The sequence below is a fragment of the Helianthus annuus genome, chromosome 16, assembly GCF_002127325.2.
Source record: "Helianthus annuus cultivar XRQ/B chromosome 16, HanXRQr2.0-SUNRISE, whole genome shotgun sequence".
Lineage (NCBI taxonomy): Eukaryota > Viridiplantae > Streptophyta > Magnoliopsida > Asterales > Asteraceae > Helianthus > Helianthus annuus.
This window is the reverse complement of record NC_035448.2, coordinates 16,318,484-16,390,572: the sequence shown is the minus strand read 5'-3', so window position 1 is coordinate 16,390,572 and position 72,089 is coordinate 16,318,484. Positions and strand designations below refer to the sequence as shown.

Sequence of the window (72,089 nt, the reverse complement as noted above, 5' to 3'; positions counted from 1 at the left end):
CCAATTCATCCTTCTCATCAGACATGACTAATTTATTGGTTGCAATGGGTGTACTGCATGGCTTACAATCATCCATCTCAAATTTCTTTAAAAGTTCTTTGGCATATTTGCCTTGATGGATAAAAGTGCCATTTTGCAGGTGCCATACTTGGAGACCAAGAAAGCACTGGAGTTCACCCATTGCACTCATTTCAAACTCAGCTGTCATGAGTTTTCTGAACTCTTCACACATTTTATTACATGTGCTTCCAAAAATGATGTCATCCACATAAATCTGGACAATCATCAAATCCTTCCCTCTCCATTTTAGAAACAATGTTTTGTCTATCTTACCTCTTGTGAAACCAATGGAAAGTAGAAAGGTGGAAAGAGTTTCATACCAGGCCCTTGGTGCTTGTTTCAAGCCATACAAAGCTTTATTCAGCTTGCAGACATGATTTGGATTAAATGGATGCTCAAGGCGTGGAGGCTGACAAACATAAACCTCCTCTTGAATCTTACCATAGAGGAATGCACATTTGTTATCCATTTGGTACACCTTGATGTTGCGGTTGACAGCAAAGGCCATAAATAATCTAATAGCTTCAAGTCTTGCTACAGGGGCAAATGTTTCATCATAATCAATGCCCTCTTCTTGTCTGAACCCTTGCACCACAAGCCTGGCTTTATTCTTGACAACAATACCCCTTTCATCAGTTTTATTTTTGAAGACCCATTTTGTGCCAATAGGACTTACACCCTCCGGCAATGGTACAAGCTCCCAAACTTGCTGTCTTCTAAACTGCTGGAGCTCCTCTTGCATGGCTTCTACCCAGTGTTGTCTTTTAGTGCCTCTTGGTACTTGACTGGCTGATGGAGAGATAGAAAACCAGCAAAAAGACAAATGTTTTGGGATTGACTTCTTGTGAGCACCCCTTCATTGATGTTGCCAATGATTTGATCTGGTGGATAAGATTTCAAGAAGATGAGTTCTCCTTGGTATGGAACAATGGCATTAAGTGGGGATGGCTGCAGATGTGAATCATCTGAGCTAGCCACTACTGGTGACTTTGATGATCCAGGAGTGGCTTCAAAAGGTGGTGGAATGGGAGGTAATGGTATGGACACATGCTGACTTTGATCCACTCTTTGAGGACTTTTATCAACAGTGCTTCATGATGTGGAAGCAGGGGTTAAGGGGCTACTTTGGTCAACAACTGTTGAGGTAGCAGTGGTTGAGCTTTGACAGCTGTTTTCGACATCTGCTGCTCTTCCCATTTGAACAGACTTTTGTTGAGGAATGATGATCTCATACCCATAGTCTGGTGATGAATCCTTTGATGGACCTGCACTGTTAGTCTTGACAGCAGTATTTTCAAAAGTGAATTTATCAAGATCAAACAATTCTGCAGGGTTTGCTGGGATTTTCATTGATGAAAGTTCATTGAACTTTACATTCAAAGTCTCTTCCACTGTTTTGGTCCTTGTGTTAAACACTTTATAGGCCTTAGCAGTGGTTGAGTATCCCAGATGATAACCAAAATCAATTTTGGCTGCAAACTTAGAGATAAAATCTTTTAAGTTTAAAATGAAGCATGGGCAGCCAAAAACATTGAAATATGAAATCAATGGCTTTATTTTATACAGCAGTTCATAGGCAGTCTTTTGATGCCTGTGGTTGATTAAAACTCTGTTTTGGACATAGCAAACAGTGTTTACTGCCTCTGCCCAAAAAGTTAATCGCAAACCTGAATTAGCAAGCATGGTTCTGGCAGCCTCAGTCAAAGTTCTGTTCTTTCTTTCAACAACCCCATTTTGTTCTGGTGTTCTTGGAATGCTGTATTGCCTTACAATTCCTTTTGACACACAGAAATCATCCAACTCCTTGTTCCTGAACTCTGTGCCATTGTCACTTCTGAAGATTTTTACTGGAAGGTCAAACTGCTTTTCAACCTGTTTCACAAAGTCTTGTAGAATGCCTACAGTCTCATCTTTTGAGTGTAAAAAGTAAGTCCTTGTAAACCTAGAAAAGTCATCAACTATAGCCAAACAATATCTCTTTTTCCTAAGACTCATGACTTTAGCTGGGCCAAACAAATCCATATGAAGCATTTGCAAACATTTGGTTGTTTTGGACTCATCAATGGATTTGTAAGAGCTTTTATGTTGTTTTCCTTTTAAGCAGGAAACACAATGCTCAGGACAGGTGAACAGTTTTTGAGGTAAACCTCTTACTAACCCCTGTTTTGAAATGGCAGTGATTGTCTTAAGATTTGTGTGCCCCAATCTTCTGTGCCATAGTTCTGTCTCTTTGTTTGATGCAGCTGAGAACATGCAGGCATCAGTTCTGGGGCACTCTTTTGACATATCCACCACATAAACATTGCCACTTCTTTGAGCAACAAGTTTGGTTTTTCCAGATTTTATTATTGCTTCAATCTTTTCAACCATTTCTGGTCCAACAATCCTACAACAGTCCTTTGTGAAGAATGAGCCATACCCCTTATCACTCATTTGTGATACACTTAGGAGGTTGAATTTTAGATTGTCTATGAGATTGACATTTTCAAATTTTACTTTATCAGATCCCAGAACTTTCCCTTTACTACTATTGCCAAAGGATATATCACCCCGTCCATGAATTTTGAAATCTTGAAGAAGGGCTTTACATCCTGTCATGTGCCTAGAGCCTCCACTATCTACATACCAAAGACTATCTAAGCATGCAGAAGCTCCCTGCACATGAAGTAAAAGGATTAGTTCATTAAGGTCTCCAAAGCCAATAAGGCTTTGGATGGGGTCTCAACAGTGTCTGGGATGAGTTTAGATGGATGGACAGTGGTTAGGTCAGGGGTTTGGACAGTTTTAGGACTGTTTTTCTCTAACCACTGTTGTGGGTCTTGACCAATCACCTGCTGATAACCAAAAGGATGCTTGTTCACTTTTGGTTTAGAAGGTTTTTTGTAAACCTCATAAGCATGTGGGATCCTTTGGTATGATGGTTGTCCCTTACCTCTTCTGAATTGATTACGAGGGGGTGCATCAGTCACCTGAACATCTCTTTGGACAGATGTTTGGTTTAGCTGTTTTGTGACAGCTGTTTGGACTGGCACAAACAGTGGTTGTTTCTTGGTGAATTTGACAGATGATGATGAACTTAAGGATGTTTTTTTTGCAGTGTACTCATTCTTTTTCTCATCAAAGTTTTTGAGATACACGCATTCTTTAGTTTTGTGGTTGTTTTTACCACAGATGGTGCAGCTCTCAGCAGGTACAATGACACTTGATTTGTTTAGATCATATGCTTTTAGATGAAAACAGTCTTTTCTTAGATGATTCCTCTTTTCACAAAAATCACAAAACAGGTTTTTGATCTTTTCTCTTTTCTTCCTTTTCTCAGACTCCTTAGCAACAGAGTTTTAACCACTGTTGGGATATCTTTGATAGGAATGACCTTCGCTTTTGGAGCCGTGACACCATCAGTGGTTTTGAAATCCATGGGCTTGAAATTTTCAAGAATGTCACACTCATCAGACCATGTGGGTTTAAATTGGTATTTCTCAATTTCCTCAAAAGTTGAGGACCCCACAGATGGTCTTTCCAGAGTGATTTTGTTACCAAGTTTGTCAGTAATTTTAACTTCTTGGCCATTCTTGTTGGTTGGTTTTATTTCAGTTGAGCCAGCTTGTTTGACAACAGTGTTTTCAAGTTCATCATATTTTCTAAATCCTATTCCAAACTTGACATTGCTTTCAAGCTGTTTCTCAAGCATGACCTCATAACCTTTGCAAGACTCCACCCATCTTTCACAAGTGATTTGGGTGGACTCCAACTCCTTTTTACAAACTTGGTATTTTTCTACCATAGTTTGGAGTTGAGTCTTGGTTATGCTTTGCTCTTCCTTGAGACTGCTGATTTCTTTGTCTTTTTCAGCCAATTTGTTTTTAAGTTCTTTTAATGACTTCATCAGATAAGATTTTATCCCTAAGGTTTTCATTTACCTCTTTAATGTTAGCAAATGCAATAATACATTTGTCTGAACACAACTTATTAAAGACAAATGATACAGTTTGCAATAAGTAGCATACATAAAGGACGATTTTTGTAATTTACTCTTTTTTGAATTTAATAACTTCCAAATCGATAGAGGATGCACCAACATCACCAATGGAGAGTAAGGCATTGCAAAAACTTTGTGAGACGAGAGCGTTTTTGCATTATTTTGTTGTATTTGTGTTTTTTCTAGAAAACAACCCCAAACAGTCAAATGACCGATAGAAAACGTTCCACAAGGTTGCAATAGTCGGAACCGGTTTTATCAGACGGGTGGCCGGGTGGGGAACCAATAGTTTCAAACGGTTTGGGACCGGTTTTTGGTGGAGTCGGTTTGAGTAGAGTCGTCAGTTCTGGTTCGGATTATAAATCGAAAGGCTCGACTATTCCAATTAATGTTTATCAGTAAAAATCTAACTGAAATTAAGATCGTTAATTATTCAAAAAGATTAGCAAAATAAAAAATAGCTATTAAACTACTTTCTAGTTTAATTTTATGGTTTTAATTATACATAATACACTCTTACAAATCAGTATATGTGTTGTAGACAATCTGAAGCTGTGTACCATTTGCTTGGGTACTTTATACTTTTATATGCATCTATGTTCGTTCTTTTTTTTTTCTGTTTCTTTCTATGTTCGTTCTTTTTTTTTTTTCTGTTTCTTTCTATATCAGACTTCTTCCTTTTTTTCATTTATTTATACTGTCTAATAAATAAGAATTTTTCATTGTCATATGTCCCCCTTAGCTATCAAGAATTTTGATGGGAAATGATTAAGAATTACTAGATTTATTTAAAGAGTAAATTACAAAAATAGTCCTTTATGTTGATACTAGATTGCAAACTATATCATTTTTTCTTCAAAAAAAGTACAAAAAACGTACTCGATGTTTACAAACCCTTGCACGTTATGTCCTTTAGCCCTAAGTCAGTTTATTTTCATGGTTAAATCTGAACAAGTGGACCCCATTTGAGGACAAATTAGACTTTTTAACATTTATTTAAATTAAAACAATATTTTTTTTTGAACGGCCAAATCACTTTATATATATATATATATATATATATATATATATATATATATATATATAAAGAGCCAGCAAGAAACTGGAGAACAAACGAAACAAAAAACGAACAAACAAGAAACAGAAATTACATCAACGAAACTACATCAAAAATCCTCCAGTCTTCCCAATTCGGCTTCCTAAGATTCGAACAATTTGAAACCCATAGAATAGAGTCTTCCTTTACGAACTCCACCGTCTTCATTATCGGGATAAAACTATCCTCGAAAATCTTCGCATTTCTCGCTCCCCAAATCCTCCAGAACGCAGCAATAACAACCATGTACACAAGTTTTTTTCCAGATCTTACATCCCGGGCTCTCCTTAATGTATTTGATAAACTCCGAAATCGTTTCGCAATTAGAAGGGAATCGAATTCGGATCCATGCAAGGATGTTCCACCATATACTTTTAGCCCACAAACATTTAATAAAAATATAATCAGGACCTTCAACTTCGAGGCCGCATCTTGGGCAGCCTACATCGGTCAGCGGCACACCCCTTCAGGCCAGCACTTCTCTCGACGCAATTCTCCCCAGAATCGTCCGCCAAAGCAGAATATTGCTTTTCGGCGGCACCCATTTATTCCAATCAAACTCAGGGACATTTGGCGAATCAGCACTTTTGCAATCTTCAATATCTCTACGAACCTGCTTAGTCGAATCAACACTTTTGCAATCTTCAAATCCTCCGGTTCGCTACTCCACTTCCAACTCCCATTTACCTCAACCAGATTCTGATAAATATCCAATCCGATTTTTTGCAACTTCGAGTCCACTTTGGCGATGTCTTTCCACACACCAGTGATCGAATTTTTTAGAGGAATTAAATGGTTACCAGAGCTATATGAATGAACTGAATTAATAACTGTCGCCCACAGTTGATTCGGATTCGATTTGAATCTCCACCACCATTTCATTAACATAGCAAGGTTGAAATCGGTAATACTACCTAAACCCAACCCGCCTTTTTTCTTCGATTTAATCAACAACTCCCACCGGACCCATCTAATCTTATTTTTCGCATCCGAAATCCCCCAAATAAAATCTCTCCGGATCCTCTCGAACTTTCTAAGAATGCATTGTGGGGCCGCAAACAGCGAGAGATAGTATGACGGAAGACAGCCTAAAACAGATTTGGCCAACGTGATTCTACCGGAGAGCGATAAGTGTCTCGCTTTCCATTTCGATAATTTCGAATGGAACTTGTCGACGATAGGCTGCCAAAATTTCTCCCGCTTCATATTGGCACCAATATGAATACTTAAATAAAAGAAGGGCAGCTTACCAACTCCACAATTTAGCACTTCAGCCGGTCTAAGCTTCTCGGCATCCTCAACGCCAACCCCAAAAAGTTTGCTTTTTTTGCAGATTCACTTTGAGACCCGTAACCAAATTTAACCATCTCAACAAACGGCTAAGCATCATCACATTAGAATCCGTCCATTTACCCACAAAAAGAACATCGTTCGCATAACAGAGGTGGGAGATGATCGGCCCATCATTCGGGAGTTTAAAACCTTCAAACAGGCCGGAATCCATTGCTCTCTTCAGGAACAAATTTATTACTTCCATAGCGATAATAAAAAGGAAAGGGGATAAAGAATCTCCCTGCCTTAAACCCCTTTTGAATTTGAACTCCTCCGTCGGCGACCAATTAACAAGAACCGAACCCATACCTGAGACGAGACACCCTATGATCCAACATATCCATTTATCCGGGAAGGCTATATATTCCATCATTTGGAAAAGAAATTTCCAATTGATAGAATTGTACGCCTTCTCGAAATCAACTTTGAATATAAGCAACTTATCTTTATTTCTTTTAGCCCAGGCGACCGACTCGCTAATAATAAGCGGGCTGTCTAGAATATTCCTACCTCCCATGAAAGCCGATTGAGATGGGGAAATAAGCTCATTAAGGACCAACTTTAACCGATTAGCCAAGACCTTAGTAATTATCTTGTACACCGACCCAACAAGAGAAATAGGCCGAAAATTACCAAGCACATGAGGGTCTTTATATTTAGGGATAAGCGCCACGAAAGAGGAGTTACAACCTTTGCTAATGATGCCGCTGTTGTGAAAGTCCGTCAAAAATCCCATTATCAAATTTTTAAACTCCCTCCAATAAACCTTAAAAAATTTCAATGTAAAACCGTCTGGGCCCGGGGCTTTGTCTCCATCACAATCTTTAATCGCTTTAAACACTTCCATCTCGGAGAATTCAGCACAAAGAGCTACCCCATTACACTCCGATAATCTCGGAATACCACTACCATTGAACTTCGGCTGACGTCTTAATGGTTCCAAAAACTGTTTTTTTAACCAGTTTTTAATTTCTTCCATAAGCCCAGCTGGATCCGAGACCATGATGCCATTAAAAATAAGACCATTTATCTTGCTACTCGCAATATTGACATTCAACGTGTTATGGAAGAAGGCCGTGTTGTCATCCCCAAACTTTAACCAATTTTATCTAGCTTTCTGTTGCAAGTTCCTGGCTTTTACCTGATCCATCTTGGTTAATTTAAGTCTAAGCTCCAGCCTTTTTCTTTTATCTGCAGCCGAGTCCACAGAAGAAGTTTTCAAATTTGATCTGTCCCAAAACCTTCGAAGCTCAATTTCCGATAACCCCGACAGATGAGTTTCTTGAATTCCGATAACCTCCGCTCTCAATTTCCTTTTCAGCGATCTGACCCAAGGGCCTTTATTGACCGAAGAAACCCCATTAATGTTTAACGAAATAAAATTCATTGACAACCAGTGATCTCCATCTCCCCATTTACAATCTTTCTAACCTGATTATCGAAACCCTCTACTTCGATCCCTAGAGCAGCTCCCAACTCCATCGTTTTGGAAACTTCGAACTCAAACCCCCTGATACAGCGAGGCGTCTCCTGATTATCAACATTCGACTCCTTCTGATGCTCCCTGATTACAGATTCAACAGGACCCCTACAAGCCTCTTCCTCTTGTCTGAAGATTTCCTCTATATTAAAAGGATCAGAATCGACCCCACTATCAGCACAACAATTTAAGTCAAGGGTTTTGTAGGTATGGGCCTTATTTGATTTAGTTTTAGATTTTCTTTTGGGTCTAACAGCTATGTAGCTGGGCCTACTAGACTCCGGAAATGGCCCAGGTCTATTATTGCTACCCCCAACTTCCTGAACCTGATCCAGCTCGTGCAACTTGTCATAATTAGCCGACAACACATTATCCCCAGAGGCTTCCTTTTCCACTTCTCTCTCCTCATTTAATTCTATTTGTAGCTCAATGTTATCCACATGCTGCCCCCTTGAATGATGAGTCTCCTCGGGAACAGCAAACCCAGGGGACGTGCATGTCTCTTGAGTTTCCATGCATGGAACCGAAGAGCCTCCCATGCTACCATCCGAATTAATTTCGCCAGAAAAACAAGACCTAACACTATCGGAGACCTGTTCCGAATAAACCGATTCCGACGACTCATCTTCCAAAAAAGACGGGCTCCATTTGCCTGCGATTTCCTCCACCCATACCGTTATACTTTGATTCTTCCAAACAGGTTGAATTCCGAAGATATTCTTTTGCCCGTGTTTACCAGGATTGCCAAACGATCCTTCGCCATGTTTCCATCAGACGCATCGGCCTCCGACTTGACTAAAATGCGACTGCACCTTTCACCAATTTTGTTGATCACGTGATGATCCCAAAGGGATAACGGCACTCCCAAAATCTTGATCCAGGCTATACGTTCGAAAATAGGAGGGATACCTTCCCAGAGATACAACCTGGAGAACCATTTCTCCCATAATTCCATCTTCGAATACCGGAAATCTTCCACTTCCTCAGGGCTATTAAAGCACAGGAGAACCTTCAAACCTCCCAGATATTTTAGATTCAATCCCTCCTCTGTGATCCCCGACAGAAAAACTTTCAAATTATTCAGTATATCGATATCTTTCACTTCGCCAATGAGGGATTTAAATTCCAACGATTTCTTAGTCACCGAGTTCATCGGCGGAAGACTAATAGTCACCATGTTTTCTACTCCGCTCGCTTTTACAACAGAGCAATAAGTTTTCTTCCGATGTTGATCAATACCCGGCCCCGGCATAGCCTCAACTAGATTCGACGATTGAACCAAACCGTGTAGCCTTTCGAAAACAAAGACTCGATTTCCAGAGTTGTTAGGATCCACCTTAGAGCCATCTCTGTTATATTTAGCGATATTGACCCCAACAACCGCCCCATCAATACGAACTTTTTTAAGGCTATCAATGCACTCCTCTGGCTCCTTGACATTGGAAAGTTTTAAGAATCCAAACTTGTTACCAGATCTGTCTTTTTTGAAAGGGACAAAAGCATCCTCAAGATTGTTAAAGTGTCCAAATGCCTGCCACAAAGAGTCTCTGTTACACGTGTTAGGGAGGTTAGAAAGGAAAGAGGTGGTCGTATTTCGTAACCGAGTTTCTCTATTAGCAAAAGCTTTCTCCCTCCTAAACTCCTTCCTACTGAGGATCGTATTCCAATTGTCATTTTGACCCTTCCACACCCTCCTACCCATGAAAGCACCACGAAAAAAGGATCCAGAAACAAACCACGGACTTTAAATGGTTAATAGGATTCGAACCTGATCTAGCGCAACTATAAAAATAGCCGCGATCGGTATCAGACCTACTAAGCACTCAAGAAACCGGGATGCAAACTGGACAGCCTAAGACAAGAAAAGAGAAGAGAACAACAGGAACAACCAGTCCTAGAAGGCAAATGGGTAAAGTTTCAACACAGAATAGGGATAAAGGTTACCACGAGGACTTACCAGGAAGAAGAACTCGGAACCTTACACGCTATTCCGGGAAGGAGCTCACCGTCGAGCACTTCCAGCGACCGGAGAGAAAAAAAAGATGACTTTATAAAAAACATATAATAGTTTATCATCTTTCTCTTTCTTTCAAACATTCTGATGTCTCTCCCTCTTTCTCTCTCTCTCTCTCTCACCCACCACCCACTACTATCACCACCATCATAATACTTCTCTCCACCGTCATTTTCTCACTCAAATCAACATCTAAAAATGAAATCTAGAAAAACCTAACCCCACCGACATTTTCTCCCCCTACTCTGGAATAACCTAACCCCATCGTCATTTTCTGTTGATGACTGGTCGTAGACGTCGAATGCCAGCGATGGTGCGATGACTGGCCTGAGATTTGCAGTTATAATTGTTTCAGATCTGGTGGAAGGGGTGGGATGCACATGAGCTTTTTCTAGGACAAAGACGGTGAAACATTGTTCCTAATTTGGTCCGGAACGAACTGGGGTACTACGCTCTGGCTCTCATCTTCATCTCTCTTAGTAGCATTTCTGGTTGAGCTATTGTCTCACTGGAAGTTCGGGTGGAAGGGTCGGGTTGGGTCGAGGTGGGATTGGTTCAGATTTTGAGAATTGATTTTGTTGTTATTTGGATTTTAGATCGATGGGAAATGCATAGAGAGAGAGAGAGAGAGAGAGAGAGACAGATGATGATGGTCGGTTGGTGGTGGACAACAGATAGATAGAGAAAGGGTTGAGAAAAGAGAGGGTGGTTTATGGTGGTGGTGGTGCTATGCGGTGGTGGAGGTGGTCGGTACAGGAAGTTAGAGAGGGGGAGAAAGAGTTAAGGGAGAGAAAGGCAGTTCAGGTAGAAGGGTTCTTTATATGCATATGTGTATATATATATATGTGTGTGTGTGTATATATATATAGACATATATATAGGGATCAGTTCAAATGAAAACCACCCCTAGTTGCGAGAACAGTAGGAATCAATATTGACCAATCAAAAGTGGACACCTCACTAAAATTGTGTGTATAATTGAGGGGTATTTTTGTAAAATAACCAAACTGAAATCTTTTTGTATATCAGATCTATATCAGATCTATTTTCTCTCTCCATATATATCAGATCTATTTTCGCTCTCTCTCTCTCTCTCTCTCTCTCTCTCTCAATTAACGAAATTAGATCTCTCTCTCTCTTTGCTCACTCACCGGAACCCTAGGTGGTGGTGGTCAGTAGAGATTGATGGGTGTAGTGAAACTATGATGGGGGGTGGTGGTTTTGCGACTGGTAGTTGTGGTGTGGGGCAGAGGTGGATGGCGGTATTGGTGGTGGTGGCATTGGGGTTGGTGGCGGTGTTGGGGGTGAACGTTGGAGATTGTTTGAAGCAGTGGTGTTTTAATGTGGTGAAGGGTGATGGTTGTGGAGCGGTGGTTGACGGATGTTGCTGTGATTTTTGTGGTGGTTAAGATGATGATGATGGTAGTTGAGGTGTACAACGGAGAATGGTGGTGGTGGTGGTGGGAAGAGGTGGGTGATGTCGGTGGCGTCGATGGTGCAGGTGGTGCCGGTGGTACCGATGAGTTCTAAGTTTTCGTTTCATCCCAGTGGTGCCGGTGACATGAGGTGAGTGTATGTTTCATCCGGTGGCGCCGGCGACATGAGGTGACTTTCACCGATGACCCTTCACTGATGTTCGGCAACTCATTTTGATGAGTTCGGCGACCTGAGGCATCACCGGGGGTTTCAAGCCTTTTGATTGTTGATTGTTTTGCGATGGTGACCGATTGCATGTGGTTAGTTCTAAACTTTTTTCATCGGTTTTTTTCTTTGGCAGTGATAGTTGAAAAAATTATTCCGACTATTGATGAGGATGGCGAGGCAAGGATGGTGAAGGGTAGGTTTTAACCTACAATCCACTTGCAGCCATGATTTTTTGAAAACTTTAAGCCAAACCCTGTTTTTTTTTCAAGATCCACAGATGGTTTTTTTGTTGTTGTTGGTTTTTATATTTTTCAATCCACGATGATAAGTATTAACTTATCTAAGACCTGATTTTGGTTGAGTTTGTTTTGTTAGGATTATGAAATTTCGTAAATCCAAAATCGGGTTGGGTTGGAGTTTGATACTGATGTTTGTTTGATTCTAATGTCTATGAGGATAAGTATTAACTTATCTGAGACATCTATGAGTCCTGATATTGGTTGAGTTTGGTTATTAAGATTCTGAAATTTCGTAAACCTGAAATCGGGTGGTCGGGTTGGAGTTGATTCTGATGCCGTAAGAAATGTTTGGCTTAAAAAAATTTCGGCGTAAAAAAATGTTTGGCGTAAAAAAATGTTTGGCATAAGACTATGAAATTTCGTCAACCAACCGGGGGTGTGGTAAAACGTTTTGACGTAAATTTTACAACCTGGGGGTCAAACTAGGGCGTACAAAAAAGTTTAAAACCAGGGAGTAAAAAAAGTTTGAAACCGGGGGGGGGGGGGTTAAAAATTTGCATTGTAATAAAATCTAAAAAAAATGTTTTTTTGTAAAAAAACTTATTTGTAAACCTTATTAAAAAAGTAATAGAATACAATTAAGACAATAAGACAAAAATAGCAATTTTACCAAAGTACCCTTATGACAATAAAATATTAATAACATAATATGGCAAAAACATTTTAGCATGTGTTATATATCGTTTTAATCTCAACCATCAAACACAAAAGATCAATGGTGAAAAAGTGGTTCCAATGGTTTTTGCAACTAGGGTGATTTTCCTTTTTACCCATCCCTATATGTATATATAGGGTAAGGTTCATGCGAGAACCATCTTTATTGCAAGAACTACGAGAACCAATGTGAACACAACCTAAAATAGCTAAAAAAAAACCTATAAAAACCCTAAAAAACCTAACCCCCACCACCCCCCGCCCCAAGCTAAATGCTAAAAACTAAAACCCCCAAAAAACCTAAAAAAAAACCTAACACCCCCCACCCCCCCCCCCCCAGAAAAAACCTAAACCCCGCTCCCCCACTCCCCAAAAACCTAACCCCCCCCCCCCCAAATCTAAAATGCTAAAAACTAAACCCACAAAAAACCTAAAAAAATCTAAAAAATTTTTTTTTTAATATTTTTTATGTTAAAATCGTTAGTTTTAGTAGCAAAAAAAATTTTTTTTTAAATTTTTTTTTGCTACTAAAAGTAACGATTTTTTTATAAAAAATATTAAAAAAATTGTGTATTTTTTAGCTCTTTTTAGGCATTTTTGGTTGTGTTAACATTGGTTCTCGCGGTTCTCGCAATAAAGGGTGGTTCCTAACGGATCTTTGTTCTCTCTCTCTCTCTCTCTCTCTCTCTCTATATATATATATATATATATATATATATATATAGAGGACCGCTAAAATGAAAACCAACTCCAGTTGTAAGAACCATGAGAACTTTTTGATCCGAGGCGAGTTGGACCAAAATTTTTTTTCATAAACGTAAAATTTACGGTAACCGTAAACACAAACTTGTGGTGTTGAAAACTATACACACGACATTTTTTTTGGAGTTTTTTTTTACAAATGTGTTTATAATACACGCATCTACGTTTATGAAAAAAAGTTTTTGGTCCAACTCGCCCCGTACGGTGTAGTTCTCATGGTTCTTACAACTGGAGGTGGTTTTCATTTTAGCGGTTTTCATATATATATATATATATATATATATATATATATATATATATATATATATATATATATATATATATATATATATATATATATATATATACAGGTAAAGGTTCCTGTAAAAAAGACCAAAAGTGTGAGAAGGATAAGAAAGAATCTATACCATTAGATCTTTGATCTAATGGTTTAGATTAATAGGGACCAAATTGTAAAATTTGTTTTATCTTTTGGACTGAATTGAAAATTCTAGGGGTAATAAAGTCTTTATATCCATTCAAAAATAGGTAACTGCAATCAAAATCCCTACAATTTCGATATCTCTCTCCAATCGCACGACCAGAGCTCTCTCTCTCTCTACAAATTTCGATCTCTCTCTCCTCCGCCTCATCTTCTCCGTCGATCTCCTCCGTCCTGCATCATCCTACCGCCGGAACAATCAATTGATCTGATACAGTGATCAATGTGAAGATGAATTCTAGAGAGAGAAACCACAAGTCAATGAAGACGAATCTGCATCATCCTACCGGAACCAAACCCTAGCATTGAAATCGAGATTTTGAACTAATTTTGGATTAGGTTTTCGAGATTTTGAGATTGAAATTGATCGAACTTTATCAATCATTTCATTATCCGTCTTGATCATTGATTAATTATCGCACGACCAGATGATCTCTCTCTCTACACGACAGCAGCGGCGGAGCGGCAGTGCTGGTGCCGGAAGTGGAGAAGATGATACAGAGGTGTTTTTATCTTTTTGTGAATGGTGTTTTTTTTTCTGAATGGAGTTATTTTCTTTTATGAATGGTGTTATTTTTTACTGAATGGTGTTATTTTTTACTGAGAGGTGTTATTTTTTACTGAATGCTGTTATTTTTTACTGAGTGGTGTTATTTTTTACTGAATGGTGTTATTCTTTTCTGAATGGTGTTATTTTGTTTCTGAATGGTGTTATTTTCTTTTTCTGAATGGTGTTATATTTATTTACTGAATGGTGTTATATTCTTGTACTGAATGGTGTTATATTATTTACTGAATGGTGTTATTTTGTTTACTGAATTATGTTATTTTTTGTTTACTGGATGGTGTATTTTGTTTATGAATGGTGTTATTTTGTTTCTGTATGGTGTTATTTTGTTTCTGAATGTTGTTATTTTTTGTTTACTGAATGGTGTTATATCTTGTACTGAATGGTGTTATTTTGTGTACTGAATGGTGTTATATTTTTGTTTACTGAATGGTGTTATATTATTTTCGTAAAAACACCACTAATTGAACTATGAATTTTTTTTAAAACACCATGTCATGAATATGGCTCTGATTCTGTGAATGATGCAAAAAAAATTAAAATGAATGATGTTATGGACGGTTATATTCCTTAAATCAAGTATTTTCTCTCTCCAAATCCTTAAATCAAGGATTACCATATTTGAATTTGTTAATGCATTTACAATCTTTCCCTTTTCAATTAATTTAGATCTAGATGGTTGAGATTCTTTCTTACCTTTCTCACACTTTTGGTCTTTTTTACAATAACTCCACCCTATATATACATATATATATATATATATATAAGGAAGGTTTAAATGAAAACCACTAGTTAACGCAAAAACTCGAAAACTAACTAAAAAAGTCTAAAAAACATACAATTTTTTTTGTATACCAATTTTCGCTATTTAAATTATATAAAAAAAACTATTTTTCAAAAAAAAAAAAAAAACAAAAAAAAATTGTAGTGCACTTGTGTATTACACATGTGTACTAATTTTTTTTTGAAAAAAAAAAATTTATATAGTTTAAATAGCGATTTTTAATAACAAAAAATTGTAAAAAAATTGGTGTGTTTTTTAGGGTTTTTTAGTAAGTTTTCGAGTTTTGCATTAAAAGTGGTTTTCATTTGAACCATCACTTGTTGGGATTGAACCCTATCAGAGGAACAGATAATCAAAGCCAAAACTGGATCAGAGTAGTGGATCCAGAATAAGCAAACGTTTATATTCAAATCTCTCCCCTTGAAAGTGGTTTCAACATCTGCTGACCTCCAAACTACTGATCTTTACTAACTGCTGACCCACAACTACTGTCCAAGTCAAAGACTGATGGAAGACTAAAGCTCTGCTGATTCAATCTACTGCTATGGGTCAAGATCTGCTGATCATGACAAGTACTACTGGGTTCACATCAGTGGAAGGATGCAGCAGTAGTTTAGTTTATAATATGAAATGTAATGGAGAACAGTAGTTAGCATAGCAGAGGTTATATAGATCAGATGTTAGAGTTTGTTAGGAGGTTAGATGTCACTTTCATGGTGCCGTCAGCTTAGATGCTTCAGTGGTTTGCTCGTGCCTATAAATAGAACAGTGCTCTGTACTGTTCTATTAGCTCTTCACCATCTTTCTCTTGCACGAACAAATCACTGTGAGCTCAGGCTGAGGGGGAGTTTGTTATACACTTGCAATTGTAATTGAATCTTGTAATAAATTCAAGCATTCGATTCAATGTTAAACTTGTGTATTGAAAGCAATTCTCCTGTTTGATTGTGTGCAAAGTTTGTTATCATTTACATTCCGCTGCATTTCTCATTCATCTTCATCTTAATTCAAACGTAAAACACATCAATCCAAACTCAGATCCTAACAATTGGTGTCAGAGCCCTGACAGTCAAATTTGATTTAACAGTCATTTTGACATAAATAGTTCAGCTCAAAATTGTTGATACTGATAGTTTGTTCGTTTTGTTGAAAAACAGTGTAAGGATTAATCACCATCAGAGTTGATTAATCAGTAGCTGTAAAACAACCAGGATGACGTCACAATCACAAGATGATAAGAATAACATCGGCTCTCTTTTCAAACCACCCATGCTTAAACGTAATGAATACAACATCTGGGAGAGAAGGATGGGTCACATCCTTGCTCAACAGAACACTGGATGTTGGAGGTCTGTTGTTTTTGGACCACATGTTCCCATGGTGCCAAGTGCTGAGGATTCAAAGAAGTTCGAACCTAAAAAACCTGAAAATTATACTGAAACTGATTTCCAAAAGTTCGAACTCGATGCCAAAGCATTTAGCATCATTGCATCTGCATTACCCAATGAAATCTATGCTGGACTGTTACATTGTAACAGTGCCAAAGAGCTATGGGATGCACTGAAGGAACAGTTTGGGGGAACTGAAGAAGTTATTGAAAACAATAGGGAAATTCTGAATCAGCAGTATGAAACCTTTTGTCATATCAAGGGTGAATCAATGACCCAACAGTTTGAGCGATTTAGCTGTCTCATTAGTGAGCTAAGACTTGTTAAAGTTACATTTCCTAATGCAACTCAAAATAGCAGGTTTCTTAGATCACTACCTGAAAAATGGGATACAATTGCTTTTGTAACTAGAAATTCAGCTGAGTTCAATGATCTGACCCTGACCCAACTTCATGGTAGACTCCTGACCTATGAAAGGGAGTTAAACCAGAAAAGAGGTTGCAAGAGTCTAGAAAAGTTGCTGATGACTATTCATTTGGCAGCACAACTCTTTTTGGTCAGGAATAATCTGGTAGTAGTAGTAAGGATCAGAGTTTTAACCACTTTATTGATATAACTGCTGGTGGAAATTTCAACAACCCTGATTCTCACTCTGCAAATTATGCTTTTGCAACAAACTGTGAAAACCAGATGTCAGATAATTTGTGCTTTGAACTAAATGATTTGCAACACTTTGATCCCACTGACTTAGAAGAGATGGACATTTTGCATCAATTGGCTTTGCTTAGTGTAAGAACAAGCAAATTCTATAAAAGAACAGGGAGAAAATTCCCAGGGTTACATGGGAATTTGAGAGTGGGGTTGGATAAATCTAAACTGAAATGTTACAAGTGCAATAGGCTAGGTCATTTTGCTAGGGAATGCAGGAGTCAAACCACTGGTCCAATAATAACTCATCCCAACTCAAACCCTAGACCACAACATCAAAGCACTGTGCAATATACCCAATATACCCCTGCAGCACATGTTAACACTGCTCACTATGCTGCAACCCCTGTGCAACCTGTTGCACCTCAACAAGCTGCTCCAACAGTGGTACAACCAGATCAACAAAGCTTCTTTACCCAAGGCTTTGTTGACTGGAGCAGCACGCCTGATGAGCTTGGTGATGAAAATTTTGCACTCTATGCTTCTAATGATAATCTTAATGATGAATTTTGTTTGATGGCATTAGAGTCAATACCAGAAGGGGTAGAAACTGAAGGTGAGCAGCTAAGTGCTGAAACAGTGGATGAAGTGGCTGAAGCAGTGGTTACTGCAGTTGCTGGTGAACTACTGCTGGGAGAAGATTCAGAAACCCTAATTGAACCACTGTCTGACCCCTGGTCCAAAGAAGACAAAGAAGAAGAGGAAGAAAAGAAGGAAGGTGTGAATGAAGTTAGAGCTGATGAAGAAGGTGATCATCAATGTGATTGTGCCATGATGGCTGCTGCTAAGGTATCACCTCAAAAATTCAGGTATTCGTACAATTAACTAACCATGATTAGTGCTTTTTGACTGTCCTCAATTACAATTAACTGCTTTCTGGTTACTGCTTTAAACATATATGTGCATCATATATTGCTAAATGTTATGACATGATTGCTTAAGAGCCTTATTGACTCAAATGATGCATGAAACATAGTTAGCACAGTTGTCTGATAAATCAGGAAAATGCTGACAGAACTCAGCACATAGACAGACAGTGCATTGAGACACAGAATGAGCCATAAACCAAGTATTACACTGGTATAGTGTGTAGGAAAGTAAGGATCACAAAACTGCCTTTCTAGTGATAGTTTAAGTACCGGAAAGTGCCTAAAACTCACCCAAAGTGCTCAATTTAGCAAAATTCAGCAATAATCAGCATTTTAACAATCTAATTTTATGCAGAAATATGTTTAAATGGTCCTGAATGCTTTCCTAAGTGTCGGGAATCAAAAGTGTCACAAAAGGGTACATAAAGCACACTAAACTGCAAGTTTAGCACCTTAACGAACCGGTAACCAACCGAACAACCGAACACTACCCGAAACACTAAAATTTTCACTAGAAGCACTGTTTTAACATTACCAAGCTAGTTATGATCCCCGAACATCAAAACATATCATAAATATCTAGTAACTAATATAACTAACTAATACTTACAATTTTACCATGAAGTAACTAACTTAGTTTTACCCTAGTCTACTACCCCCCCCCCCAATATTTACGGCCAACATGGCCCCCACCATTTTGATTTTGTTTCAATTAAAATTTAGATCATGTTCCCTTGTTATGAGCACAATATACAAGAGTTAAAGGGTTAGAATGGATTATAAGAAGGCACCTTGAGTTCTAAACTTCATTTTCACACACACTAGAAAACACACATCTTCTCCTTCTTTCCTTGGAGTTCTTAGCCAAACCTCACCACACACACACACTCACCTTCATTCCTCCATTCTCATATAATCCAAGCTCATATAAAGGTGTTAGAGATCATACAAAGAAGCTAGGAGCTTACGGAAGTGCAAGGACCTTCTCTATTTGCTTTTACCCACTTGATTTCTTCACTTGATCATCCCTAGCCTTGTGCTAGTGGTAAGAACCTTGATCTTGCTAGTTTACTTCTATTTTAAGTGGTTAAAAGAAGAATCATACTTATAATCTTGAAGAACACTAAGAATCACAATATGTAAACTTGAACATAAGCATGAATAATGAAGAAATATGAGTTGTTATGCTTGATGATTGTTGATTGTTTGTGAAAATGATGTTGATCATCATATGATCTTGCTAGATCATGATTAAAAACATAATCTAGCAAGATGAGAGGATGAACTTGATGAAAGTTAATGGATCATCCTCATGAGAAGCATGAACTTGAAAGGATACATTGATTTCTTGAAAAATAATGATCAAAGTGAGTAGTAACACTTGTAGATCTAAAGATTTATGGATGATTTCTAAAGAAACCAAGTTAAAAATATAAGTTTTATTAAATCTTGGTTCTTACATAAACGAACTTTATTTTTGGTGGTTAAACAAGTGTAGAAACACTTGTGAAACAAGAAGAAATCATAAAGAAACATTTTTAGAAATGATGATCATAAGTTGTAAAGATCAATCTTCTTCAAGAATGATGTTTTTAAAGAACTAATCACACTTTAAAGGATAACAAGGCTTACTAATGACACTAGTAAATTACTACAAGTTTTTATAAATATTCAAGTTCATGAAGTAGTAGATTATGCATGATATTGGCAAAATTGGTAAGTAAAGGTTGTTTATTATTGTTTATGGATTGATTGTGATGATTTTTACAAAAGAAAATGATATGCTTGAAAGCATGGAAACCTCCATTTTAGGGAAAACTATGGCAAAATTTTCTAAAAATTTAAACACTTAGAAAAATATTTCTAAACAAGTATTTACAAGTGTATTTCAAACCATAAATTGTTACAAAAACTTTGCCATAATTTTTTGTTACAAAAATATAAATATTGGAGGTTGGTTTTTATAAATAAAAGTGACTAAGTATGTATTTAGGAAATATATATTTAGAAGACACCATGTGTGTGATTATTTGTATATTTTGTGTATTAGTTATATTATTTTAGGACATGAAATAATATAACACATCAAAATATCAAGAATTACAATCCAAAATATTACCAAAATTCCAAGGAATAAATATACAAGTTGTACACAAAATATTGGTGAAACCGAACAAGGAATATAACTTACAAAAATATTCCGGAATTTAATTCACAAGTATATTTTGTTAGATAATATTTTGGACAAAAGGAAATGAAAATATGATTTTTACAATTACTACAAGAATATGTCATATTTTGACAAAGGAAAAATATATTATTTTTGGCAAGAATGAAAATATATTTTTCTTAAAATTTTTAGAAGATATATTATTTTTAAGAAATATATATTTTCTCACACAAACACGAAATACAATATTCTGAGGTGAAAGATATATTTTCTCAAATAAATATGAAGAATATCATTTTTGGAGAAAAATGAGTTTATATATTTTCCAAGTTAGACATGAAAATATATTATCTTTGAAACTTATGAGAAAATACAAATATTTTTGCCAAAAGAAAAATTATACATAATTTTTCTAAATAATATTTATTACAATATATATTTTGGAAATATATATTGGTGGACTTTTATTAAAAATAATATTCCAGAAAATTAATACGAAATTAAGTATAAGAATACTTAATGAATACAATAAAAATACGTATTCTCATATGTATTCTCATACGTATAAATACATACCGGAATACGACCCCAATACATGGCAAAAATATACAAGTATAAGAATGCAAATACAAATACACCCATCCTTGGGAAGGATATACAAGTATAAATACTTGGGAAGTATTAAGTTAAATAATTGTTTTAACAATTATTCCAAAATTTAATAAATATAGTTTAAGTTAAAATATTAATTATTTTAACAAATAATTATATAATTTGGAATAATATCGAAGATACGAAGAAACGTCACTCAAAGACATTAATACTAAGTCAAGGCACGACCCGCCCGTCTAATAGATCATAGTACGTTGTAGGTAGTCGTGTTTACCCGAAGAAGCTTGAGTTACGGTGATTGAAGACGCAAGACTGTGAGTTCATGTCCCTCTTTTCTTTAAACTGTTTTGTTTTATAACTTCGGGGGTGAAGTATATGTTACAAAATGATTACAAACAATTACAATTGGTATGGTAAGCTTTGGAAAGTACAGTAGATCATGTGAATGGGTACGCGCACTCCTAAGACCATTAATCCTCGTGTTAGGATCGAGGGGCATGGGTGATAGATCTATTTGGGTGTAGCGAGCCCACACCCATGTGGACTGGGGTTTGGCCCATGAGGTGACTATATCTTACAGCTGGAGACCCGACACAAAATCTGCTAGGTTTGAGGCTTCCTACGCCGTTGCACGCATGTTAATGGCCTTCAAAACCATTAATCGATCTGTTTCCTTGATTTGCTTTCATACCGGGATTTACAAAATTTACATACAATGTTTACAAGGTTTTATTCATACACACAAACAAACCCATGAACTCGCTCAACTTTTGTTGATGGTTTCAAAATACATGTATTTCAGGGAATTGAAAGTGGATCTGGCGGGCGTTGGATGTTTCAAGTCGAGTTAAGAATAAAGGATGTCATCCGTTATCCTAGGGTTTGGTTAGTGTGTCTTATTCCTGGACGAGACACATCTTCCAAAGCCTGATTTTATTTAAAGTCTTTTGATGAGTCCTTAGTGAACTCTAAACAATTCGTATGGTTTGTAAAAGTTAAATTTGAAGTCGATGTTTCAAACAATGATGTTTGTGATGTTTTTAAACTTAATTAATGGACGACCATCTATGGTTTTTATCATTTAGCTGTTGTTATGATTGAATGCAATGATATTAAGTAAGTCACACATAATCACGCTTCCGCAAAAGTCAGGGTGTGACAGGATGTCTAGGTCAGGTCATGCGATGGTGGTGGTGCTATAGCAGTGGTGAGGGTGTAGAGGTGGTGGTGGTCCGGTGGGATGTGTGCAGGTGGCGGCAGTGGTTCGGTGAGGTGTATGGCGGTGGTGGTCAGTCTGGTGAGGTGTATGGCGATGGTGGTCGGTCTGGTAGTGGTGGTCTGACAATTAGAGAGAGAGAGAGAGTTGTTGTGTGTGTTGTGTGAGAAAGAGAGAGAGGTGTTTATGTGAGTGTATGTGTATATATATATATATATATATATATATATATATATATATAGGGGATGGTTATCTTGAGAACGCTAAATATTGCGAGAACCGTGAGAACGAATGAAAAAACCAATTTTTTTAAAACAAACCTCATTGTAATTAAAGTACAACATCAAAACAAGAAACAACAACATCAAATAATTCTTTTATCCTCTCAAAATCACTCTTATTAGTTTTTTTACACATGTGTAAATATAACAAATTTACACATGTGTAAATGACAGACTTACACATGTGTAAATTTTCTTTATTTACGAATTCACATAAATTTAAACGTGTAAATTAAATTTATAATATTGTATTCGAATGATAAGGATAAGTGCAAAAAAAAAAAAAATTTGGATTTGAATTGTTTTTGACCAATTTCTCGCGGTTTTTTCATTCGTTCTCACGGTTCTCACAATATTTAGCGTTCTCATTTAAACCTTCTCCTATATATATATAATTTTTTTGATTGTTTATTTTAGTATTTAGGGTAAAATGACAAAAACACCCTCATGTGGGGTTCATTTGGTCATATTTAACCATAAAAGCTAACTGGGTTACGACTAAAAGACATAATGTGCAAGGGTTTGCAAACATCGAGTACGGTTTTTGTACCTATTAAAGACAAATGACACAATTTGCAATAAGTAGCATACATAAAGAACGATTTTTGTAATTTACTCTTCTAAAAATGATGCAAAACTCTGAAATTTAGGGGGGAAGATGGAAATTTCGACTTATGTTAGATGTCGAACGGGTCTCAAAAGGGTTGTTGCCGAAGTTGTGAAAAAATATTTCCAACCAAACTCAAACTCGAATTTGAGAAATCATATTTTCAAATATTGCATGCTCTTTGGGCGAAGAATAAACGCTTAGTATTGTTGTTGTTGTTGTTGCTGCTGCTGCGAATGATGTTGTTGATTTTCTCACATTTTGTTTTGAAAATTGAAAAATCAATAAACGAGATTTTATGTAATTTTTTTTGTCGACTACTAAATGCACGAAAAAATTGAACTGGTTTGGAACCGAAATCAAACCAAAACTGGGTCAAAAACCAACTCTCAAACCGGTTCGGAACCGATCGAATGGAAACCACCCCCAAACCAGTAGCCCACCAAATGGGTTTGAAACTGAACCAAAACCGAAAAAATAAAAACTGATTCAACCATTCTACAGTGTATCCTATTTTAACTCTTTTAAGCTTTTTTACTAGTTTCGGCTTAATGGGTCGAAAGCTCATTGTCAGCTTCAAGTGGCTCCTATTAGTTTCTGACTTTCTGTTCCATCCGAGCCCAACGCAAGAGTGCTGTAACTTATATAGTTGTAAATGATAATAGGATGTTCAATTATCTTTAAAAGAAATTAATATTTGTATTTATACCTTCTATAACTATTTTAATATAGTTTCTTTTCTTTTAGGTTAGGAGTGGTTCGACAAAATTTTAATCAACATCTGTCACATGAACATGTTTTTTCTATGTCAGTAAACATTAGGGGAAGGTTCAAATGAAAACCACTACTTATTGTGAAAACTCGAAAACTAATTAAAAAAAGCCAAAAAACAGACAAAAAATTTTTTTTTTAATTTTTTTTTTTGCAATCAAAATTTCGCAGGTTTTTTAATATAAAAAAAAATTTCAAAAAAAAAAAAAAAATTTTTTTTTGTGTAGTGCACATGTGTAATACTGCACATATGTATGTGTAATACACATGTGTATTATTACACATGTGCACTACACAAATTTTTTTTTTTTTTGAAAAAAAGTTTTTTTTATATATAAAAACTAGCGATTTTTATAAAAAAAAATTGAAAAAAAAAAAAAATTTTTGTGTGTTTTTTAGGCTTTTTTTAGTTAGTTTTCGAGTTTTCACAATAAAAGTGGTTTTCATTTGAACCATCCCCGTAAACATTATTGTAACTAATTATAGTTGGACTCTCTTTTTGGACCTTTTTATTTGAACATCACATATTCACAATTTCACATTGGCTTATTGGATTGAGGTTATTTTCTATGAGCATCTCTACTCAAACGACCTAAAGAGCTCGCGCGCGTAGACTCTTGAAAATCTATCCAAGTCAATTTGGGTTGAGCCGAATTTAATCAGGTTTTTCCGAGCAAGTTACTTAACCTTCCTTATGACATTAAGTTACAACTAAAATTGATCATAAAAGATCATTAAACAGATTAAGTTCCTTTCAATTTCCATGAGCTTCAAAATTTCAAATTCCATTTAATGCATTGATAGAACTCATACATAATGACATAAATCCAAATATATCATATGCTACAAAACTAATAAAAAAACACCATCTTCTTTCTTTGATGGAACATGATTCCATTACAAAATAATCCTTAGTAACTTAGCATATAGAAATATAACATGCAAATTGAATCCAACGCAAGAGCTCTTTCTAACTTATCCCTTCAACCTTCTTTGCAAAATTGAAGCATATAACCCCCTTGTTCGAAGAAACAACACCAAGGAAACAATAATACCAAAACCACAAACCGCCGAAAATATAGAAAACGAAAGCCTAAAGCAATGAAGCCCGTGGCATGACCCCCCACTTGCTTTTGCTTTCCTGTCATAAATGTTTCCAATCACTTGCACAGAAAATATATACGAACCCATAGGGCTGGCTGCGGCAATAGTGTTGAAAATAGTTCCCATATGTTTTACCCCAAATATTTCCGAAGTGATTGTAGGCATTAAAGACCATTGTGATCCGTAGCAAACACCCACAATTACCGAACCAATGTACAAGTTCCCACTAAAGCCAATGGTCAAATAGCCCACGACCATCGCTAATTGTGTAAGGGAGATAAACAACGGTCTTCCCCCGCCGTATTTGTGTAGGAACAAATCAGACACAAATCCAGCACCAAACCGACCAAGAAAATTCCATATATTCATTAGAGAAACCATTGTGTCGATCTCAACCGTCGAGTAGTCAAGCGACTCGCCTATTTGAGTGATGTTGTTGATTGTTGCTAACCCTGACCCCATTATACAAACCATGGCTAGAAACAATAACCAAAAGTTGATTGTGCTCATTGCCTGTAGCAGATTCATTTCAACTTCATTTTGATCCTCTAAAGTCGTGATCAATGGGGCCATGACAGGGGATGGTGATCGTTGTTCGCTTCTTTGAGCTGTGAGGGCTACTTGAAGAGGTGACAATGCCATAATCACAAGAATAGTTGTTGTGAGAATGTGAGCCCATGATGGGAATGTGAAGATGTTTTGAAGGATGATTATGATCATTAGAAATGTGGCGATAATGAGTGCTATCAACGAAAAGCGATTCAAATGAGGTTTGTCATTGCTCGTGTTTGAAGGGTTTACGTGAACGAGAGACATGGTAGCAAGACACACTAGTGCTGGAAACACAGCAAGCATGAGTAAGAAGGAGGTTGGGTTGTCACCAAACAGTGTGTGGTATATTTGAATTAGTATTGCTCCACTCAGCCCCACAAAACCCTATAATTTTAAGAAAAAAAATTAACAATATGGTTGTGTTCATAGCCAAAAATAACCGTACCGAATCGAATTGACATATCTTTAATTTTTTTTAGGGGAATTGGCCTGTAATAATCTCACCTAGACTTTATTGGCCATTAATAATCACACCTCAGAATATTCCCCCCACCAGTCCCACCTTTCACCTATTTTTCCTACAATAGCCCCTTGTTAAAAAAACTGAACGGAGTTAAGCTTTTTTTCCAAATTACAAACAGATTTTTTAGGGTTTTTGATCAGAACGATGATACGAGTCCATTGATGTAAAACTTACTTCGAAATGGTGCTCCAAGTGACTTGATTTTGGTTAATTGGAAATTTAAACACCCGAATTGAAGCGCCGTTTTCATTGTTTGGAGCACCGTTTCGAGGTAAGTTTTACATCAATGGAGTCGTATCGTCGTTCTAATCAAAAGCCCTAAAAATTTGTTTGTAATTTGGAAAAAAGCTTAACTCTGTTATGTTTTTTTAACGGGGGACCATTATAGGAAAAATGGGTGAAAGGTGGGACTGGTGGGGGGAATATTCTGAGGTGGGATTATTAATGACCAATAAGGTCTAGGTGGGATTATTACAGGCCAGTTTCCCTTTTTTTTATTTTTATATATAACTCATGTTTTTACGTTGAATATATATTCATTAAACTATGACTTCAAAAAAAAAAAAAAACACTTGATATTAGTTATTTAGTTTATTTCTAAAATCAAGTGAAAAAGAACAAATATATCATTTCTTTCGATCAAGTATTTATTCAAGTTTGTTAGCATATTGATGAACTTTAATTTAGTTTAAATCAACCAGTGTAGTTATTTTATGACTTATTTCACGACTGAGAAATAATTTTTTTTAATGGTAACTTTCATTGAAACACACCAGCCGACCCAGACCGGGCCGACCAACAAAAACAACTACACACTTACATACTTACAAACGAGTTCCATTTGCCCCAATCAATCCCTTATGTCTAGATCTATTTGAAAACCAAAGATAACCCAAAGCTTTAATCTCACTCAATATTCTATCTATTTTTACCTCCTTATTCGAAAAAATCTAATTATTTCTGGCCCGCCATAAGCTCCAGCATCCGATCATGATTATTCCTTGAACTGCTTCTTTCTTACACTCCGAAGCTGAGATCTCCTTGTGGATTCCGAGCAAGTCTCTAGTCTCTGATAGAAAAAGCAAAAATGTTAGGGATCTTGCACCACGAGCTAATACCGTTCCATATCACCGAAGAAACTTGACAAGCGATGAAAATGTGTTCCACAGATTCGTCATACGAGCCGCAAAGAGGGCATAGGGGATCACCAATCTGAACGTTCCTATACTTTAACGCCACACCGGTCGGAATCTTATCCATTTCCACCCTCCACGAGTGTATATTAATTTTAGCGGGCACCCATTTACACCATTCTAGAATGTACCTATTTTCAGTATCTACGGCCTCATAAAGGAGCTTCTTTACCGCCTTAACTGAGAATCGGATGACCACCTCCACCTGTCGGCCTCACTGTTAATGTGCACATCGACTAAAACGGCCAGAAGCTGCTGAAAGCAAACGATCACAGCTGGATCGGTCATAGAGGACTTCCACTTCCAAGAAAAAACCGGCCCACCTCCTTGCACCAAACTCGGTCCGCAACCGAACATCTCTTGTCACTTTCCAAATTAAACAAGGTTGGAAACCTATTTTTAAGGGGCTCATCGAGAATCCATACATCGAGCCAAAAGGCTATATTCGTTCCACTGCCCACAATACCTTTGATAAGGTTCCGAAGATGAAGATTGCCGACCTTGGTTTTAATAATTAACTTCGCTATATTAGACCAAACCCCATTGAAGCTTTTCTTGAAAGGGATACACTCCCACCCCACCCGACTAAAATGAATAGCCTCAATAACTCTCTTTCAGAGACTATTATTTTCCATTTTGTACCTCCATCCCCATTTGAATAAAAGAGCCGTATTAATTTCTTTGAGCTTCTTCAATCCTAAACCTCATTCTTTCTTTTGGCAAGAGACCCGGTCCCACGCCACCTAATGCATCTTCCTTTCTTCACTGGATCCCCCCAAAGGAATCTTTTAATCAAAGCTTCCAAATTCGCGATCACTTTGTTAGGAGCTTTGTAAAGAGAGAAGTAATAATTAGGAAGACTCCCCATAACCGACTTGATCAATACCACCATCCCCCCAATAGACAAGAGATTTGCCTTCCACTTGGACAGACGAGCCCGAAAAATCTCGTACACCGGATGCCAGTTGCTAATACGGTTCATATTGGCGCCAACATTCAAACCAAGGTACTTAAACGGGGTGTTATCCGGTTTACAACCCACCTCACAAGCCATATCTCTAATCTCATCCCAGCCAACTCCGAAACCATAAAAATTAGACTTATCTAAATTTATTTGGAGGCCCGAACACGCATAAAAGCAGCGAAGAAGTCTAACAACGTTTTTTTAGCTCAACTGAAGACCATTCCCCAACCACAATGGCGTCGTCAGCATACAATAGATGGGTTAGGATAGGCCCATTGCTAGGCGTAGGGATACCTTTAATGTTTCCCGTCTCTCTCGCACGTGTGAGTATACACGATAAAGCTTCCATAACTACCAAGAAGAGGAACAGGGATAACGGATCCCCTTGTCGCATACCTTTCTCACATTTTAAAGTATATGTAGGAGCCCCGTTCACCAAAACAGAGGAGCTAGCAGACTTGAGAATTCCCATAATCCAATTACGCCACCTTGGAGAGAAACCCATTTGGTGAAGAACATTAACAACAAACCTCCAATTCACATTATCATAAGCCTTTTCGAAATCAAGTTTGAGGAAAAACACCTTAGATTTCCTTTTCCTGATCCAAGAAATGAGCTCGTTGATAATAAGCGAGCCATCTAGAATAGATCTTCCTTTTAGAAAAGCCGACTGAGTTTCAGAAATAACCCCTTCTAGAACCTTCCTCATCCTATTTGCCAGTACTTTAGAGATCGCCTTACTAATAACTCCGACTAGGTTGATAGGACGATAATTATTGAGAGACACCGGATCAACGATTTTGGGGATAAGAGTAATAAATGAGGAGCCACTGCCTTTACTAATCGTTCCACAACTGTGAAAATTAGCAAAAATTTTACCAAAGTCTTCTCTAAATTCATTCCAAAAATGTTTAATGAATTTAAAATTCAGGCCGTTAGGGCCTGGTGCTCTATCGTCACCACACTCGAAAATCGCCGCCTTAATTTCCTGTTCTAAAAAAGGTTCGTCCAACATAACTTTCTCGGCTTCCGAAATCTTCTTAACACCATAACAAATGAGATCGGGTCTAACAGGAGACGATTCCTTGAATTTATCCCGGAAAAAAGATAATACTTGTTTTTTGCTTCTCGCCGGTTTCGAACACCACACTCCGTTAATTGAAAGACCATGAATAGTGATGTGTATAAAATGCAACATATAAATTACATCAAATAAGGCATAAAAGTATCCCTTTTTAGTACTAATTTTGGAAAAAGTGTGTTTTTGTCTTCCTTTTGAATTTATAGGGTCAAATGAGCTTAAACGAACAAAAGGAACAAATATACATCCAAAACCAACATAAATACAAAGAAAAGGAAGAAACGTGGCATGACCGACTCCTCGACAGCAGCTCCCAAAGCAAAAACAAGAAGAAAGCTGAGCATGGGGCTGTGCCCAGCTGAGCACGGGGCGTGTCCAGCTCAACACGGGGCATGTCCAGCTCAACACGGGGCGTGCCCATCGAACACGGGGTCATGGTCAGCCTTGGCACAAAAGACAAACCTGTAGAAGCTTCTACTGCCCACCACGGGGCCGTGCTCAGCGGACACGGGGGCGTGGTCGCGCATTTAATGAAATTGCGAATTGCAATTAATGAAGAGAGAGAGAGAGAGTTGGATGGACACGGGGTCGTGCCCAGGCTTCTGTTCAGCCTATAAATAGGAGTGATTGGAGCTCTTGCAACTCATCCCTTGGCACACCACCTCTCTCACACTTCACCCACCACCCACCACCATCACAACACCATCATCCACCACCACCATCCATTGTCCATCATAGAGTGTGTGAGTCGTCTCGGGATCCAAGATTGATCGTAAGAGTTGTTGACAATCAAAGGCCATGTTTTCCTAAGTCTCTTACATCACTTGGTGAAGACAAGTGTTTAGTGTAATACTTTTTATTTTTAATCTTTTGCACTTTTTAATTGGTTTTGTATTAATGACTTTAATTACTAGTTTCTTATGTTGAAGGTGATTCTTCCTTATCATTTGTCCGTGGTGTCTTGGCATTATTTTACTGTCTATATAAAATAAAAGATCTCCACGGTCTATATGGAGGTATGTTGGCTACCTAGTCGGGGGTTAAGGGAATGGTTTGGTAAGAGTCTTGCCATTGTTTAGTGTATAGATCCTGCAAAGGACCTGGGTCAAATTTAGTAGGACCTCCTCCAATACCCAAAGGTATTGGATGGCAGGGGTCCAAACTCTTTGATCCCCTCATAAGTTAAACAACTATTAAAACTTTAACCCGGCTACTTAGGACTGTATCCCTGCTGACTCAGACTACTTAGCCGAGGGTAACGTCGCCTTCAAAAGAGGGGCCTACCACATTATGCATTAATAACTTAATTAATTATCTTTCAATAATCCGACCCTTTAGGATTGTATCCTTGCTGATTCAAACTACTGGGTTGAGAACGTCGCCTTCAAAAGGGGGGCCTACTACAATAACTAAGATAATCTCATAAACAAGTGCAAAAGTGCAAAAATAATCAAAGGTTACACTACACACGAGTCGGATCCAAGTGATTCATCTTGTCTATCTGTTTTTATTTTTATTTTACTTTTCAGCATTTTAGTTAGTTTTATTTTCTTAGTTTAAAAACCTCTTTCTAACATTTTGATTGATTAGACGTTGAGGATAAACCGGTACTAAAAGCTCTTGTGTCCTTGGACGGCCTCGGTATCTTACCAACACTATACTACGTCCACGATGGGTGCACTTGCCCATATGTGTGTTTAGTGTTAGTAAATATCGTGTTTTATAAATTTAAAACTTGGCTAAAAAGTGTAAAAAAGGGCATAAAATATATACCTAAATTATATTACACCTAACGCACATCAAGTTTTTGGCGCCGTTGCCGGGGACACAAGGATTTTAAGAAAGCTTAAAATCGACGGCTTAATCAGTTTTTCAAAACCTTTTCAAAACACGCGCACATTTTTCTGCATTTTAGTTTAGTTTGCATTTACAGTAGCCTGAACACGGGGCCGTGTTCACTGAATACGGGGCCGTGCTGCACATTTTTCATTAAACGCCCAGATACAGAGTCTGAACACGGGGTCGTGCTCATTGAACACGCCCCCCGTGCTCAACAAGACCAGTAACCTTTAATAAAACGCCTAGATACAGATCCTGAACACGGGGCCGTGTCCACTGAACACGGGGCCGTGTCCAGCCTCTGTTTCCACCTTTATTTTTGTTTTCTTGTCCCGAGACTCTGTTGTGGTTTGTTGAGTGATTCTTATGGATCAATACTCAGGAGGCTACAACTACACCTATGAGGAGGATGATTACATGAGAGACTATTGCACTAATTGTGGTAACCCGCATTCAACCATCCAATTCATACAACTATTATGAGGTGCCCAGGTACGAGCCATCGACTTCATACACATCCTATGAAGACCAAAGGTATGAACCCTCTCCCTCATACTCATATTTTGATGAACCAAGGTATGAACCTTCATACTCATACTTTGAGGAGTCAAGATATGAGCCACCACCTTCATACTCTTATTATGAGGAACCATGGCGTGAACAACCCAACTCATATGAGTACTATGAAGAACAAAATTACGACCCTTATCCATCATATACTTACAATGAGGAACAATGGTATGAACTATCTACTTCATATGAGTATTATGAGGAACCAAGGATCGAACAACCGGATTCAAGCTTTGAGGATCCCGATCCTTTCTCTATCATCGAAGTAGCTGATAGGATAATAGAAAATCTTAAAACTATCGAGCGATACATAAAAGAATCTCGCGCAAGGGAAGAAGAGTCCCGCGCAAGAGAAGAATTAAATAAAAATACGATAGTTGAAGAGTTAAAAATGGAAGAACAAATAAGTGAAAAACCGACACATGAGTTAAACAACGAAAAAGGTGAGGACAATAGCGTTAAAATCCAAGAAGAGTCTAATTTTGAAGAAATTAATCTCTTGTCACCTTCTTTTGAAAATCATTGTTTAGTACCCACTCATGCTAAGTTTTTAAAAGAGTTAAACACTAGCATTAAAATTGACGAAATGGTAAGTATTAGGTTAACTAATGATCAAACTTCACTAATAAAAGAAGACCCTTTTGAAATCAACATTACACCGGTTCCATGTTTTTTTCAAAATTCATTTATTAGTAATATCACGATTGATAAAGATCTTTGTGTTAACATAATGCCTATTTACATTTTCGAAAAATTAAGTATTAGTGATTTTTCTCCACTTCAAATACCCATTTTTCTATCTAATCAGAAAATAATAAAATCAATCGGTATAGTTGAGGATGTCTTGGTCCAAACAAATCAAATGGTAATCCCAACAGACTTTGTCATCCTTGATGACGCTCCTCTAGTGTTGGGACGACCTTTTGTAAAAACACACGAAGCTTTGAAAAACCGGAAGTACAATAATCTATCCATTCAATTAGGGGTATTGAAAAGGAGCATCGATCTTGAGCGATCAATGAAATATCCAATCGGCAATGACGACCCCCTAATTGAACATGAGCCAGAACCACCTGATAAGGTGGGTCTAGCCAAGGACCCTTATAAACGTAGCGCACCACGGAGGCATTCCGCGGAACTATCCTTAGTTTTAGTTTAGATTAACTTTTATGTTTTCTAGTTTAGTTTTACTTTTCAGGAATAAAACACACTCGAAATGGTGGAGGTTACTAAGGGAAACTTGAACCCACACCCCATGCACAAAAACAGAGCCTCCCGACAATTTTTCTTCATTACAGCAAGTTCAGCACAGGGCCATGCTCACCCCAACACGCCCCGTGCCCAAGGTTCTGCAGAAAATGCCCCGTTCAGGTAACTGGACACGGGGCCATGCTCACTGAACACGCCCCCATGCCCAGCCTTCTGTTTACTTTTGGTACTGGAAGTCTGGACACAGGGCCGTGCTCAGCCAACACCACCCCGTGTTCAGCTACCCAGTACCATAAAATCTTGTTTTTAACTCACTTTTACACATTTTAATCAACTGAAAAACTTATTTTTGGGACACATTGAGGACAATGTGTAATTTAAGTGTGGGGGGATGCTAAAACCTTGAATTTTGCATGTCCTAATTACAAGCCTTACACAAAACTCTATTGGAACCGCTAAACACCCCAAATTTTTTTTTAAAAACTTTTCATTTTTTTGTCTTGGTTTAATTTGGGAATAACAAGTTCTAAAAAGATTATATTTTTACAAATTTACAACCGATAGCGTCGTGATAAAAAGAACCAACATAAAGAAAATTATGAAACGGCATGACAAACTTAGTTAAAATCTGATTATATATACTTGATCACATAAAAACCAATTCCCACAAAAGTGAGTTTTGAGCCTTTTTTGAGCATACAAATACATATCTTTACACTAAATGCTCATTTTTCGTTTCTTGTGTGAATAGCCGCTTGGTTCTTACGAATCTAGAACTTGCCACGGCAATGCATTCCCAGTCCTTACCAACTTAAACCCGAGTAAGTAAATGATGGAGGCATTAGGACTAACCTCTTTTTATTTCTACACCATTATTTTCTTTTTTTATCACCTACCCAAAATCTCCCTAGTTAACCCCTTTGAGCCTAAACCTTTTCGTTTCTTAACCCAAAACAAACACCCTTTTACCCACCAAAACCTTTTTATTTTAAACCCTTTGTTTTAGTAACAAGCTCGGTTTTTCTTATGACTTCCTTATGTTGAAAAAAAAAGAGAGAGAGAAAAAAATATATATGATGATGAAGCCAAAAGAAATAAACAAACAAGTTCATCAAAAAGAACTTTGTTTGAAAGAAATGCTTCATCAAAATAAAAAGTTATGAAAAATAAAAAGTCTTCCGAAAGACCGATGCTTTTTACGCCTTTCGCCCTTTTTCTGCTAACCACTAACCCAACCACCCACCTTTAGCCCAAGCCTAACCCTTCACCCAAAAGTCCTCTTGATATTTACAAACGTATATAGTTAAAAAGGAGGATGATTGATTGCTTGGCAAGCATATGGTAGGAGTAAGTTCCATGCCGCTCTCGAGTGTTTCACGAAAATACATCTTCGGCCGAGTGTTGAGTGATCTCTGGTGAGGTATGTGAACTTGTATATAATTGGAATTTTAAAAAGGCATGTTATGCCCATATAAATAATTTCTCTTATGTAACGTTCTAAATAAATCATAACGAATAGGATTGTAAATAATATAAAAATAAAACCCAATAAAGATCTTGGATTCCCGACACTCAAGATAAGCCCAAAACTTCTCTTCTACCCATTCCATTTGGGTGTGTAAGCCACATAATAAAGAGTTTTGCTTGAGGACAAGCAAAGATTCAAGTGTGGGGGTATTTGATGTGTGTAAAATGCAACATATAAATTACATCAAATAAGGCATAAAAGTAACCATTTTTTAGTACTAATGTTGGAAAAAGTGTGTTTTTGTCTTCCTTTTGAATTTACAGGGTCTAATGAGCTTAAACGAACAAAAGGAACAAATATACATCCAAAACCAACATAAATACAAAGAAAAGGAAGAAACGTGGCATGACCGACTCCTCGACAGCATCTCCCAAAGCAAAAACAAGAAGAAAGCTGAGGATGGGGTTGTGCCCAACTGAGCACGGGGCGTGTCCAGCTCAACACGGGGCATGTCCAGCCCAACACGGGGCATGCCCAGCGAACACGGGGTCATGGTTAGCCTTGGCACAAAAGACAAACCTGTAGAAGCTTCTACTGCCCACCACGGGGCCGTGCTCAGCGGACACGGGGGCGTGGTCAACTGTTGCAGACGCATTTAATGAAATTGCGAATTGCAATTAATGAAGAGAGAGAGAGAGTTGGATGGACACGGGGCCGTGCCCAGGCTTCTATTCAGCCTATTAATAGGAGTGCTTGGAGCTCTTGCAACTCATCCCTTGGCACACCACCTCTCTCACACTTCACCCACCACCCACCACCATCACAACACCATCATCCACCACCATCATCCATTGTCCATCATAGAGTGTGTGAGTCGTCTCGGGATCCAAGATTGATCGTAAGAGTTGTTGACAATCAAAGGCCATGTTTGCCTAAGTCTGTTACATCACTTGGTGAAGACACGTGTTTAGTGTAATACTTTTTATTTTTAATCTTTTGCACTTTTTAATTGGTTTTGTATTAATGACTTTAATTACTAGTTTCTTATGTTGAAGGTGATTCTTCATTATTTTACTGTCTATATAAAATAAAAGATTTTCACCATTCATATCTCCACGGTCTATATGGAGGTATGTTGGCTACCTGGTCGGGGTTAAGGGAACGGTTTGGTAAGAGTCTTGCCATTGTTCAGTGTATAGATCCTGCAAAGGACCTGGGTTAAATTTAGTAGGACCTCCTCCAATACCCAAAGGTATTGGATAGCGGGTGTCCAAACTCTTTGATCCCCTCATAAGTTAAACTACTATTAAAACTTTAACCCGGCTACTTAGGACTGTATCCCTGCTGACTCAGACTACTTAGCCGAGGGTAACGTCGCCTTCAAAAGAGGGGCCTACCACATTATGCATTAATAACTTAATTAATTATCTTTCAATAATCCGACCCTTTAGGGTTGTATCCTTGCTGACTCAAACTACTGGGTTGAGAACGTCGCCTTCAAAAGAGGGGCCTACTACAATAACTAAGATAATCTCTTAAACAAGTGCAAAAGTGCAAAAATAATCAAAGGTTACACTACACACGAGTCGGATCCAAGTGATTCATCTTGTCTATCTGTTTTTATTTTTATTTTACTTTTCAGCATTTTAGTTAGTTTTATTTTCTTAGTTTAAAAACCTCTTTCTAACATTTTGATTGATTAGACGTTGAGGATAAACCGGTACTAAAAGCTCTTGTGTCCTTGGACGGCCTCGGTATCTTACCAACACTATACTACGTCCACGATGGGTGCACTTGCCCATATGTGTGTTTAGTGTTAGTAAATATCATGTTTTATAAATTTAAAACTTGGCTAAAAAGTGTAAAAAAAGGCTTAAAATATATACCTAAATTATATTACACCTAACTCACATCAATAGCATGACCGCTTTCCTATTATTGATCGATGCGTGAAAAAACTTGGAATTCTCATCACCATCGACTGCCCACCTTAACCGCCTCTTTGCTTGAGATCTAGGTTTTTTCTGATCTCGACCTCTTTAATAAGTTTCTTATTCTCCGCCATAGACCACTCCTCCTCCTCCGAAAGATCCCTATTTTCCATTTCAGATTCAAGAAGTTCCATTTCAGCCAAAGCCGTTCTTTCTAACTCATTTTCATTAGCAATAAAATCAACCCTCCATTTCTTTAAACTAGACCTTATCCGCGCAAACTTTGCTGTGAGACAGGCATCCGGCGGCTCGAAGGACTCAAAACCTACCAAAGCTTCCTAAACCGCTTCCTCGAACCCAGGTTTCCCAACACAAGAATTATACACCCTAAATGGTCGAGGCCCGAATTTCAAGTCAACCACTTCAAGGATAATCAGGCAATGGTCGGAGAACCGACTAGGCATCACTCTGACACACGCGGACGACCATCTATTGAAAAACTCCAAGCACACCAGGAAGCGATCCAATTTACTTAATTTTTTCCCGTTATCCCTGATACACGTAAATTGTCTCCCTTGCATAGGATATTCAATCAAACCATTAGAGAAAATAAAGTTATTAAAATTGTTAGCACAAGCCGGCTTGAAATTGGAGTGTTTTCTTTCATCCGGGTTTCTAACAGCGTTAAAATCCCTAGCTAAAACCCATTGCCACACAGAAGAATCTATAATGCCCGACAATTCATTCCACAGATGTAGCTTCGCTGCCGTACTCTGCGGAGCGTATACATTCACCAGGTTTATGGGATCTCCATTACCAACCACAGAACCTTTAATGATCAAATAGAATCTATTACGCACAACAGACTCTATCTTCAAAACACGAGGATCCCAAATCCAAGCTAAACCCCCAGACAACCCAACTAACTCAACACAGGCCGAAACAAAATTCTTATTACCCCAGTAACTCGCACAAACAAAAGACGACAAAGACTCGACTTTAGTCTCTTGTACTGCTAAAATGCTAAATTTACTGGCAATTCTAAGTTCCTTGATCCAAGATGCTTTTGCACCCCCATTGACTTCTCTGATGTTCATAGACAAAAGATTCATTGTAAAACAACATTGTTACCTTTTCTTAGGATAGAATGCTTGATGATATTGCTGCGGTTTCCGAGGTTGACACCCACAATGTTACCAAGCGCTATGGTGGCTTTGATTTCATCAAGAAGAGGAGCTTCAGAAGGCTCCACCACCTTATCAGGTGGGACCTCGGCCTGAGGACTGGCTCAGCGACAGAATGAACTAACCCAGAATCTCCATTATCTCCGGTGATGGGGATATGCTGAGAATGTTCACTTGAATCAGAAACAACGTTCAAGTTCAGGTCAAAATTAAAGTCCAAGTCTTCTCTTATCCGTTTCCTGGGCCGAGGATCCAAACTTGGACTAGATGTAACCCCCCTTCTGGGCCTTATATTCCTGGGCTTAATAATAGAAGGCCTTTTTCTATGCCTGACACCTGTTTCAGTGGAAGTAAAAAGAAGATTACTTTTGCCTAGAAAAGAAGCATCATTATGCTGGACCCCACCACTTTGTAATTCCTTATCAACATTGTCAACTGGCAAGGTACCTTCAGCCGAATTAATTAATTGATTGTCATTACCAAGACCACCATTATCATACTTTCCATGCATCCCACCGACTTCCTCATGCAACCTTTGCACTTCCTCATGCACACAATGATTTTCCGGCACTTCGTTACTCGAACCACCATTGCTATCCTCCTTGGCAGCACTATTCTCTACCGGCGTATCAACTTCCGCGTCTAACCGGAATTGAGACGATAGAACTTCATCATCCGAAGCTTCATCCTCTTCGATACACTCCGGAATCCAGTCTGCTAATTCTTCCTCCACCCATACTTTATACGTTTTATCCTTCCATTTAAGAGTAGTTTGATCAACAATCCTGACTCCGTCACCCACCAGAACACCAATACAATTAACAGAAAGATCGTTGTCTTCCGACGATCGTTGAGATGCATGTATGACCTTTCCAAACTGACTAGCAATCAGGTCAAATACCTTATCTTCCACTAAATGAATTGGAACACCGATGATTTTAAGCCAGGCAATCCTCTCAAACGGCATAGATTGACCCAACCATAAATCCAAAGACGAGAACCATTGACTCCAAATATCGACCCTACCAACCAAGCTATTGCATACTTCCTCACTAGGGCACTTAATCAACACGTGCAGACCTCCTATGTAACTGAGGCTAACCTTCGAAAAACATGCCTCAACAAGGACAGCCTTCAAGCCATTGAGAACTTTGAGACCAAAACATCTTCCCACCAAAGCTTTCCCATTTAAATCCTGGAATGCCAAAGTATCTTCTTGTACGTCCACTACCTTACCGCCTGAGGTTTGCACATGAACAACACCAACCTTGGGTGCATCATTGCTCGCAAAGAGATCCCTAAAAAGTTTTCCACCTCCTTTATTAATATAAGCATGGTTATGAATTTGATTCTGAGACGAATTCCGACCCGGGGCCGTCCATTCTTCTCCTTATCGTTATCGAACAAACCCAGATTCTCGGATGCGAATCTAGCCACATTCGCCTTAAGCTTGGAACTTCCCATCTTCGTTTCGGACAACGCCCTTTCCATATCCTTAACGTCTCGAACATTCTTAAAACTTATGAAACCAAATATGTTCCCAACTTTATCCTTCTTCCTGGCAATATAAACCCCAGCAAACTCCCCGAAAACCTTAAAAAATTCCGATACTTCCCACAGAGTACAACCCTGAGGCAGATTGGTGACAAAAAACTTCGTGATGTTATCTTTGTTCACTTATCTTTATTGCGATTCTTATCCTTCTTCCGAAGATGATGAGGATCCTCCCAAGGACCATCTTCCTCCATTGGGATCGGCGGAGAAGGCCCAGACAGCGAATGGAAGTGACAGAGACACAAGATAGAGAAGGAGGTTAAGTTAGAGCCACAAACAATATGAGGATCAAATCAAACCTCGGACGGTATCCTGGTAACCAACCCTTCATCGAGCCTCTGGCACCAAATCCACCAAAAAAGACTAGGAACAGAAATCCGATCCCGATAGGCGAGTGGAAGATTCGATACCGCGAGTTAGTGATAGAGGTCAAGCCCTGCAACACGACGACCTCTCACTCTAACCCTTGTTAGTGATCAAGAAATGATTATTCCATAAATTTATAAAGAACTTAATCTTAGACTTGTATTTTTGAAAAACCAATTTATGGTCCGCACAATTTCTCTTTATAAAAAGAAAAGTAGTTAATTACCCATAACCGACACAAAAATTGATAGGCTGAAACCGATCAGTTAAGAAACTCTAATAACCAAATATGTCGGTTTTGGTGAAAGCTCATAACCGAACCGAATCGTGCTCACCAGGGCCGCCTCAAGCTTATTGGGGGCCCAAAAATTTTTCAATCTTATAACTCACAACTTTATTTTGCTTCTCCTTGTTTGAACGTTGTTTGAAACCCAATAATGCAGCGGGACCATCTTATAACAAGCATATGGCCCTAAGTATATTTACGTGGCCCAACTATTAACCCACCATTATTTTGCAACATTCTTTTTCACTCTACTTTTTACAATATCCGATTTTTCACTACTTTATATTGCTTGATAAAGCCATAAAAAACCCGTTTATAATTCAGAAAAAAACTTAACTCCTTTAACCTATTTTTAACACAGATTATTATCTGGCAAAAGCGAAACAGTTCGGATTATTATCAACAAATAACTGAGTTAACAAGAAGTCAACTCTGGAATATATATGATTTACTATAGTTATATTAACTACGATTAAAGGAAGATTAGATAACTATAAAATAGTGATCGGAACAAAGATTCCGGCGGAAACAATCATAACATTAAAAGAATTAGTTACCTTCATAATGCCAACGCTAGTTCCACTATAATCTGGGAAGTTACGAACAGCAACAACAATATTCGTAGTGCTGAAGAAAGTCTGAGCGTGTGCAGCCATGAACATGAAGAGGCACATGAACAGCACGGGGGGCCGGTCAATGACTCCGGTCACAGCCAACCATATAAAAAAGTAACCGGTAAAGAACTGAACCACTCCGGCCAAGTAGACCAGCCAAAGTCCAGACCTGAAACGAGATGATGAGGTTACCGCACTGTAGAGTAGACCGGCTAAAACCCCGATATTGCCACCAATGTCCTTGAAGACGGATACGGTGTTTAGAGTGGTTTGATCATAACCTTGACTGGATTTGAGGATGGCTGAGTATATTCCGAAGGTGTACGCGGCGCCGGAGGTGATCTGAATCCATATGATAGCCACCGTAGATAACCACTTGCTGTTTTCCATTATCAAAATGGAGTAGTTGTATTCATATATTTATGTTATAGGATAGAAACTTGAAGAGTGCTGACATTCATATTCATATATTACACATGTTATATTACACATGTGCTAATATCAACTAGGTGTTGGGACCATATGGGCACAGGTTGAAAGAAAAAAAATTAATAGTTAATATTTAAAGATTTTAAAATGTAAAAATAAATTTAGACTTATTGATTTGTGACACCTTCTTTACTTATTTATTATTTATTAAGTATAGATTAACAAATGAATGATTATATGGTAAATGTATTAAACAGTAATTTAATTTTGTTTTAAGATGATGATGATAATGTAACGGTGGAGGTATCCACATGTCCTTTAAAAGTATCTACATATCCCCAAACCCTATACTCCAATCATTGCTCTGTACGTCTGAAAACGAGTCTACCCATACACCCCCATATAGAGGCGGACCCCCCCCCCTTTGGCCAAGGTGGACGGCCGCACCTTTTGAAAAAAAAAATAGTGTATATTTTAGGAGAAAAATCCGACCGCACCCTTTGAAAATATGGTTGAATACATCATTCGCACCCCTAGCAAATAATTCTTGAATTCGCCACTGCCCAAAGCCCTATACGGCTGCTTCTGACTCATCTAATTAATGTCAATCGTTGGCTATCAGCCAATAATTGGGATGTATCATATGGAACTTTATTTAATATCATGGATGTTTTGATATGAGGAAGTTGTGAAATATTAATATAAGAAAATTCATAGATTTTTTATAAAATTTTGTTATAAAAATATGTTAATATTATATAACATCATGTTTTTTATGTGTTTTTTATTAAGTATTATTATTAAAAACTTCATATTTTTATGAAATGTTTTTATAGAAAATGTGTATATATTATAAAATATCAAGTTTTTATTTGTTTTTTATTTATCAAGTATTATTATAAAATACCATCATTTTTAATAAAAAATATATAACCATACGTTATCATCATCATCTAACAAACTTCATATTTATTATGAAATGTTTTTATCAAAACAAATTGTATATATGTCAAATTTTTTATTTATTAAGTATTATTATGTTTTTAATTGTTTTTCACTTTTCATTTATTAATCATAACGCAACAAAGAAGCGTAATTATATAACGATACAAATTCAAAGGCCATGTACAGTAGTTTTTGTCTTGGAATGGTTATTTTAAGTGGTGGCACCAATAGGTGGATGCCATGGCATCCTTTATTTTTTTGTTTTTTAAAGTTTTTTTAACAAGGTTCAATTATATACATTTACAATTTTAGGTAAGTGCTATGATGGAAAGAGCCTTCTATTCTAGACGTTTGCACGCGAGTTCGAGTCTCTTTTTCAGCGATTTTCCAATCTTTTATTTTATGGCAAAACTAAATATTTGCAGGAATCAACCCAGGTATATTCTGGCGAGTAATCAAAAACCAAGTTGTAACAATTTGAGCTTTGTGGGCTTTTTTCTCTATAAACCAAACCTTCATTCAATATAAATATGTATGATTTTCAAAACATAAATCTATAAACTTAAACATGCTTTTTTAATCACATTATTTTAATAAATACATTTTATAAGAAATTCCATGTATGTTTAATAAACCATAACAAAGCATTATTTCTTTAATAACTTTTTTAAAGAACCTTTTTTCCAAATAAAAAACCTTACACGTCACATACCATCTGATGTAAATTTCCTTTGATGGTTTTCAATCGATATAACATAACCAATACCAACCGAAATCCTGCAGAGTATGTGCAATCGAATGGTATCGTGATCGAAGCCCCGCTGCGTAGTGCGGGTGTTTTTCTAGTTCAAAATATAATTAAACATCGGGTTATATTAATAGACAAAACATGTCACTTTCATACAAAATGTAATGACTAAACCCTAAACCCTAAACCATAAATCGCTAATTGTTATATATTCTTAAATTCTTGCCCAGAAAAACGATGGGTGTAACACCCAAATACTAAGACACGCCGACTGTCTTGAAATTGTGTACTGGTACCCAAGCTTCTAACAGGCTTTCCGCATCCCAACTACCACATCAAGAGGCACAAGGTTGGAGGTGGTTGGGGCAGGGGGTGCCGGGATTTCCATTATTAACCACTGTCCAATCTGACGCGCCATATCGGGATGGTGGGTGTAATGGAATTCCCGTTGGTGGATACCTCATGAGAACAGTAATGAACGCCTCTCTTGGAAGTACATGCAACAGGGGAAACAACATTTGCTGGCGTCACTGGGAGCTTAGCACAATGTAGTCCACTCCGATCACACATAATCCTAGATCGACGTCCTAGTGCATGAATCTGAAATACGAACGCAAACAAACGTTTGAATCTGAAATATGAACGCAATGTACTTCTCCGTAAGGATTACGCTACCACCACCGTCAAAACACCGACTTTCGATATCCTGTTAATAAAACATACAATTATAGTGTTAGACTCGGCATTCGAAAATATATTGTAAAAAATAAAAAACAAATCTAAGCACCACCACAACCACCACCCACCACGGCACCACCATAACCCACCACCACCCTCAACCACCTCATCTACCTCCACATAGTCCTATAAGACGGCGCAGCTGCCTCCAAAAACATGCGATCCCACATGGTATTCTCCCATATTTAACCCCGGGCCCTCACCTATTCCCCGCACTCCCATAACGCATCCCATGACAACGCCCTCTACTGCCCCACCCTCATCTGCTGGAACCTGATAAAACATCTATACTCCCTAGACCGATGTCGATAGTCCATCAAGAGAAATCCCGAATAATCACCCCCGGCCATCGGATCGAATCCAGGCGCCGATACCGCACCACCTCCGACAATAAACTCCTCCTCGTCTGACAACATATCTGCAACAATTAAAATATAATACATGTCAAATATTAATAAAATTATAACATATTTTATTAATCAATTTAATAGAATTATAAAATATTTCGTTTCGGTTACGTGTCAAATATTAATAAACTTATAACAATTTTTATTAACCAATTTTATATTAAAACATAATATGTGTCAAATATTAATTAAATAATTATTAGTCAATTTTATAGAATTATAAACTATTTCGTTTTGGTTTGTTTATAATCTATTCCGTTTCATTTTGGCCCACCACCTCCACCACCATAGCCGAGCCACTACCACCACAGCCGAGCCACCACCACCACAGCCGACCCACCACCACCACCACCACCACATTCAACCAGTCACCACCACCACAACCGACCCACCACTACCACCACAGCCGATCCATCACCACCACCCATCATCAAACCCTAACCACCATCAAACCTCACCATCATCAAACCCTAGCCACTGTCAATCTCTACCACCATCAAACCCTACCCACCGTCAATCTCTACCACCGTCAAACACCTACCACCGTTCGATCCACCTCCACAGCCCACCCACCACAACCACCGCAGCTCCACCGTTAAACCCTAACCCCCATCAAACCCCACCACTATCAAACCCCACCACCATCAAATACCTAACCACCTTTAACACAACCATCGTAAACAAAACCACTGTCAAACTCACCACTGTCCAACCCTAACCCCGCCAAACACCACCACCGGCCAAAATTACCAAAAAAAAAAAAACCAAAAAGAAACACAGGAAATATGAAGGTGTTACTAACCTCTTGTGAAAATCCGGATCGAAAGAGAGTATACGGGAGAGAGTTTGTGTGTGTTTTTTGGTGTTTGGTGTATGTGTTTGAATTTCTTTTGATCCATTTCCCCCCTTTAGTGAAAATGAAAAGCTTTTTGTTTTTATAGTCCTCTCATTGACCTATACGCTGCATATAGACTATCCACCAGGAGAGGCGTACTTGGCAATGAGCATGGTATAGGTGCTGGTATACGCTTCTCATTGCCCTATACGATGCATATGGCTTTTTTAAAAAATCTTGTGATGTAAATAAGGTTTTTATATTATAAAACAATCTGTTTAGCATTTTTTATAAAAAAATTGTTGCGTACACTATTTTTGAAAGATAATACAATGTGAATAACAAATTTTCTTAACACGTAATACTACAATTAAACATTTTTAAGTGTTACAATGAAAACCTATGACAAGTTGATAAATTCTCTTCGTTGACTTCTATTACTACCTAGTAACGCCCTACCCTGTGTAATATGAGACATGTACATTGTCTCGCATTCCATAGTTTCTATACTTCGGTATATAATCCAAAGTCCATTTGGTACTGGCATCGGGCAATCATACGTTAACTTAACCATGATGAAATGGCCACCTTCCACATAAGCAATCGATAAAACGGAATGGGTTGGGTAAACCTCCAGACCATCGAACATGGGGATGTAAGTTTGGCAAACACCATTGCTTAAATGTTCAACAATCACACCAAATTTTTAAGCCACCAACAATCCTGTGTAGGGCAACAACATCCAGCAAGCCTTTTGTGCAGGTTCCACATTCAACCAATTTATTGATCGATACGTTGCATTGTAACATCCCGGATCGAAAGAGTCGAGTATAGGCCACCACCGCTCTTTGTTAATGAACATCTCGTCGAGTAGCTGTTGGCGGACCCACTTCCACTTGTTCTGCTCCAATCCCAAACCCATAGCTATGGATCGAAACCCACAGTTATAGTCCAGCTGGGCATCTTCGATATGTGTTATGTATCTCTGATACATAGATGGAAGCCAATTCTTAAAACGATTGATCGTGTTTTTATACCTGTAATTGGCAAATACATAGAGGAAAATATTTATCAGGGAAAATGACCGATCATTCATTCATGTGTGAATGTGTGTATATATGTATGTGTGTATGTATGTATGTCTCTGTGTGTGTATGTATGTATGTATGTATGTATGTATGTATGTATGGTCATTCATGTGTGAATGTGTGTATATATGTATGTGTGTATGTATGTATGTCTGTGTGTGTGTATGTATGTATGTATGTATGTATGTATGTATGTATGTATGTATGTATGTATGTATGTATGTATGTATGTATGTATGTATGTATGTATGTATGTATGTATGTATGTATGTATGTATGTATGTATGTATGTATGTATGTATGTATGTATGTATGTATGTATGTATGTATGTATGTATGTATGTATGTATGTACGTATGTTTTTATGTACGTGCGTGTGTACGTGCGTGTGTATGTACGTGCGTGTGTATGTACGTGCGTGTGTATGTACGTGCGTGTGTATGTATGTATGTATGTATGTATGTATGTATGTATGTATGTATGTATGTATGTATGTATGTATGTATGTATGTATGTATGTATGTATGTATGTATGTATGTATGTATGTATGTATGTATGTATGTATGTATGTATGTACGTATGTTTTTATGTACGTGCGTGTGTACGTGCGTGTGTATGTACGTGTGTGTGTATGTACGTGCGTGTGTATGTATGTATGTATGTATGTATGTATGTATGTATGTATGTATGTATGTATGTATGTATGTATGTATGTATGTATGTATGTATGTATGTATGTATGTATGTATGTATGTATGTATGTATGTATGTATGTATGTATGTATGTATGTATGTATGTATGTATGTATGTATGTATGTATGTATGTATGTATGTATGTATGTATGTATGTATGTATGTATGTATGTATGTATGTATGTATGTATGTATGTATGTATGTATGTATGTATGTATGTATGTATGTATGTATGTATGTATGTATGTATGCATGCATGTATGTATGTATGTATGTATGTATGTATGTATGTATGTATGTATGTATGTATGTATGTATCTACGTACGTACGTACGAAGGAATATTGGTCAAGCCCAATCGGAACCTTTACCTACAACACGAGCTAAGCTCGATGCCCTAGTGAACCAGCAAGTCGCTTAAGAGATCGTCCAATACAAAGCAAGCAACACTGCAAACAGCGACGTAATGAGAGGAACCATATTGAAAATTGCTCAGGCGATAACTCTTGCCTTAAGCCCTGCCGAGGGTGGAGTAATGATGGAGAAATCGAATAAAAGCCCGGTGAAAAAGAAGACACACGTGGAGTCTTCTTCGGATAGCAATAAGTGGAAGTATGCGCATTTCAAGCAAGGATCTAGATCAAGAAACAAACATAAGAAAACCGTTGTGACTAAGAAAGTCAAGGCATTCGTTGCCACGACTAAAACAGGTGGTAAGAACTATCAGGGAAAACTACCAAAGTGTGATAAGTGCAAATATCATCACCACGATTTTTGCTGGACCATGATGTGTGACAAGTGCGGGAAGTTGGGTCACCGCACCGGGAAATGTTCGCTAAGCAAAAAGGATGGCAGAAACAGGAATGACAATGGGAATGGGAAAAGTCAAGGTTGCTACGAATGTGGTTAAAAATGGCATTATCAGAAGGATTGCCCAAAGGAAAATGAAGCTCGGGGGAGAGCTTTCGTGCTAGGAGCTAAAGACGCCCGACAAGACCCTAAGGTGGTCACGGGTACGTTCCCTATCAACCAACACTTTGCATCTATTCTTTTTGATATTGGCACCGACTTGAATTTATATAGAATTCAAAAATATGCTTGGCTTAGACTCGAGTAAACTAGATGTCCCTTATTCTATAGAATTGGCGAACAAAAATATATCGAGTCAGGAGAAATTATTAGAAGTTGCACACTCGAATTTGGAGCATGAAATTTTTTTAACGAACTTTTACCCGTTGACTTGGGTAGTTTTGACGTGGTTGTCGGGATGGGTTAGTCGTCCGACAACCGGGCGGACGTGGTTGTCACAAGAAAACCATCTGCATCCCCCTTATCTGACGAAGAAACGCTTGTAATTCATGGAGAGAAACACGAGACACCCTTACGGATTATTAACTGCATGAAGGCACAAAAGTGTCTCCGAAAAGGTTGTATAGCTTTCCTCGCCCGCATAGTTGACAAGGAAACGAAGTTAGAAGACATCCCTATCGTGAAGGTGTTTCCAGAAGTCTTTCAGGAAGACTTGCCTGAACTGCCTCCACAGCGACAAGTGGAGTTTCGAACTGATTTGGTGCCAGGAGCGACACCAATGGTGAAATCACTGTATCGATTAGCTCCGTCAGAAATGCAACCGTTATCTACTCAACTGCAAGAGTTGCTAGATAAAGGATTTATTATACCGAGTTCCTCACCTTGGAGAGCTCCGGTGCTATTTTTCAAGAAAAAGGACGGAACCCTTAGGATGTGCTTTGACTATAGAGAATTAAACAAGCTAACCATCAAGAATCGGTATCCATTACCGAGGATTGATGACTTGTTTGATCAATTACAAGGTTACAGTTTTTATTCCAAGATCGACCTAAGGTCCGGATATCATCAGTTGAAAATTCAAGAGGAAAGCATTCCCGAAAGGGCATTTAGAACTCGCTATGGTCACTACGAGTTCCTTGTTATGCCATTCGGCTTAACAAATGCACCGGCGGTGTTCATGGATCTTATGAACTGCGTGTGTAAGTCGTACTTAGACAAATTTGTAATAGTATTTATCGATGATGTACCAATATATTCACGATCGAAGGACGAGCACGAGCAAAATTTACGAGCAATATTGGAGCTTTTGAAAAAAAAGAACAACTTTATGCAAAGTTCTCCAAATGCGAATTTTGGATTCACGAGGTATAGTTTCTCTGAGATGTGGTGAATGAGAAAGGAATTCTGGTCGATCCGGCTAAGCTTGAGGCGATCAAGAACTAGGAAGCGCCTAAGACCCTACTGAAGTACGACAACTTTTGGGATTAGCGGGCTATTATAGACGATTCCTAGAGAACTTTTCCAAAATTGCTCAACCGCTAACGTCCCTAAACACAGAACGATAAGAAGTTTGACTAGGGCGAGAAACAAGAGGCGGCTTTCCAACTACTAAAAGATAAACTTTGTGACACGCCTATTTTATCCTTCCTCGACGGTACGATGATTTAATGGTTTACTGGGATGCGTCGCATCAAGGACTTGGTTGCGTGTTGATGCAACGAGACAAATTTATCACGTACGCGTCTCGACAATTGAAGGTGCACAAGAAAAATTTTACCACACATGATCTTGAGTTAGCTGCAGTGGTATTTGTGTTAAAAATATGGCATCACTACTTATATGGTACTCGGTGTAAATATTCACGGACCATAAGAGTCTTCAACACATATTTAATCAGAAAGAATTAAATATGCGGCAACAACGATGGGTTGAGTTATTGAACGGTTATGACTGCGAGATAAAGTATCACCCGGGCAAGGCGAACGTTGTGGCGGACGCCTTGAGTGGCAAGGAATGTGTGAAACCTCTAAGGGTGCGAGCCTTAGAGATGACCATAAAAACTAACCTCACTTCTCGGATTCACGATGCTCAGCAAGAAGCGCATAAACCAGAAAATATTCAAGCCGAATCATTACGAGGAATGGAGGCACAATTTGTGCAAAAGGAGGATGAAACACTGTACTTTATGGGACGAATTTGGATTCCATTCTTTGGCGACCTACGAGCTATTAGTTTGGACGAGGCTCATAAGTCAAGGTAATCTATCCATCCAGGATCGGATAACATGTACCAAGACTTAAAAGAATTTTATTGGTGGCCTAACCTTAAAGGCGACATTGCTACTTACGTTGGAAAATGCCTTACATGCGCCAAGGTTAAGGTGGAACCTCAAAAGCCTTCAGGATTACTGCAACAACCTGAAATTCCCCTATGGAAATGGGAACAAATTTCGATGGACTTCATTACTAAGTTACCCCAAACCTCGAGAAGTCACGACATGATTTGGGTAATCGTTGATCGACTTACGAAGTCCGCACATTTTCTACCTATCTAGGAGAAGGATAGCACCAAGAAACTGGCCGAAATATATCTCAAGGAAATTGTGGCTTGACATGGAGTGACTGTTTCTATTATATCGGACTGAGACGGTCAGTTTGTGTCAAGGATTTGGCAGTCATTTCAAAAGGCCTTTGGATCACAACTGAATCTTAGTACGACCTTTCACCCTCAAACGGACGGCCAAAGTGAACGGACGATACAAACTTTGGAGGACATGTTACGTGCTTGTGTGTTGGATTTGGATGGAAATTCGGATACTCACTTGCCCTTAGTGGAGTTCTCATACTGTCATACCCCAACTGATGGCGAAAACATCGGGGTGCAAGCACTAAGCGTTCAGATTGCTCATGAGAAATTCCATAACACTATATGTTTCAAAATAGAATTAGATTGATTTCATTGCAAATATCTAAAGAGTACCAACCAAAACACATCCAGTAAAAAAGCATAACAATCATTGTTCAAATGTTAACTAGGTGACGTTTCTAAGCATCTCCTAGCAGAATTCCATGCATCCTAAGCATCCTATCAGCCTGCAACATGTATTAAAATATCAATACAAAGGTATTGGCGAGTATACAAGTTTGATAATAGAATAATAGGTTAAAACAACTCATATTCACAGTGTAAACAATAAAATAGTTTCAGCCGTGCTAGTTTCGCAGTCCACGCAGTGATAGCCCAAGTTTCCAATGCGTTAGGTGCCTTTCCCAAAGTTTAGCGGGAGGTTATATGTCTCCTCCTAACAATACCCCAAAGACTAACGGGGAGGTGCATTACTCCTATAGCGCTACTATTGTTAAGGCGGAACTACACACTCTGGATTAAACGTCACATAGCACAAAGAGTCAAGAATCAAGAATCACAAGTTTCATGTTCACATAGGATAGAGTATAAGTTTCAAAGATTCAAGTTTAAGTTTCATAGAATACATGTTACACCCCGAAATTTTAAAGTAAAAGGAGATCGAGTATACTCAAAGTGAGTGCTTAACAGTGTATACTGCTATTGGATCAAAGGGAGCTCTTTTTAGAATTAGCCTAATTAGATTATAATAGGATAAGAGTTTAGCAGAATAACGAGATTACGCAAAGTGTCAAGTCAGTCACTGGATCGGATGGCTATCCGATCGGATTGCCAGTCGGTCGGGTGGCTATAGAGTAGGGGGACAGGTGGCTGCCCGATCGGATGGCTGTCCGATCGGGTGGTCACTCGATCCAAGTGTCATGAGTTGATTAGTGTGATGGTTTACTCTGATCGGATGGCCGCTCTTTCGGACGGCTGTACGTTCGGGTTGCCACTTGATCAAGGCTTCCCAAGTTTCCAAGTTTCAAGGTTGTGTCACTCGATCGGGTGCTTGTCCGATCGGACGGCTGTCCGATCGGACGGCTGTCCGATCGGACGGCTGTCCAATCGGATTGCCGCTCGATCGGGCGATCCTTGTTCTTATTTGTCATTTTGTAAAATCTCTAAGTTTCTAGTTTAACGGTGACGGCACGACACGTACTGTGACAATAGTAACTCCTTGGCACACAGTCGTTCTGATTGGGTGGGAATCACCCCTGTCTGATCAGTCGTCCGTTCGCAACAAGTTTATGTCAGAATCCGTCCCATGCTCGTCTTTTCTGGTAATAACTCAGATCTAAGCCGACTTTAGACTATTCATCCAGTCCACAATCCGTTTAGACCCGGGTTCCACCGATTAATGGTGAAAGTTTGAGAAAAAGACGAAGATACTGAAGTTTTATAGGAAAATTCTAGATTTATCTTAGATTTAGGTAAGGTTTAGTGTAAAAACGCATGAATCATCTTAGATCTGAGCTAGATCTTGCTCAGAATGACATCACATGGCAATTTGTACAAACCTTCATGATGACATCACCCTCAAGAACTCAGATCCGAGAGATTTCACGGTGAAAAGTGTGATTTCAAGAGAGAATCACGCAGAGAATGATGTGTAGATCAAGAAAGTACAAGAATCTAACCTAAAACGTACCGAAATCAGCAAGAAAATGGAGAATTGAAGAGTGCGCGTGTCTGGTCGAGCAGAGCTGTCACATCACTCAAAATGGTGATGTGACAGGTCTATTTATAGGGTGAGAGTGCATTAGGGTGGTGCAAGGTGGATGGGGTGGTGACCTGTTCGGGTGGTCATCCGATCGGGTGGTCATCCGGTCGGGTGGCAATCCGATCGGATGGCCACTCTGGCCAATCCATCTTTTCCGCGTTCCCGATTTTGATTCGTTTTATGAGTTATATTTAGCGTTGCGTTGCGTATGGTTTGGGTAAAAGTATCTTATAATTAGATTACATCATAAACACTAAAGTCTCAAAGTTTCATAGATTCCGCCAGTGACAAGGCTCCAGTCTCTCGTTCAACCAAGAATCAAGTTTCACGAGTCTAAGGAGTCAAGCACCCAATAAGTTTCAAGAGTCAAGAATCATAGTTTCTCAAGCATCAAGAATCAAGACTCCAAGTATCAAGTATCAAGAATCATAAAGAATCTAGTTTCCATAGTATCAAGAATCAAGTGGGTAGATTAAGTATCAAGAGTCAAGTATCTAGATTAAGTATCAAGTCTCATAGTTTAAGTGTCAAGAATCAAGCATAAAGAATCAAGGATCATAGTGTCAAGCGTCAAGTATCAACAAGATTCACACCAAAAGTGTTAAAACATCAACTCCATAAAAGTACAGGGACCAAAATTGACAACTAATTAGAAGTTCAGGGACTGTTCTTGCCAAGTGTCTAAATTTTAGGGACGCTGGGCGTTACAGTCTCCCCTCCTTTAGGAGATTTCGTCCCCGAAATCTTAGAAGAAGACTGCTCGAAGAGATGCGGGTACTTAGCCTTCATATCACTTTTCAATTCCCAAGTGAATTCGGCGCCACGCTTCCCTTCCCCTCGAACTTTAACAATGGGAATTTTGCTGCGCCTCAGACGCTTGACAGTTTGATCCATGATTTCGACCGGTTTCTCCACAAACTGCACAGCTTTGTTTATTTGCAAGTATTCAAGGGGAACCTGCAGTCCCTCGTTGGCTAAGCATTTACGTAGGTTGGATACGTGGAACACTGGATGCACGTTGTTTAGCTCTTGTGGCAAGTCGAGTTTGTATGCTACCTTGCCAATCCTTTCAAGTATCACGAAAGGACCCACATAGCGAGGAGCAAGCTTTCCCTTCTTCCCAAAACGAACTACTCCCTTCCAGGGAGATACCTTGAGTAGAACTCGGTCACCAATAGCAAATTCCAGAGGCTTCCGCCTATTATCAGCATAGCTCTTTTGTCTACTTCTAGCCTTGATCAAGTTATCACGGATCTGAAGAATCTTATCCGTTGTCTCTTGAACAATCTCAGGGCCAGTGAACTGCTTTTCCCCAACCTCATGCCAACTAAGAGGAGATCGACATTTTTGCCATATAAAGCTTCGAAAGGGGCCATCTGAATACTGGAATGACACTTGTTGTTGTACGAGAACTCAATCAATGGTAAATGTACATCCCAGTTACCACCAAAGTTGATGACACAAGAACGGAGCATATCCTCTAGGGTTTGAATAGTACACTCGGTCTGTCCATCCGTCTGAGGATGAAAGGCCGTGCTAAGATTCAAGTGCGAACCCATAGCGGACTGAAACGTTTGCCAAAGACGCGAAGTAAAACGACCATGACGGTCTGAGATTATGTCAAGAGGTATACCATGACGACATATAATCTCATCAGTATAGACTTGAGCGAGTTTCTCCACTCTGTAATCTTCACGAATAGGAAGAAAGTGAGCGGATTTGGTCAAACGATCAATAATCACCCAGATACTATCGTGACTTTTAGAGATGTGGGGTAGTTTGGTAATAAAATCCATAGCGATACTGTCCCATTTCCACATTGGGTTCTCGGGTTGTTCTAAGAGTCCAGAGGGATGCTGGTGTTCAGCCTTTACCTTCGAGCAGGTAAGGGACTTAGACACATATACAGCAATGTCCCTCTTCATGCCAGGCCACCAATAAGTCGTACGCAGATCCTGGTACATCTTATCGGCACATGGATGGATAGAGTAACGGGATTTGTGAGCCTTAGTCATAATGAGCTCATGAAGATTATCGCGATCTGGCACCCAGATGCGATCTAGATAATACTGCAGACCATCAGATTTAGTTTCGAGCTGATTCACATTAGCGCCATGAACTTCAACAGTTAGACTTCCTTCATTAGCTGACGAAAACTGAGCTTCACGAATACAAGCATGCAGATCACTAGAGATAAGAATAGCCTTGAAATGGGTCTTACGACTAAGGGCGTCGGCTACTACATTCGCATTGCCAGGATGATAACGAATTTCGCAGTCGTAGTCGTTAAGCAATTCCACCCAACGTCTCTGTCGCATGTTCAGCTCTTTTTGGTTGAAGATATGTTGGTAGCTCCTATGGTCGGTGAAGACCACACACGTAGTACCATAAAGGTAGTGTCGCCAGATCTTTAACGCAAAAATAACCGCACCAAGCTCCAGATCGTGAGTAGTGTAGTTTTTCTTATGTACCTTGTGCTGACGAGAGGCATAAGCAATAACCTTGTCTCGCTGCATGAGCACACAACCCAATCCATGGTTCGAGGCATCACAATATACCACAAAATCGTCATTGCCATCAGGTAGGGTCAACACATGAGCATTACACAAAAGGTTCTTAAGAGTTTGAAAGGACTTCTCTTGTTCATGACCCCAAACAAAAGGCTTCTCCTTTTGTGTTAGCGTAGTAAGAGGGACAGCGATTTTAGAAAAATCCGCGATGAATCGACGGTAATAACCCGCCAAGCCAATCCTAGAAAAGAATGAATCTCGGACACGGATTTAGGCGTACACCAATTCTTCACTGCCTCAATCTTAGAAGTGTCAACATGACTACCCTGACTACTAACAATATGACCAAGGAATTGCACTTCATTAATCCAAAACTCACACTTAGAAAATTTAGCATACAGACGTTCACCAAGTAAAAGTTCAAGCATAAGACGTAAATGGTGAGCATGATCAGCTTTAGACTTAGAATAAATAAGAATATCATCAATAAAGACTATCACAAAACGATCTAAATAAGGTTAACAAACACGGTTCATAAGGTCCATGAACACTGCAGGCGTGTTGGTTAAGCCAAAAGGCATGACTACGAACTCGTAGTGCCCATATCGAGTACTGAACGCAGTCTTAGGAATATCATCTTCGAGGACGCGTAGTTGATGATATCCAGAACGAAGGTCAATCTTTGAGAAGCACGACGCGCCTTGTAGTTGATCAAATAGGTCATCGATACGAGGCGGATAACGATTCTTCACGGTAAGCTTATTAAGTTCACGGTAGTCAATATACATATGAAGCGAACCATCCTTCTTCTTAATGAATAATTCGGGAGCACCCCACGGAGAGGTACTTGGACGAATAAAACCCTTATCGAGTAATTCCTGAAGTTGACTAGATAATTCTTGCATCTCAGAAGGTGCAAGATGATAGGGAGCCCTGACGACAGGAGTTGCGCCAGGTACGGGATCAATACGAAAGTCAACGGATCTGGGAGGAGGAAGACCAAGAAGATCTTCAGGAAAGACATCGGTGAAGTCACACACCACTGGAACATCGCTTATGTTCTTCCCCTTGCCTTTTTGTTCCACCACGTGGGCCAAGAAGGCAGGGTTCTGTACACGTAAGCTTCTGCTCGCTTGTGTGCATGACATCAATCTCAGTCCTTTTGAGGGTCGGTCTCCATAGATGATCAAAGTATCACCAGAGGGAAGAGGAAGACGAACAAGTTTCTCATGACAAACAATCTCGGCATGGTTCTCAAGTAACCAGTCCATGCCAATGATAACATCAAAACTACCCAATCTCATGGGTATAAGATCAATAGATAAGACGTGATCGTTAAGAATCAAGGAACAATCACACACGATAGAATTTACAAGAATCGACTTTCCATTAGCGACCTCAACAGAGAATGGCTCAGGTAACTTGGAGCGTGTACAATTTATCAAAGACTCAAATTCCACAGACACAAAGCTTTTATCGGCACTAGTTTCAAATAGAATCGAAGCATAAAGGTTATTAACAAGGAACATACCATTGACAACGTCATTGTTATTACGAGCCTGATTTGCATTAAGGTTGAACGCTCGTCCACGAGCGGCTGGCTGCTAGTCCTGATTCAGCCGAGGACACTGGTTACGGAGGTGGGTAGTATCTCCACACTTATAGCAGGCACAAACAGTGTTGACTGGCCTTGGGTTCTGTAGAGGTGCTGGAGGTGCAGGTAGAGCTGCCTGAGCTGGGGCTTGCTGAGCTTACTTGGCCTGGTTAGCTTGACGACAGTAAGGAGTCGTGTGACCATAGCGATTACAATTGGTGCACAGACGACATACAGAAGCAGCAGGATGATGGTAGTTGCAAGTTGCACACTTGGGATGAGACCCAGTGTATTGCTTCTTAGCCTCGGGAGCAGCAGGGTTAGCAGCAGCAGTATCAGGAGCAGGTTTTGCAGCAGGGTTTGTAGCAGGAGTAATAGCATTACATCCGGAACCCTGGGATTTCCTTTTCTTGTTCTTGCTGCTGCCTGGTTGCTGAGTAACTTGATTCGCAGACTTGGAGGGATCAGGAGTAGCAAACTGTTTATCATGCATACGATTGTTGTTTAAACTTGCTGCCAAACGATAGACTTCTTCAATAGTTTCCAGTTGAGCTGCTTCAATAGAATCAGGCATAGCAGGAGGTAGACCATTGATGTACTTGGTTATCATTCGCTTAGGAGTCGAAACCAAGTGAGGAACAATAAGACTCAACTGCTTAAAACGGGTAGTATAAGCCAGGTTATCATCACCAACCTGCTTCAGGTGCCAAAACTCTTCTTCAAGCTTCAGTTGTTCATGAGGAGGGCAAAACTCGATCATCATGAGTTCTTGCACCTCAGGCCATGGAATAGCATAGGCCTCTTCGTTTGAACGGATGTTTCTCTCATTCAACCACCACTCCAACGCTCTGCCTTGAAACATCCCAGTTGCACTCCTAGTCTTTAAGTGATCTGGGCACTCGCTGTTAATGAAGGTAACCTCGATGCTGTCGAACCACTCGAGCATAGCAGTCACCCCATCACTGCCCGTGAAAGACTTAGGGTTGCAAGAGATGAAATGTTTGTAGTTGAACTTAGTAGGCTTTTGCTTCTCGGCCTTTGAGTCCACAGAGGATGGAGGAGTGTTTGATCCTTGGAGCTTAGAGACGATCTTTGGCACGACTCGGGCAATCTGGTCGGCCATGAACGACATCATCTTTTTCTGAGACTTCTCCCTGGATTTCCTGAGAGTGTCGGATAGCTTTCGAGAAGACATCCTAAAGATCCAATAAGAGGATTGTATAAGTCTAAATTCACGAAGCCTCACAATATAGATCCACAAATAATAGATTAAAACTCAACAAGATTCACAGAATCAAGATTCAAGTTTCCACATAGATTCTAATACTATGAAACCTACGACCTTCGCATGACATGTTGTACGAAGTTTGGCAATGTGTCAGAAACGCCTATATATAGGAAGTACCAGTGGCGTATCCACCACGCTTCGGGCACATCTCTTCCACCTCGTACTCGGTGTCATGTTACGTGTCGTGTCGTGTCGTAGAACACACTCATCATCATCATAGATTCACATAGTTTACAATAGATTCAAATAGATTAACGTAGATTTCAAATAGATTCCAATAGATTCAATAGACTCCCATAGATTCAATAGATTAAATAGACTCAAATAGATTCAATAGGTTCAATAGACTTCAATAGATTCACATAGTTTCAATAGACTCCAATAGATTCTCATAGTTTCACATAAATTCGTGCTAACAATCCATAAACAACGAAATCCCGCATGGCACGTGTTACGAAAGTTCAGCAACATGACCGAAGCACTTATATATAGGAAGTACCAGCGGCGTATCCACCATGCTTCAATCATGCCACGTCCGTCTCGTCGTCGGTGTCATGCCTCGTTAACCACCGCTTTCGATTTCACCACTTCTCAAACATAGATTATCCAGACAGATTCAACCACATAGATTTACAAGGTAGATTCAATCACTCAACCCAAGCCTACAAAACTACGAATTTCACTTAGCGCGTGATACGAAGGTTTGGTAGCTTGCAAGAAACGCTTATATATAGGAAGTACCAGCGGCGTATCCACCACACTTCGGACATGCCACTTTCCCCCTCGTCTTCGGCCCTAGGCTACATTTCGTATTTTGTTTCCCATCACACATACGTAGTTTACACATAGATTTCACTAGAGTACACGATAGATTCCACATAAGTTTCTCATAGAATACACGAATAGACCTTCCATAGCTTTAGAATTCCACATCAGACACTAAATTTCGCATGGCACTTGGTACGAAAGTTGGTAATATGCTAGAAACACTTATATATAGGAAGTACCAGCAGCGTATCCACCATGCTTCAGACACGTCACTTTCCCCACGTATTCCATGCCATGTCACATCTAGTGTCTTACAATTACATTATCACATAGATTGCTCATAGAATAAAGCTTCATAAATTTAGTTTGATCCGAGATTAGTATTTATGTTTTAGATTGCGGAAAACGTGTGATTCGTGTAAAAGCATACCAGATGATTGAAGAATCGAGTTTAAAACCATATGCATAAAATCGAGATAACATAAAAGCGAGATAGATTCATAAAATATAGGATTGTCCCGGGTAGAGGAACGGAGACTAACCAAAGTGATTCGAACCCCTTTTGAATTGAGGTAAAGTGTCTTGACTTACTTGGACCAATACGTCATCGATGTTAGGCCTACGATATTCGTCCTTTTAGTCATTCCACGTTCCTAATTGATTGGAATTTCGAGACTCTAGCGAGACATGAAAATCAAGGAGTGGGACTAGTCATCAAGATTTGAGTTTCACCTCTAACTTGACAACATCGTACCCTAATAGCGTTGGTACTCATCCGCAGATAAGACTCACTAGAATAATATGAAGATTTTCCATCAAGGTTTGGATGTCACTCCTGTCTTGAAGGCAAATCTCGTGCTAAACACCGGTAAACAGTGTTTTTAAAGTAACAAGTGTATATTATGTTAGCCTTAGGAAAGGCATGTAAGTTTAACAGAAACAAGTGCTGCTAGGAAGCAGATACGATAGAATACATAAGTCTTAAACAACAAATAAGAGTCTAGATTTCTAGAACTATAGACTAGGGCAAGTATTCCTACTTATCCTAATTCCCTATAGTTATGGCTCTGATACCAATCTGTCACACCCCAACCGATGGCGGAAACATCGGGGTGCGAGCACTAAGCGTTCAGATTGCTCATGAGAAATTCCATAACACTATATGTTTCAATATAGAATTAGATTGATTTCATTGCAAATATCTAAAGAGTACCAACCAAAACACATCCAGTACAAAAGCATAACAATCATTATTCAAATGTTAACTAGGTGACGTTTCTAAGCATCTCATAGCTGAATTTCATGCATCCCAAGCATCCTATCAGCCTGCAACATGTATTAAAATATCAATACAAAGGTATTGGCGAGTATACAAGTTTGATAATAGAATAATAGGTTTAAACAACTCATATCCACAGTGTAAACAATAAAATAGTTTCAGCCCTGCTAGTGTCGCAGTCTACGCAGTGATGGCCCAAGTTTCCAATGCGTTAGGTGCCTTTCCCAAAGTTTAGCGGGAGGTTATATGTCTCCTCCTAACAATACCCCAAAGACTAATGGGGAGGTGCATTACTCCTATAGCGCTACTATTGTTAAGGCGGAACTACACACTCTGGATTAAACATCACATAGCACAAAGAGTCAAGAATCAAGAATCACAAGTTTCATGTTCACATAGGATAGAGTATAAGTTTCAAAGATTCAAGTTTAAGTTTCATAGAATACATGTTACACCCCAAAAGTTTAAAGTAAAAAGGGGACCGAGTATACTCACAGTGATTGCTTAACAGTGTAAACTGCTATTGGATCAAAGGGAGTTCTTTTTAGAATTAGCCTGATTAGATTATAATAGGATAAGAGTTTAGCAGAATAATGAGATTATGCAAAGTGTCAAGTCAGTCACTGGATCGGATGGCTGTCCGATCGGACGGCTGTCCGATCGGATTGCCAGTCGATCGGGTGGCTATAGAGTAGGGGGACAGGTGGTTGCCCGATTGGATGGCTGTCTGATCGGGTGGTCACTCGATCCAAGTGTCATGAGTTGATTAGTGTGATGGTTTACTCTGATCGGATGGCTGCTCGATCGGACGGTTGTCCGATCGGGTTGCCACTCGATCAAGGCTTCCCAAGTTTCCAAGTTTCAAGGTTGTATCACCCGATCGGGTAGTTGTCCGATCGGTCGGCTGTCCGATCGGATTGTCGCTCGATCGGGCGATCCTTGTTCTTATTTGCCATTTTGTAAAATCTCTAAGTTTCTAGTTTAACGGTGACGACACGGTATGTACTATGAAAACAGTAACTCCTTAGCACACAACCGTTTTGATTGGGTGGGAATCACCCTTGTCCGATCAGTCGTCCATTCGCAACAAGTTTATGTCAGAATCCGTCCCATGCTTGTCTTTTCTGGTAATAACTCAGATCTAAGCCGACTTTAGACTATTCATTCAGTCCACAATCCGTTTAGACCCGGGTTCCACCGATTAATGGTGAAAGTTTGAGAAAAAGACGAATATACTCAAGTTTTATAGGAAAATTCTAGATTTATCTTAGATTTAGGTTAGGTTTAGTGTAAAAACGCATGAATCATCTTCGATCTGAGCTAGATCTTGCTTAGAATGACATCACATGGCAATTTTCGCGTACTCTGGCCAATCCATCTTTTCCGCGTTCCCGATTTTGATTCGTTTTGCAAGTTATATTTAGCGTTGCGTTGCGTATGGTTTGGGTAAAAGTATCTTATAATTAGATTACATCATAAACACTAAAGTCTCAAAGTTTCATAGATTCCGCCAGTGACAAGGCTCCAGTCTCTCGTTCAACCAAGAATCAAGTTTCTTGAGTCTAAGGAGTCAAGCACCCAATAAGTTTCAAGAGTCAAGAATCATAGTTTCTCAAGCATCAAGAATCAAGAGTCCATGTATCAAGTATCAAGAATCATAAAGAATCTAGTTTCCATAGTATCAAGAATCAAGTGTCTAGATTAAGTATCAAGAGTCAAGTATCTAGATTAAGTATCAAGTCTCATAGTTTAAGTGTCAAGAATCAAGCATCATAGTGTCAAGCATCAAGTATCAACAAGATTCACACCAAAAGTGTCAAAACATCAACTCCATAAAACTACAGGGACCAAAATTGACAACTAATTAGAAGTCCAGGGACTGTTCTTTGCCAAGTGTCTAAAGTTTAGGGACGCTGGGCGTTACACATACAATAACAGTTATCACACTAGCATTCAGGCCGCCCCATTTGAAGCTCTGTGTGGACGAAAGTGTCGGTCCTCGCTATGTTGGGCGGAGACCGGGGATAAACATCTCATTGGTCCGGAATTAGTCCAGGAGACTATGGACAAGATCTTTCAAATACGAGATCGTATCAAGGCGGCTCACGATAGACAAGAAACCTACGCTGACAAGCGACGCAAACCATTAGCTTTCGAGGTCAGAGACATGGTATTGTCTAAAGCCTCGCCTGGGAAGGGCGTGGTAAGATATGGTAAACGTGGACAGTTGAATCCACGGTATATTGGGCCTTTCGAAATCTTGGAAAGGATTGGAACCGTAGCTTACAGTTAAAACTACCAGACGGGCTCAATAGTATACACGACACGTTCCACGTGTTTAATCTCAAGGAAAGTCCTACTCAAGAAAAGGTTGTCATCCCAGCGGATAAGATACACATTAACGACAAACTCCAATTTACCAAAGAACCTGTTGAGGTTACGGACTGGAGGTCCACAAGACACGGATGAGTCGTATAAAACTAGTTAAAGTTCGTTAGAACTCGCGTCACGATCCCGAGTATACGTAGGGATGTGAAGACCAAATCAAGTCCAAGTACCCACATTTGTTTCAATCCTCCCTTGCAATCGGTAACAGGACTTGAATTTCGGGACGAAATTCTTTTAACAGGGGGAGAATGTGACAACCGGCAAAAATAATGGTAAACCGTACAATTTAAACGCTTGATTTAACATTTAACTTCGCTCATTACGATTTAATTATTGCATGATTAGGTCGTGAAAAGTCTAGCAATCATAGGACATGGGTAAATATGTTAAACCATATTAATATAATCACCACGTCGCAAGAAAACTGCAAACCATGTCCTAATACGCTGGCAAAATGCTGAAAATACTATTTACCTGAACACACTATTCATGCCAGCAAGTTCCGAAAACTGTCTGAACGAGCGACGAAGGGCACGAATGCACTTTATAGATGATATACAAATAAAAATCCCTAATTAGGGACATTAAACACTAAAACATCTTAACTTTCCGGTAAACGCCCATAACTACACTTTGTCCGTTTCGCGCCAAATTATAACAAAATAAAATGTCCGTGACACTGAAATCCAGCATTTTAATGTTCGTAGGACTTGTAAATAATATAATACAGCTCAAATAAACTTGGGAATATCAATTGGATATTCGAAACACAAGTTTCCGGTACAACGTCGCAACGACCACAACTTCACCGTTTTTGCGCCGACGAGCTAGTAAGCGGTATTTTTACCACTCTAACACCTAAACTAACATCCTAGTGAACTAGTAAGCCACATTTTGGCGTTAGAAACATTGCCATAACGTTAATGGCACAAGTATTCATTAAACCCCCTAAGCCCTTAAACACTTTTATAAACTTTACAACTTACATTTTATATAACTTTTATAAAAAAAATAAACAAATATAAACCTATAACCCCCCCCCCCCCATTCGGTCAAGGTGGGGCCCTCAACAACCTACATGATGAAAAATCATGGTGAATAAGTATGGTTGCAGAATTTGTTGAAAACTTTGAAAGATCTAAAGATTTTAACCATCACCACCATCATTGTATCCTATCATTTACCCATACAACATTTGCAACCAAAATCCTTCTTTCCTTCTCCTCCAATTTTGGCCAAAGCAAACCACAAGAACATCTTCATTTTCACTTCAAAATCACCACATTTTCACCCTAATCAAGCCTTCTTACGACCATCTAAGCATTATTATGACATGGAGCATCATTAGAGCTTTGTTTGGAGCTTAATCTCTTCCTAATCTTCAATCTAAGCTTGTGCAAAGTTTTAAGCCACTTTCTTACCATTTTTAAGCTTGTTATTAAGTATAGATTATGAAAGTACTTGTTGATCATCTTGAAAATCAAGAAAAATCTAACTTAAAACCCTAATCATAACTTAACAACTTATTAAATATGAAGTATTATGTGATTATTATGTGTATTAGTGCTCAATAAGTTGTATGATCATGTTGATTTTGGTTAAAGTAGGTTATTTAACTTATGGTTTATGATGATCATATTGTATGTTTAGTGTAGTAATCTACATTACTGATGATCTTGCTATATTAGGCCTAAAAATGTGATTTAAACAGCTAGAGGTTTAAATCAAGAAAGATCATCACCATTATTTCATGAGCTTTATACATATAAGTTTTAATACTTGAAAGATTAAGGACTTTAACGGACTAAACTTGATGTTTAAGAACTAACTAGTGGGATACTGATGTGTATAAAATGCAACACATAAATTACATTAAATAAGGCATAAAACTAACCCTTTTTTAGTACTAATGTTGGAAAAAATGTGTTTTTGTCTTCCTTTTGAATTTAAAGGATCAAATAAGCTTAAACGAACAAAAGGAACAAATATACAACCAAAACCAACATAAACACAAACAAAAGGAAGAAATGTGGCATGCTCGACCCCTCGACAGCATCTTCCAAAGCAAAAACAAGAAGAAAACTGAACATGGGGCTGTGCCCAGCTCACCACGGGGCGTGGTCAGCCCTGGCTAATATCATGTGTAGTGGTAATGCCCCTACCTTTGGGCGTTTTGTGCCATGTGGCAGCCCAGTCAGCAATGGGGCATTATGAGGCGTTTTCTAAAATAGGTGTAGTAGGGATGTGGACATTATGTTAGAAGAGGTGCAATAAAATATAATAAAAAAACCATAAAAAAATTTATTGGCCAAACAAAAAGGAGATAACTGTCATTGGCCAACCCAATTCTTCTCTGGCGTGGAATTAACAAAGCTCAAGCCCAATTTTGGCCCAAAAAATGCCCACAGGGGCGGACGGTCCGGCATGGAGGGGCGTTCTTCAACAAAAAACACCCAAATTCTAACGACTATGCATGGTCTAAATGTGCCTCCTCTGTCTATGTAGTTGTATAATATATGATTATAGACCATAATCGCTCGTTATACATAAACAAACTTGCAAAATTGTACCAACAGAAAATTATATATAACTAAATAAAAGCAGCAAAAAATGCTAGAAAGAAATGATAATGTTTTATTTATTTGTCCCGCGCACCACGCAAAGAACGCGCCAGGTGGTTAGTTATTGGTTTGGTCTATTACAATACCGTATCGGTAAAACCATGTATTTTGATTTTTGGAGTCAAAACTCCTCAAGATCAGGAGCAAAAAGACTTGAGATAATGGAACTCTAGTCAATCTATCATCAATAACTTGACATAAAAAAACACATAGTATAATTATAAACAGCAAACATCTTCACCCCAAGTATTGAAGTAAAAACAAATAATAAGAAATTGAGAAAAAAAAAGAATAAAGATAGAATCTAAGTCACTACACTAATAAACATTTTTATGTTTACCTTGTTAGTCATGTTTTCTTGTCAAGTTCATACTTTACCTTGCTCCCCTTGCTAATTTCAATCACTTGCAAAATTGCAAAAAAAAAAAAAAGACAGGATTCATGATAAATTCTTTATAATACACACACAATCCCTTTGTATACCTACATAAACACATGGTCCCATATGCAAGGATGGTGATTTCTAAAGGTTGCATTTAAACATACACGAATTAATGGGTTATTTTAGGTTATTTCTAACAGATCAAACTGATAAAATTAAGGCAAAATAGCTGAAAGAGAAAGTGGTCATAGCAGGTCAAATGGTTCAAAAGGGTCAAAAATTACTCAAAGCTTATTCTGATGTATAAAGCTTTCTTAATTATTTTAATCAGCATATCAGATTATTATAAGGGGTAAATACAAAGCTTATTCTAATCAGGCCACCATCATTATCCCATAGGAAGACCATAACGTCTCTGTCACCTCTGTTGCGCCCAAGCTCGTAGCCAGAGTAATTGCAAGGCACTGAAACAGAAGCCAAACATCCTTGACGTTACCAATGTAAACAAAAATAGAACCATGCAACTGACAGCCTTACCAAAGTATTCGTCGGAACCCTAGTCTTGACCAGAATCTGAATTGTCGCCAATCAATTCATCACCTTTGCCGAAATTACAATTTTTACAAATCAGTTCATTAAATCAGACACGACTTTAAGTTTTTGCCTCTTTATGGCTTCGTCTTAGTTATAAAATAGAATGGGGAAAATGTTGGGAAACAAGCGGTCTCAAAGAATCCCAACAACCCTCCCAAAGCTAACAATAGAGAAATATAACTGAACACAAGAATATACGTGGAAACTCCAAAACCGGAGAAAAACCACGGGCCTCCAGAGAGAAAGATCCACTATGCGACAAATTTTTACAATCACACAGACTAATCTCTCAAGCCTCCCCCCGCCCAATTACAACCACACTTCTCCGAAGCGTTTAACCAAAACCTTCCTACACTCTAAGACAAGAGAACTAGAAAAGAAAGAAAGAACCAAACACTTCAAGTGTATTTTTGGTTGGGGCACTTTGAAACCAAAGCCTTGGACTCCTTTTATAAGCTTGTAGTCCTCCCAAGCTTTCATCCTTGCATCGATGTGGGATGGGCACATTTTTCATATAGCCAAAAACCTAACAAATCTCCACCTTGGATATATGAAAAAAAAAACAACCACATCAAAGGAACACCGTCTTCAACCGACGATCATACTCCACCATAAAAAAGTATCTCCACTTAGAATAGACCATTCTAAGAATTTCTTCTCAGCACATGTTGAAAAACCTGCTGAAAAATTATGGTGCAACTTCCCCGCTTGGCATACTCGGAAGTTCATCAGCCATCAACATCAATTTTTCACCACACATCTTGCATCTATGCCAACTGTCACACCCCCAAAATACCCCCTAGGTGATGTCCCTGTTAGGCGTGTGACGTACCATCAATGAGCCACTAATTACACTGAACCCATACGAGTTTACAAATCAAATCCTCAATTATTAATGAAAATCACCATCAACAAGTTTAAACGAAAACCAACATGTTCAGCGGAAGCAAATAGTAAACCAAAGTTAAGTTGTTCAAAACCAATGTATACTGTCAATAGTCAATCACATGAATCCTTCCAGTCGACCCATGACCACTCCTGCTACTCCAGACAGCAAGTTCCAATGCAAAACATCTAACGACCTACAAGCATGCAAACAAGTGTGTCAGACTACGCTGGTGAGTTCAAAGTTTTGTTAACGAGTTTAGTTTTCCAGATACATGTATAAAGCAGTTTAACAGATTGACTTGATGTTGTTATTAACTCGATTACCGTATGTGGCGGCTAGATGTGAATGCCCAACCCCAATGCCTCCATTTAGGCATTGGTCATGAGGTCAAGGTATCAAACAACCTTGAATAGATGTAAGGGGTCTTATATGTACACGATGAGAATGCCCAACCCCAATGCCTCTAACTAGGCATTGGTCATGAAGTCCAGGTAATTAGTTCACGCCCGTCCTTTCGGCCCGGTGTGAGGGTGCCAAACCTAATAGCGCTATCAACTAAATACCTCGTTGCTTCTTCAGCAACACGGTAGATGTATGGGGTCTTACATGATTTATACTGTGTTCAATAACCAACATCCCAAATAAACAGTTTACCCAGTATTCCCTTTAGAAACGTTTACCAGATGTCCCAAACCACCGGGACGCATGCTTGGAAAAGTGCAGTGAACTCACCTTAGAGTGCTCGGTTTGATAATATACTTCTAACGTTATATAAATGTTAATCCGTTACTCGCGACCTAAGGTATAATGTCATAATAGTGAGTACACGAGTAGGGTTTTGCAATACCTTAACGTCCAAACAATCCGATGTCTAATGTAATACTTCTTGGCAGGCAGTAATACACAACACACAGTTATTTATCCTTGCTATATGTTCGAGACAATAGACTCACAACCAACTTGTATTACATCAAATAATTCATCAGATCATTATTGATTTAACATACATATATATAATGGTTTCATGCTTTAACTAGTGTTCACTTATTTCAACACACATACAGATTAAATTAATTTGAAACACTATCATGCTCAATCAATTGTTTCAATTACCACATACAGTGAAGTAACACATACGGCCCAAATCTTATCCGTGCACCACAGCCCCTTTATGCGGCCCAAATAACTATCACACAACACAATTACTACCCAACCATATTACCCGGTCCAGCCCATATGTATTTCACTAGTACACAGCCCAACAGTCAAGGCCCAGCACCACCCACAAGTGGGCTGTGACCCGTGCGCCCCATACAAGCCCAGCCCAAAGGACTGTACGGCTGCCCCCTTACCTAAATAGTGCGGTGGGCTCAACTGATTTTGGGGCGGTTTGCTATATGTATGGCCCAATAAAGCATGTGAAATATAATTATCCTAGGTACATGTAAATCAACATGTATGAAATCAGTCAAAACATCCTTAATAAATATTCAAAATAATTGTCACAGTTCACATGGCTTTTATATTGATCACATGACTATTCTGACAGCATTAATTATAAATCACATATCATTCATTATCTCGATTATAAAGAACACAATATTATGTTCATAACAATCATTATCGTCCACCTCATGTATGACACATATTTTGAACATTTATCCAGTTTTACAACTTAACTCTAATCATATTTTGATTTCATAAAAACTCGCAACAATCTGCATGATTATCGAACCTCCACTCCTTCATAGTCAAATGTAATTTATAATGCATAATCCAAGTTAACACAGAAGGTGAATCACATCAATGATAATTCATACCATTTACTCCTAAATTCAGTAATCATAATCCACGTTTAAATTAAATCGATCATCATCATTATGTTAATAATTTTTACTTGTTATACAAATCTAACTCATAAACATGCACAACATAATTTCACATTATGTTAATGATATCAATCATCATCATTATGTTAATGATCACTGGTAACGAAGATTAGTATAATAAATCACTTTTATTCCTATCTCCACTTAACCCGTAAATTCCATCACTAGCATTCATCAACATGCACAGCATAATTTCACACCATGACAATAAGAACCATGCAAACAATCATAACGACATGATCACAGACCAATACATTTAGAAATCAACCCAATCTACGAGTAGGTTTACTAACCGTGATACGGGATTTGAATGAGAGTGACCAAACAAAGAAGATGGAGCTTCGGATGGGAGGGGACTGCCACCGATGATTCTCTCTTGCTGCCTTCGATCGCTGAATGGAAAAAGGGAGAGGGCTAGGGTTTTCTTATGTTGCACGTTTAGGAAAAGTATGAGAGCACATGGGTGATTGCGACATATATTGTTTCGGGCTTGATCTTCGGGCTTTGTTTGGGCTGCGAAACAAACTCATGTGATCGGGATTCGGGCCGAGATTCAAGTGCAATTCAAAGGTTCACAAGTGTGCAATTACGCAAGGATGTGCGACCCGACGTTAGCGTACGGCTGAACATTGCTATGATAAGGATACCAATTAACTCACACACATCTAACTCAACAAATCATATAACTAATAAAACATACACATAAGACACTACCTTACAAAGCTTGAGGTGTAAGGACACTTAGTTAAAGGTTACGGGTCAAGAAAATGCTTGACGTGAAAATTCGGGTTGTCACATCATCCCCAACTTGAAAGAAATTTCGTCCCGAAATTTTGGTAAGCAGTCTCGGCGAAAAGGAGTGATAACCCAGGATGGCTGTCAGGATGACTGTGGATTTTCTTCGGGTGCCATATCATCCCCAACTTGAAAGAGAATTTCGCCCCGAAATTCATTCGTTGCATCAAGATTGCTTCAGCAGGTTTGAACGATCAAGAGTGCTTAATTTTTTTTTTTGAGTTCCAACGAACTCTCATAATTGGAATTTATCTGTGCTAGCGAACCTTATTTCCCTGGTCCAAGATTCCAATAGACACATCAACAATTTATCATCAATCAGTGGTTTTGCAAAGAGACGACCAGTGTTTAATCAGTAAACACTCCTTTGTATTTGATACGTGCACAATAGCACGATCATTGCTCTGTCTGTCTGATACCCCGGATCTGCAATGTGGATAGGCATGTCGGGCTTCCCAAAGCGTACCACACCCTCTCAGGGTGAACTCTCAACGTAGAACAATTGCCTACTGCAGATTCTAAGGATCTCCTACCCTTAACAGCTTTTCTGGCGGTCATGGGTGTCGTCATGCGAATTCTGATCCTAACAGTCTGCTCAGGAGTTTCAAGTACAAGTTCTAAATCTCTGATTAGGTTGTCACCCACCTCAGCCCCACAAGAGGTCGGCATTATCGCCCAGACAATGCCTCGAACGGGGCTGCTTGAGTACTAGAATGCTCACAACATGTCTTCGAGTGTCAGGATGATTCGTTTGTTCTGACCATTTGTCCAACGGTGATAAGTAATGCTCATGTTTAGACGTGAGCCAAGGTTGTTGTGTATTGCCTGACATAAACCAAGTATAGTTCAAAATCAAAGATATCAGGAGTTGGCACCTCGTGCCTAAAACCGCCTCTCTCAGAGGGATATTCACAAGCTGTGAAGGCTCGTCAGTTTCCTTGATTGCAAGAAAGTGTGCTGATTACATGAGACAATCAACGATCACCCAAGTGGTATCGGTTCCACTCTGAGTTTTACGTAAACCAGTGACAAATCCACGATAGTCTGTTCTTGTTTCCATATGGGTGTTTCTGGTTGCTGATACTCCACCTTGACTTTCCCACACATCAGACATCATTCACAAACATTGCTAGGTGGGCCTTCATGCTCGATTACCAGCACAAGATTTATAAATCCTAACATCTCTAATCAAAACCCAGAAGACAAGAATATCGAGGCCGGTGTACTTTGCTCAACACAAGTTCCCTGCGGTTGTTGTATAGTGAGGTCCATATTCGTTCCATGAAGTACCAAATATCGTCCGACCTGCCAAAGGCTGCTTCCCCATGCCCCGCATGGGTCAATCTTGGGAACTCTCTTCCTTCAGTTCTTCAGTTTGAACAAGGCGAGTCTGATCACATATGTTAGAGTCGATAGCAAGCTGCAAAGCTCGTGTACGTCCGGGTTTCACAGTCGTATTCATTCAAAAGTTCCATCCAGCGATGCCATCACATGTTTATCTCACACGGGAGGCACTTGTGATCGGTCTAGGTAGTGCATTTGGTACCGTCCAAGTAATGCCTCCAACTTAAATCCAAAGGCCAGGGCTTCCACTGCAGGTCGTGACTCGTGCAGTTCTTCCTGTAAGTCCATTACGTAAGTCATCACTTTCTCGTGTTACGTCGGCGTGTAAACATTGCAAAGTGGAGATTAAAAAGCTGAAAAGACGTCCTCCTGTTTTTTTTTCCTTCACGAACACATCACCCTACTGTGCTAAAGAGATTTAAGCTGCGCGATCTTAAAAATCCCATGGTGAATCTGCGATAGAGTCTAGTGTGACCAAGAAATTTCTGCATCCTCGAAGGGATCTTTGGTGTCGAACAATATCTAACGAAATGGGTATTTAGCGAGATCCACGTATATTCCCACTGCGTTGATCATATGACCAAAAAGGTATCTCTCGAATCCAGAAGTTACCATTAACAAGACTTCGCACGGAGTGGCTTCTCCCTCAGGAGCCCTAAAATAAGATACAAATGCCGCCCATGATGTTCCTTCCTCTTGGAAATGATCCAGAACTTCATCCATAAATACGGTCGATTCATGTGGTCCATAAAGTTGCTGGTGTGTTGATTAACTCAATGGTCATTGTGTACAAAGTCGCATGGTCGTATTGCGTTCGATATGCCATTTTAGGAACATTCTCCTCTTGGTCTTCCGAGAAACATGGTCAAGGCAAACAATTCTTGATTGTCACATTGCTTAGTTCTGGATATTCAGTACACATACGAAAAGGCTTATCTCCACGGGTATAACTGGGGCTCCCCAAAGTGAAAAGAGCTAAGTCCGACAAAACTTATGTCTGACAATTCCTGTAGTAGATCAAACAGCTTCTTACAACCCTCCTGGTGCAAAACTGTAAGGCGTACAAGTAATCAAGGTTGCCTCTGGCGCGAGATCGAACTGGGATTCTATCTAACAGTTGCGGGAGTAAGCCTGGAAGTTCCTCGAATAGCACAGTGAGACGAGTCACAACAATTGGTGGATCCTCGATCCTATTTTCCTTAGCCTTATCATCAGAAACGGTTGCTATTATAGCGGGGTCATCCCTCCGTAGACACTTTTGGGCCCTCATAGCCAAAATGGAGCTAACCTTGCCCACAAGGTCAGGTTTGCATCCCAACTAACATATGCGGTTCCATCTGACTTGCCATCAGCCGATTCCACAGCGGGTTCGGTTTCAAGAAGCATCAGGGTTAAGCAAAACAGTGACGAAGCGATTAGTTACTAAGAACGTGTAGGCCACCATGTTGTTATAATCCTGGCATCGCCCACGCGAATCCTAAATGTCCTTCGTGGGTACCATATCCAGTGTTGTTGCTACTGCTACTAGAATTCCCGAAACTGTCTTTGCTTCCTAGGTTGTTGGCGTCTTGCCTTAACATCGGCCATTCCCTGTTGAAGCCACCACATTTCCATACCGAAAGTAATGATTTGCGAGTACCTTGTCGTCATCGTGACTGTTACTTCTAGTGTTGTTACTCGAAATGAGATCCTGCGATCTTTCACCAACAATGTCCATCTCTTCACATTCCGTGCCACGTTCCGAGGCGCCATTCATTGTGTTGGCAGTTACACAGTCCGCTCTACAGTCAATCTTCATCGACTTTGTCCCGACTGGTTCATAAGAGTCGACTCCCATGAGTCGCTGGCTGGGGTTAAGGATTCGATTGGAGTCAAATCGCTGTCGTTCGTTGCCGGTAACTAGGGTCGTTCAAATGCTGAAGTCGGTAAGGTACCACGTTTACCCTTTTGTCCATCGTTCTTGCAGGTTGACTGAGTAATACACGGTATGTCGCGAGAGTGTTGCAGAAGTGATCGCACTTCGGGATCTAAGGCGTCAACATGCTAAGTTCCAGCAAGCAAAGATAAGTGAGGAAAGTATAGTCCAATCATTTGACGCTGAGCCATCCAACTCAGGGACGTTCGTACTAGCACCTAACATTCTACACAGTTCGCTAGGCTTCGGACGTGTGATCAGGTGATACTCGATAGCATCGAGATTCGTAAAGATTCAG

General features: G+C 39.0%; 1 protein-coding gene across 1 annotated transcript; it reads right to left on the bottom strand.

Moving 5' to 3' along the window:
* Positions 1-24,527: 24,527 nt before the first annotated feature.
* Positions 24,528-40,670, bottom strand: LOC110916319 (probable transporter MCH1). Its single transcript, XM_022161062.2, has 2 exons — positions 40,157-40,670; positions 24,528-25,815 (listed from the first exon to the last, which is right to left on the bottom strand). Exons 1-2 carry the CDS (start codon positions 40,601-40,603, stop codon positions 24,751-24,753), a joined length of 1,512 nt encoding a protein of 503 aa, XP_022016754.1. The 5' UTR covers positions 40,604-40,670; the 3' UTR covers positions 24,528-24,750.
* Between the last annotated feature and the right edge of the window lie 31,419 nt (positions 40,671-72,089).

Excerpts from the sequence above, each read along its gene's own strand:
- LOC110916319 (XM_022161062.2), bottom strand. The coding sequence starts at position 40,603 with ATGGAAAACAGCAAGTGGTTATCTACGGTGGCTATCATATGGATTCAG. Across the intron at positions 25,816-40,156 it reads CTAGCGTTGGCATTATGAAG|GGTTTTGTGGGGCTGAGTGG; the intron begins GTAACTAATTCT and ends TTAAAATTATAG.